The sequence below is a fragment of the Dreissena polymorpha genome, chromosome 4 (genome assembly GCF_020536995.1).
Source record: "Dreissena polymorpha isolate Duluth1 chromosome 4, UMN_Dpol_1.0, whole genome shotgun sequence".
Lineage (NCBI taxonomy): Eukaryota > Metazoa > Mollusca > Bivalvia > Myida > Dreissenidae > Dreissena > Dreissena polymorpha.
Genome location: NC_068358.1, coordinates 118857527 through 118929615, shown reverse-complemented (window position 1 = coordinate 118929615; position 72089 = coordinate 118857527). Strand labels below are relative to the sequence as shown.

At 33.7% G+C, this 72089-nt stretch overlaps 2 protein-coding genes across 2 annotated transcripts in view; both read right to left on the bottom strand.

Moving 5' to 3' along the window:
- Positions 1 to 31215: 31215 nt before the first annotated feature.
- LOC127878736 (neuronal acetylcholine receptor subunit alpha-4-like) lies at positions 31216 to 40025 on the bottom strand (the record flags this gene model as incomplete). Its single annotated transcript, XM_052425266.1, has 7 exons — positions 31216 to 31236; positions 31919 to 32064; positions 32397 to 32745; positions 32948 to 33128; positions 33394 to 33527; positions 33725 to 33769; positions 39897 to 40025. Coding segments are annotated over 7 exons (1005 nt in total), but the record flags the coding sequence as incomplete, so codon positions are not given.
- Positions 40026 to 64045: 24020 nt separating this feature from the next.
- Positions 64046 to 72089, bottom strand: part of LOC127878735 (neuronal acetylcholine receptor subunit alpha-3-like) — a 9040-nt gene continuing 996 nt past the window's right edge. The window contains exons 2-7 of the mRNA XM_052425264.1: positions 66607 to 66651; positions 66131 to 66240; positions 65659 to 65839; positions 65102 to 65456; positions 64645 to 64822; positions 64046 to 64578 (exon numbers count right to left, since the gene is read on the bottom strand). Coding sequence (XP_052281224.1) covers positions 64212 to 64578; positions 64645 to 64822; positions 65102 to 65456; positions 65659 to 65839; positions 66131 to 66240; positions 66607 to 66651 — 1236 coding nt within the window. The 3' untranslated portion in view covers positions 64046 to 64211. The remainder of the gene's footprint in view (positions 64579 to 64644; positions 64823 to 65101; positions 65457 to 65658; positions 65840 to 66130; positions 66241 to 66606; positions 66652 to 72089) is intronic.

The following is a 72089-nucleotide window of genomic DNA, read 5'->3' as shown; positions in this document are numbered from 1 at the left end:
GGGCATAATTTGAACAAATTTGAAAGAAGTTCACCCCAGGAACATTTGTGAGAAGTTTTATCAGAATTGAACTTGTTGTTTAGGAGAAGAAGATGTTTAAAAAAAAGGTAACGCACGGACGCATGCACGACGGACACAGGACCATGACATAAGCCCCGCTGGCCTCTGGCCAGTGGAGCTAAAAAACACTTGATTAATGTTCGAAATAAAATCATTTGATTAATGACAATACTATTATTTGAGCCAGGTCACAGGGAAAGGGCAGTCTAATCAGTATCCAATTAAACTATTTGTTATTGTCAGAAAACCGCTTTTAAGCAAACAGCTCAACAAGAAAGTGCTGGAGTCATTGATCCCGAGGGACCAGAAACAAGAGGGCCATGATGGCCCTGTATCGCTCTACTGTTTTTTTTATGTGAAACAAGGGCTGTTTGTAAAACATGCATGCCCCCCATATGGGCTGTCAGTTGTAGTGGCAGTGTGAATACGTTTTTTGGCACTGTGACCTTGACCTTTGACATAGTGATCTGAAAATCAACAGGGGTCATCTGCGAGTCATGATCAATGTACCTATGAAGTTTCATGGTCCTAGGCGTAAGCTTTCTTGAGTTATCATCCGGAAACCATTTTACTGTGTCAAGTCACCGTGACCTTGACCTTTGACCTAGTGACCTGAAAGTCATTAGGGATCATCTGCGAGTCATGATCAATGTACCGATGAAGTTTCATGATCCTAGGCGTAAGCATTCTTGAGTTATCATCCGGAAACCATTTTTCTAAGTTGAGTCACCGTGACCTTGACCTTTGACCTAGTGATCTGAAAATCAATAGGGGTCATCTTCGAGTCATGATCAATGTACCTATGAAGTTTCATGATCCTAGCTAGGCATAAGCATTCTTGAGTTATCATCCGGAAACCATTTTGCTAAGTTGAGTCACCGTGACCTTGACCTTGGACCTAGTGACCTGAAAATCAAAAGGGGTCATCTGCGAGTCATGATCAATATACCTATAAAGTTTCATGATCCTAGGCATAAGCGTTCTTGAGTTATCATCTGGAAACCATTTTACTATTTCATGTCACCGTGACCTTGACCTTTAACCTAGTGACCTGAAAATCGATAGGGGTCATCTGCGTGTCATGATCAATGTACCTATAAAGTTTCATGATCCTAGGCCTAAGCGTTCTTGAGTTATCATCCGGAAACCAAATTACTATTTCATGTCACCATGACCTTGACCTTTGACCTAGTGACCTGAAAATCAATAGGGGTCATCTGCGAATCATGATCAATGTACCTATGAAGTTTCATGATCCTAGGCCTAAGCGTTCTTGAGTTATCATCCGGAAACCATTTTACTATTTCAGGTCACCATGACCTTGACCTTTGACCTAGTGACCTGAAAATCAATAGGAGTCATCTGCGAGTCATGATCAATGTACCTATAAAGTTTCATGATCCTAGGCCTAAGCGTTCTTGAGTTATCATCCGGAAACCAAATTACTATTTCATGTCACCATGACCTTGACCTTTGACCTAGTGACCTGAAAATCAATAGGGGTCATTTGCGAGTCATGATCAATGTACCTATGAAGTTTCATGATCCTAGGCCTTAGCGTTTTTGAGTTATTATCCGGAAACCATTTAACTATTTCGGGTCACCCTGACCTTGACCTTTGACCTAGTGACCTCAAAATCAATAGGAGTCATCTGCGAGTCATGTTCACTGTACCTATGAAGTTTCATGATCCTAGGCCTAAGCGTTCTTAAGTTATCATCCGGAAACCATCTGGTGGACGGACATACGGCATACGGATGGGCGGACATACCGACATGACCAAAACAAAATACCCCCTCTTCTTCGCAGGGGGGGATAAAAAGCGTGCAATGCACATGGGTTGAAATGTACTCAAGCATATGACTTTCTCTTTCTATCCCTTTCTATGTTCAGTTTTGTGATCCCCGGGGCAGGGTCAAATTTGAGCCCAGGAGAATAATTTGAACAAATTTGGTAGAGGACTATTAGATGTCACTACATACCAAATTTAGTAGCCTTTGGCTCTATAATTATCAACAAGAAGATTTTCAAAGTTTGCACAAAATAGGCCTTATTTAAGCATATGTTCATTTTTGTGACCCCCGGGGCAGGGTCAAATTTGACCCCAGGGGCATAATTTGAAAAAACTTGGTAGAGAACTTTAAGATTTTAATACATACCAAATTTGGTAAAAATAGGCCCAATGGTTATGGACATAAAGATTTTTTAAGTTTGCACAAAATAGGCCCAATATAAGCATATGTTCAATTTTGTGACCACTGGGGAACGGTCAAATTTGATCCAATGGGCTTAATTTGAACAAACTTGGGAGAGGACTATTAGATGTCACTACATACCAAATTTGGTAGCCCTATGCCATACTGTTATGGACAAGAAGTTTTTTAAAGTTTGCACAAAATAGGCCTTTTTTAAGCGTATGTTCATTTTTGTGACCCCCAGGGCAGGTTCAAATTTGACCCCAGGGGCATAATTTGAACAATCTAAGTAGAGAACTATTAGATGTCACTACATACCAAATTTGGTAGCCCTAGGCCCTACGGATGGACAAAAAGACTTTTAAGTTTGCACAAAATAGGCCCAATATAAGCATATGTTCATTTTTGTGACCCCCGGGGCAGGTCAAATTTTACCCCAGGGGCATAATTTGAACAAATTTGGTAGAGGACTATTAGATGCCACTACATACCAAATTTGGAATCCCTATGCCATACGGTTATGGACAAGAAGGTTTTTAAAGTTTGCACAAAATAGGCCTTATTTAAGCGTATGTTCATTTTTGTGACCCCTGGGGCAGGGTCAAATTTGACCCCAGGGTGCATAATTTGAACAAAATAAGTAGAGAACTATTAGATGTCACTACATACCGAATTTGGTAGCCCTAGGCCCTACGGTTATGGACGAGAAGGTTTTTAAAGTTTGCACAAAAGAGGCTTTATATAAGCATATGTGCATTTTTGTGACCCCCGGGGCAGGGTCAAATTTGAAACCAGGGGCATAATTTGAACAAACTTGGTAGAGGACTATTAGATGTCACTACATACCAAATTTGGTAGCCCTATGCCATACGGTTATGGACAAGAAGGTTTTTAAAGTTTGCACAAAATAGGCCTTATTTAAGCGTATGTTCATTTTTGTGACCCCCGGGGCAGGGTCAAATTTGACCCCAGGGGCATAATTTGAACAAACTAAGTAGAGTACCCTTAGATGTCACTACATACCGAATTTAGTAGCCCTAGGCCCTACGGTTATGGACAAGAAGGTTTTTAAAGTTTGCACAAAATAGGCTTTATATAAGCATATGTTCATTTTTGCGACCCCCGGGGCAGGGTAAAATTTGACCCCAGGGGCATAATTTGAACAAATTTGGTAGAGGACTATTAGATGTCACTACATACCAAATGTGGTAGCACTAGGCCCAATGGTTATGGACAAGAAGATTTTTAAAGTTTGCACAAAATAGGCTTTATATAAGCATATGTTCAATTTATTGACCGCCGGGGCGGGGTCAAATTTGATCCCAGGGGCATAATTTGAACAAGTTTGAAAGAAGTTCACCCCAGGAACATTTGTGAGAAGTTTTATCAGAATTGAACTTGTTGTTTAGGAGAAGAAGATGTTTAAAAAAAAGGTAACGCACGGACGCATGCACGACAGACACAGGACCATGACATAAGCCCCGCTGGCCTCTGGCCAGTGGAGCTAAAAACACTTGATTAATGTTCGAAATAAAATCATTTGATTAATGACAATACTATTATTTGAGCCAGGTCACAGGGAAAGGGCAGTCTAATCAGTATCCAATTAAACTATTTGTTATTGTCAGAAAACCGCTTTTTAGCAAACAGCTTTCAAGCAACTGCAGGCTGATCTGGATCCAAACTGGCCACAATCGCCTTAATGTCTCTTTTACTGTGACACAGTTCATTTGACTTAAAAATGATATTTAATACAGTCGATTGGTGTATAACTGATAGCTAAGGACTTCGAGTCTCATTTCAAAGTAAACACCATGCATTCAGTAATTAAACCTTTAAACCTCGAAAGACAAATGTCTTTCCTATTGAAACATGCCAGCAGTTTTAAAATTCCGACAAATATTTTGTGTTTACAGCGCAAATTTCCGGGTAGACTGATTCAGCAATTACCGGATCGCTTAGGTTTTTATCGAATTACATGTGTAACGTGTTATTTCTTTAAATTTTACCCAGCATTTGTAAAACATATTGCAAGATATGTACATTTCCAGAAAAGGAACTTCATTTCTGCGTTTAATAAGACCGAGTGCATGGAAATTGCTGCACAATTGAAGAAGTAATGGCTGTTCAAAGCTATGCACCCTATATTCGTGTCGTTTTGAGTTGAATACCTTGTTATATATATAGATTTGATAGTGAAAACTATGTTTTCAGAGAAATCGATTTTTCGTTATAATTTTATTATTTTTCATTCAAAATGATGTTTTTACTAATGAATATCATAGCCACGCGCCTACCCACTTGTGTATTGGACAACTTCAATTGAGTTTTCATTTAGTTTGAGACAATCCCCACATTCCCGAATATGTGTCGCCACATGTCTGTTATTCACTTAATCACGAGTTGAAGCTCTCATGCTTATTTTATGTGGCACGCATCAATTTGGTTTCTGAGCATTCTTACTGTTAGAAAGGACACATTATACTACAATATTACATCAATGAACATAATGTTTACCAAACAAAATCTGCAAAATTCAGGAAATCATACGTCGTCACATTTCCTTTCGTCACAAAAATGGTGGGTACATAACGTGACCTTGTTTTGCTTTCGAAAAAAGGAAACAATTGTAAGTTAAACATTGATAGACGTCAACTAAAACATGAATCGACTAAACAATGATAGGCATTTTGTATTCACTATAAATCTTTACATAAATAAAAGTATTTTGCAAAAAACTTTTAACCTATCCGTTACTCACTAAAATCTGCTATACACCAATCGACTGTACTAAAATAGAAAGAAGAAATAATACAAACCCGTACTATGAGTAAAGACTTACTCACTTAGTAATCAATGTTTTCAGGACATCTTAGTGATCTGCAAATCCAGTGTATATGTTGATATAGGGTATCATAGTCATTCAATAAGTCGCAAAATGCTCGAATACAATTTCCAAAGCAAAATGTGACTTAAATTGATAACTAAAAATACCAGTCAAGCTGTCAAGTCTTAAGATCCAGGATGTCCTGCATTCACATCGAATGTATCCTTCGAATTCAATCCATTGTTGACATTAGCGGAGATTTAGTTAATAAATAACTCATATATCCTAAATTACAATTTCTCAATAGCCAAACAAGCCGATGTATGCTGTAAGAAAGTTTTGACACGAGTGTGAACATTCATGGGCGCCGCCATTGCTGTATGACCTTGAGGTGTGTGTGTAAAATACCGAAATCCCCGTAATTACCGAAATCCCCCGAAACCCCCAGAATGTCTTCCGAAATCCCCCTTAATATTGATTTTTTATCAAAATACTGCGGATATTAATATAGAATATTGCAAAATACAATAAAACCACTTATGAAACAATGTTTTTATCCAAGTTTGATAGTGAAAAACTAAAATATATAATTTCGGTAATTACGGGGAAGTGGGTATTTCTCAAACCGAGCATTATCTCAATCGGACTGGCTCGGTCTTTTACATAGGTTGCCATTGTGAAGATTTTTATCATGGTATCATAACTTAGACGATGCTGAAACAGCATCGTCAAAAATAACAACAAGAACACAATGGGCAGTCGCTTAATCACATATTTGTTTCAATCAGTATTGTGTACGCACCCTCTGCGTACGGATATGACTGGTTTACTTTGTAAAAGCTAAGTTTAAATCATAGACTAAAATAGTTTTTTATTACAAATGCATTAAGGAAAATTACCAAAACGTATTACAACATTTAGAACTGCACTTTGGGTACTTGTGAAAATGGTAACATGGTTTGGATCAAAATGCTTCAAACAAAAAAGGTTTTGCAACCGACGCAACAATCTCAACACACAAAGATGAACAAGGTTGCCAATTTTATCATACCACCGCATTGATGTCTGCCTGATATAACGTTGCCTGATATAATAATTTTTTTATCATGGTCAACAGGAAGTTCTTATATCAGTCATGTCAACTATAAAGTAATCATTTTTAGTAAAATCGAATCAACAAAAGATTCAACCAAACAAACAATTTTTTTACAAATAATAAGCGCGCGTGTTCATGACATCATTATTAACACGGCAAACGACAAAAGTCATATTCTTTCCCGCTAAAACTGCAGCTTTTTAGCGATTGTATTCATTATTTCTTTTAAATCGGGGACGTAGTGGTATTATAAAAAGAAAAACAGGTTACTGCCTGATCTTTTTGTAATATTTCAGGCTTGACACGAATAAAATAACGGCTCGGCAAGCCTCGCCGTTATATTATTCTAAGCCTTGTCTGATATATTACAAAATGATCAGGCAGTAACCTGTTATTCTCTATGTCCACATATTAGTTCATATATGTATACGTGATACCGCTTGGAGACAAACAACCTTCGGTAGAATAAGAACAGCAGTGGCGTGCACAAAGTCCCGCCAGAGATCATGCAACGGTTGACTTTAATCTTTCTTGAAGCATATAGCAACCATTATTTACGTAATCCTAAATCTGTTTGTGTCGATCGTACCGAGATTATGACCATCTTTCTGCAGTGCACGTTTTTATGCGCTTTTGGACATACTAACGATACATTGCTTAAATGAACTTTAGATTTAACCGAGACGTAGATTATCCGGATAAAATTTTAGAAATCAACAACTTGTTTTTGAAGACTAGATTAGTCGGAATAATCTTATAATTCATTAGGGTCAAGGTAATCACATATCAACAAAATGATCTCTATATTTTTTCACCCATTGATGTCCATTAACGCGAATACGCACGGTGACTTTATAAAAATTAATATACAAAACACTAATAGATTAGATTAAAACCCCCGAAAAAATGCTGAAAGAAGTATGATTAATTAAGATATGTTTGTTTAAATGCCCCCGAAGAAGGGCATATAGTGATCGCTCTAACCGTCCGTCCGTCTGTCCATCCGTCCGTCCTTCTTCCGTCACACTTTGCGTTTAGGTTCCGAAAAATGTCGCTTCAGATGTAACATTTATATTTGGTATGCATGTGTATATGGACAAGGCCTTTCCATACGCACACAAATTTTGACCCCTTTAACCTTGACCTTGAACTTAGGGTCCGCGTTTAGGTTTCGAAAAATGCGTTTAGGTTTCGAAAAATGCTCATAACTTCTATCAAAGCGTTTATCGGGGGCATATGTCATCCTATGGAGACAGCTCTTGTTTTGATTTAAATTGCAATTGGAATTTAACAGGTTGGGAACATTTTTTCTCCAGTGTTATTTATGTACCATGTATGCGCTATAACGTTTGTACAATGTAACAGACGTGATAAGTGTCTTATTATAGCATAAACTCTATCTATAATGCCCTCTGGCGGGGTGAAGAAACTTGGATAAAGAAGGGCTTGAACGGGAGAAATCGTGTATTAACAAGGCGATTCACGTGCCGTTCAAGCTCTGTTATGTGTTTTTCATATCCATAAACTGGTCCACGCGCAGTTACTTCCCTTTACTTTGTTTATAACTCCAGCCTTCGACGACTTTCCAAGCATAACTGAACTGAATAAGCACCAGTTTCCTCCTTCATGCAGGGATAAAGGCAATGAATATTTCAATCCACTTTTCAAATTATACCATCGGCACTCTCTTGACAACAGCTTTATTTTATTGGCGACGCCAATGAAGTTTAGGTTATTTACTCAACACTTTCAAAAGACTATGCTGTAAATGTAATTATTTATGTACCTTCAACGTTCCTGCTGTATGCTTGAAATACTTCAGTGACACTATGTTGGCATAATTAATTTTTAGAAAATATAAGTGGAACGAAATAAGATAGGCCTGTACGAAAGGAACATCTATGAAAACGATGACTTATACTGACGATATCTTTATCCGTCATGATAAGTAAATTCCAAAACAATTCCTCATTTCGTACCTTGCTCGGCTGCATTTCAAATTTGCATTAATCCACTGTTTCAACACATTTTAAATCGAAAACTTCCTATCCAAAGGTAAAGCCTCGTCATTTCTGGTGATGGCATATGTAAAACACAACCTTGAACGGAATGACGTCATGTGAAATAATCGAATTATTTTGTCGATGTCGAATGAACAATACATACTGTTTTCAATGTTATTTTAATGTATTTTGGTATGTGTGATTTGTTTATGCAATAATAGCATTTTCTCGGACGTGATCATCGTGCTGCGCACTCGGGCAGGAAAGGATTTTTCGAGCGCCCGCAGATGATCATGCCCTCGAAAACGTGTATTATCCCTATATTAAAATCCATAACGTTTAGAGTTTCCTTGGAGTTATTCCAAAACAACGTAAAAGAATCAGTATATATCATACATGTAAACGTCATGCATGTCACAATTAAGATGAATTATTACACGTTCATCTAAATATGTCCCGAACAGCTTTATATATATATCTACAAGGCTCTTAAGTTTCCAGATACTTATTAAGAAGACAAACGACTCGCAGTTTGAAGATGCAGCATGTTGTGATTTCAAAATTGGCATTTTTCCTCATTTTAATTTGAAAAACAAACTTAATTAAATAAATGATGACAATGTCGCACTGACAAATTGACGTATTTTTATTTAGTTTTAGTTATTGCGTTTTAATTTAACCGTATCGTAGTACTCACAAAGTTCAATGAAATATATGTTACAAAGGTGCAAAGTGAAAATTCAATACTTTGATACTCGTGAAACACAACCCAATACATCGAATGTTAAAAAAATACTTTATGCACATTAAGTAACATAATTACGCTTCTGACTAACCGATTAAGTAGAAACTAGTGCACACACATGAACGACATAATGCGTTTGAAATGCTTTACTATTATGAGCTTATGTATAAATAAAAATAATATTTTTGTTCCATATTTTATAGAAATTTCTCCATGGATCGTCGTAATATTGCCCGCTGAAATTTATTGCTAAACACGACTAGAATCGCTACACGTATTTTCATAAATGAGGCTACGATACAAGGGCACCAACTATGTTAAATGTGAAAATCCTCCAATATGTTTGTGACCTCCCTTGAAACAAATTCATTGCCGTCAAGTGAGATGGAAATATTGAACAGGTGTATTCCTCGGAACCGCTAAAAAACACTGAACGTTTCATGGGTAATGAGTGCACGGTAAAAGCATTATTTTTCAAATCTGAAATATTGTGTATGTTATGACACTTAAAGATAGCAGATTAAAGGCATAATGTGAAATTATTCCTTTTGGTTGATAGAATAAACATAAAATTTCTGGAACTCATATAATGTTTTGAAAACACATGTATCGTCCGACTTCAAATATGATTTCTTTTAAATCATTTTATATTAAAACGTTTACATATCATACAAGATTCGTACACGGTTGTATTGTATGCTGTAAAGAAATTATGTTCCAACAATTGAGAATATTAATCCTCTACAGTGTAATTTTCACGATAGTGCTATATGTAGCATGTACATACTTGCTTTCAGTTAATCTTATATTATATAATTGTGTTAATGTAAGACAATAATTCAACAAAAATGATAATTATAATAGTACTCGCCTACTATTTTGTAATTACTCTAATTGCATTTTGTACACTCATTATACTATTCATGTTCTTGTACAAACATCTTAGTATAAAATAGATATGCCAACAAGTACACAATTGTGCCTAAATAAATGCCTGTAGGCATAAACTATATGTTTGTATGCACAAACTCGAGCCTGTTTGTGTTTTTTGTTAGTGAAGTCTTTCTTTCTTTTTTGTTGGACCCCAATGTTTCGTCATAGTTTCTAGTATCTATGCCTGAGCAATACATGAAATCATCGTTATATACCTAAACATGTAGCTTCTTTAAATGTAGTGAGCACACTTTCAAAATCAATGGTATCAACTATTTCGATCTCGATTACGATCCCATTTCAAACATGTTCAACAACGAAGTACCAGCTTGTTACTAATCTGGCCCGTTCCAACAAATATGTTCACATGGATAACTTCTCAAGAACTAATCTGCAAACAGAGGGTCAGAAAATGCCAGTGTATTTGATATTAAAACTCTTTGCCTGGTTGATTAAACTCTATGGTCATATAATTGTGATTTTTTTAAAATCGATTACGTTTGATCAGCGCGTGAAACCCTAACGAGTTTATGTGAAATGTTCTATATACATAAATGCCTTTGTTTGGTTAAAGCAAAACTGCGTTTAAATCAGAAACGTCCTGAGTTTTGAATCTTTAAAACGTTAAATATATAATGCTTGTACTATTTTGAATACTTCATTTATATTAAGTTTTATCATTGATGTTGAAAAACAACAAAAATACACGACATGCATTTTCCATCACACAAAAACAGTATTGCACTTATTAGTATTTATTTACAAATTGTAAATGAAAATAATAGCTTTAGCATTGATCTGGGCTTTTGACCATGCTGTGAAAGTTTACCATGTGGACATAAAACATACAATTCTTATGAACGCTTCCTTCGAACTATTTGTTATGTGCCTGTCAAGATACTGAGGACTAGCAGTTGATGCGGGAGAACGCCTTTGTTGTTAAAGGCCAAGTTCAATGTACTTCTTTCATGGCACAGGGAAGCGGTGAACAACCGTTGATTTAACGCTTTTGTTGGAGATGTATGAAAATGCCATGTTACCATTGACACATAAAGCCTACTTCCTCGAATTATTCACTGAGCAGCTCTATTATCACAGCGCTCATACTACGAATTCACGGAATTGTTTTCATTAGTTTGTACATTTATTAATGTCTGGCAAGGAAACAAACTGTCTTCTGACATGCCAATATTCAAATGCTTTTACTTGTATTTTCCAATACCACTTCATATTTAGGTTTCGAGGCTTTCGCCTTTGTTAGATATGAAATAAGTGATCGATCATCTGTTAACAATCTAGTAATTGATTCAGCGTTCAGTTGAAGGACAAGTTTCAGATCATATGTTCAATCAGGCATACTCTTAAATGATGAATGAAATGTTCTTTCGGAAATTGGAGGGATGTCTACCACTCAATTTTTTTCCAATTAAAAAAAAATGAATTTCGGGGCGAACAAGAAATCACATTTTTATTGAATAAAAAAATGATGCCATATCGGCATTTCAAGGCTTTTTTCAAGTTCTCATCCGAACAAGAGAAAAAAACATTTAACTGATATAGTTGACGTCACATTTGCATCGTATTGTTATATATATATATATATATAGATATATATATATATATAGATATATATATATATATATATATATGTATGTATATATATATATATATATATATATATATATATATATATATATATATATATATATATATATATATATATCTATATATATATATATATATATATATATATGTATATATATATATATATATATATATCAGTTATAAATACATATTACAAAATGGTATGATGGAGTGCTGCAATATACATATGAATTACGTGATCGAGGTTAAATGACGTAAATTACATTGTAGTATTTTGATACAGAATTTCAGCTGCGTGTAAAAGAAGTTTAAACATTTGGCAGTTTAAATAAGTGGAACAAAGACAACAAAAATATATGTTTATATGTTTGCACAAACTGAGGTATTTAATATCCGAGAACGAAGCATAAATCACAGACAAGTACTTTAGTACTCTTCAGCAATTAAACGCGTGGGTCGAGATAGATTTCTGTATTTACCAAGCATTATGTCGTATACATTATGTCATAATATAAGACGGCGAACAATCAAGTAAATTACAAGCCACATTGGAGCTTATTTGTTCTGTCAGAACTATTAATTAAGGTTCAGACAGAGTTATTGAAGATCAATAACGCAGCCAATTCATAGATAAATATATATAATCACTTATAAAAGTTCGTATTTCTGGGCATTGCTGGGAACGTTTTCCGGACGTTGCGGGATTATATCATACGTGATTCATGACAATCAAACAAAGCTTTTCAAAAAGAGAAACGTTCAGTACAATTCGTTCGTTTTGGAACGTAGTTTAAGCACAATTACAGCTATACCCAGCTTAACAATCTATAAAGTGTATATGCAACATACACTGTTCAAGGGCGAGATTTACATGTTCCTGACAAAATGCCATTACAAAACTTAATACCCATGTTGTCAATAGCATAATACAATTCATTGTTTTTCACACAGCAAGATTAGAGCATGTTCATGACATCCAGCCGATTGCTTCCTAATACTTACGTATGTGCAAATTTTGGTAAGCATCGACTTGGTCGGTCTAACACAAAATTATGACAGTAACATAATCTACTGAGGTAGTATCGTTGTGGTTCTGATAAATTTGTTTCTGAACTGTTCTCGATGTATTTTGTGTACGAAAATATGCGGTAATATAACATGTGTATACATGTATGTTGCTACCGTGAACCGAATGTTCACGGTCAAATTATAGTGTATTCAGTACTAGTTATAATTTGACATATTGACATATTGATACTTGCAAACAAAACTGTTCAACTGATTAATTTTAGATTTAACCTATTCGTGTGTGTGTTTGTGTGTTTTCGTGTGTCTGTGTGTGTATGTGTGTGTGAAAGCGTGTTTCTATCTTCTTGTTTTAAGTCGGTAGAGAACAACAAGTATATAAACAAATCCCTTAGGTCTTCTTTGTCACAAAATCTGTATTTCACAACCACACTGACAATATGTGTGTATTTGACTTTATGCAAGCATGCCGTCGTAAATGCCCTAAACAGCAGAAACAAACTATCAAGAACAAAAATGAATTAAAGATGTTAAAACATTTTATGATAACGTAATTTTTTTTTTGACAATTATCATATACTTGTATTATTTATTTAATGGTAATGTATATTCAATTTAGGTTTATATATCCGTCCAACTGTTAAATGTCAACAAATACAAATAATCTTCATGTGTAAGGGCATTTTACATCGATGATATTACATTTGCGCATTTATATTACGCATCTAAATTATACGATATGTGAGTCTTTGATATTTGTATTGGCTTTATTTTGTGTTATATTTCTTTGTATTTACCCGGTAAACACAGTTCGGATTCAAAATTGCCTAACGTCTTTGTAATTTTTCCGAAATTCATCTTAATTTGTGCAGTGTGTTAATTGAATACATGAACAAAGCAAACATATTCTAGCACGCAATAGGCTCACTATATTGACAAAACTTTACATCTACAGTTTATACCTTATCCGGCATCATTAGTGGAATATTAATGAGTAATAATCCTAAAACGTAGGCTGCTGTGCTTGTGTTTGTTTTCAAATTAGGCATCCGGGATAAATTGGTTTAAACACGTGCTTTCAATGATTATTAATGTTAAACAAATACGAATCCCCCAAATGTTTGTAATGATCCACGAGCTGACTAACATTTATACTAGCTTATAATAAATCAGCGGATTACATGCTTTATACATGCGTACCTTTTTCTGATGTAAATTAGAGTGGTGAGATCTGGGTATGAAAAACATTTAGCATACCGGTTCATCATTATTTACGTTTTGAAAAAGTTAAGCGAATGGCGGGACTTAATCTACTGGCCGAATTCTATATAGATACAGCGAATAGGTTAAATGTCATGCGTCTGTCTGTTTGTTCGGAATTGCTATCGAACAATTACGCTGGAAATTGAATCAATCTCTCAAGTAAGGTGGGTCTTTTTCTAATAGCTGCTATGAAATTCCTGTAATATATCATTTCTACAAATCAGCTACCTGACAGTTTCCCCTCAAAGGGTTGATAAGGGCCATACTCTTTGATTTAATAATAGTTAAATAAATCAATAGAGTTTTGCGTCTGGCAGTCATTGCTTAAGCCCATGTGCTATATTTGTGTATGTTAACTATCGTAGTAAATAATGATAAAATATTATTGGGTTCGTTTGCCAATATGAAATCATTCAAACTTGGCATATACGTATACACAAATGATTGGTCAACATTGTTTTGCGTACCTTACCTTAGATAATTCGATATGTGTACATGTGAAATGTGTTATTAATCAGAACTACCGGGAAAGTCTGTCAACGACAAGATGGCGAAATTATCGTGTTAGCTATAAATGAAATGAACTTGCTGAATACTTTTGAAGAAACTTCCCCTATCTTATAGCATTATCGCTTATAAAACTGTATAATGTACATTTACACAATCTAATGTAACTTACTTAATACTAAATTAGTCCTTAATTTGTGATAAACACAATAAAAGTCTTCCACGAATTTTATCTTCTTGGGATGTTTGACACTGAAACTGCCAATACTACAAACAAACCTTCCAAAATAATGTAAACACACGGTCTCAAAAGCAAGTGCAACGTTCGCTGTCATGTAAATATGCCAAAACCAATATAAGGACGAATATTCGTTATTGGACAGCAAGTGACTATATAATACATGACAATACCTAGAACAAAACTCTAACTTTAATCACCGAAGGCCCCGAACATATTAGATAATACTTGATACAGGTCACTGTACAAAATTAGCCCCTTTGAATAAAATTACTTTCGCTTACCGAAATTGAATCATGTGAACACTGAAGACAATATGACTGTAGCGTTTGTCGAAACCACCGCGATAATTCGTATAAGCTTAACAGAGCGTAACTGATACGCTACAACATCCATATTTGACTAGCGTGTGAACATTTTGTTAAAGCATTCACATGCTTTGTATTTCAGTTACGTTTGAGTTCAACTCCACAATTCGACCGACTACGTTTTTCATTAAGTTAAACGTGATAAGCGTTATGTATGTATTATCTGTACTTTAAGATGAATTTCAACCCAATCCATGATTACGTGACAAAGTAAATAAGATTGTTTACATTTATTCTTGACCCACTTGTTACGCCATTGTTTTCGCTTTGTTATTTATAGCAGAAGGACAAGTTTTACGAATGGAAATATTTCACTCACTTAACAACTAATGTTTTAACATTTGGTTTCAGCTCAATTGCATGGAAAGCCGAATGCTTATTGAATCGCTCTCGAGTCAGTTCCCTGGGTAGAATCATTAATGGTGTCTTTCGAGATATATAAAGAATGCTCCCACAGTTGTTACCCGTGATCTCTTGGTCGCTAGGCGGCCACCATATGCACTAAGTCACGGCGATCTCAATAACGTATTTGCATAAAACGCCGGTAAACGCCGATTACACGATATTATGTCGGAATGCAATTTTATGTCAAAGCCATATCTTAAACCACAAACAAAATATCATTTAAGCACACAAATAACACAATAATTCTATTCAATTGGCATTATATACCTAATTTATTGAAGAAATAGAAATATATATTGCATGTGGTATGTAAGACAAATACAGACACATACTCACGTATGTTGGCATCTTTGTATTTTAATTGTTTCAATTACAATATAACTTATATCTTTTTTTATTGTCCGACCAAAAACATTTCTTCAAATTATTATTTAACACACCTGTTTATAATATGATTGTCTCGAAATTCAACACCATTGCAAGTGTCTTAATTGTATGACATTGCTATTATTGTTTAATTTTAGTTACAATGCTATGAGGTTAAATTTTATTTACACGTACATGTATTATGAATATTGCTGGGCCAAGTGTCAGATTGAGCGCTCCAAAACCGGTTTTAACCACCAATGCTTTGCATTGACCGTTCCAAGGCGGTGACCCAGGCTTCATTCTTATTTGTGTTTATGTTGTTTTGTATTGTGCTGTATTGTCCTGTTTTGTACTGTTTTGGCAATCGGTCACTTGCCTTAAATAAAGGACCTACTAATTGTTTATTATAATGATTCAATACTACTCCAGCAGCTGGAGTTTCACTTCTTTATATTGGAGTAAAATATGTCAATTTATTTAAAGAGCATAGCTCTACATGAGTCAAATATTTGGTGTGATATGTAATTAAACAGTAGAGAACAGTTAAACGCGGATATCGTTATGCATACACCTACATGGCGCCTGCATTAGACAAAAGTTATATGTTTACAATCCAAGAAAAGACAATTGATTCAGCATTTCGTTACATGACAGTCCGTATATGACACATTAACTCAGGTATACAGTTGTGCGATTTATGAAATGTTCTTTTCGCAATTGGTAAGATGTTTACTAATCAGTTACGTTCCAAGGAACAAATACCACTTATACTGGCATGTGGCTCAACTGCTGCGTCGTTGAGTATGAGGGACAATGAAGTTATTGACATAATGATTTACAAGCATAAATCAATTTTTATCAAAAGAATCGGAAACTCATCTCTGTTCTTAGTAATTAACTGAACCATAGTTAGTAAAACGTTTTATTTATACAATTTACGTCAAATCTATATTAATCTAAAATGACCTGAACATGAATATACACATTGATTAAAAGTTATCTCTAATGTACGAAATGTACAATTATATTGAACTACGTGATTTACGATGAAGATTGGTGCATGTGATGTAATGTGCAAGATTAGTGCATGTGATGTAATTTGCATATTGGTGCATGCGATGTAATGTGCAAGATTAGTGCATGTAATGTATTTTGCAAGATTGGTGCATATGATGTTATTTGCAAGATTGTTGCAAGATTGGTGCATGTGATGTAATTTGCAAGATTGGTGCATGTGATGTAATGTGCAGAGTAACCGGTAACAAGATATCTGTAAAGCAGTGAGCATTCATTGACGACATGTTAATTCTTACTTATCGCATAACATATCTTTGTATCGTTCATTCTATTCAGATTCAAATGCGCTTATAGAACAGGTATTGTTATGATTGCGTCTTTGCGCAAAAAGGTTTTGTAAGTGGCATTGAACTTGTTGAAGAAATTGTTAAGAATATTGCGACCAAATTTACGACAACACCCGTATGAGTTTAAACTCGCCAATTCAATTAAACGCATCTAATTAATCGAAAAAACAAACATAAGTTTTAAAAAATGGTTCATTTGAAGAATATGTAATCACAGAGAGAGAGAGAAAACGAAGAGAACAGACACTTAATTATGTGACGTAAACATTGCAATAATCTTACTTCAGAAAAGTTCAGACATTTATCAGAAATATGTCTTATACAAATTATGGTTATGTGTATGGTGTAAGTCTTTGTTTATGCTTTGATTATTCCACTCGCGTAGACGTTCCTGTTGATTGTCTGCAAATTAAATCAGTTTCAAGTGTATATTAAGTTAACACAATTTTGAATTTAAAATTCCGGCATGTGTATATTTATTATTTGTAAATAACAGACGTCAGCAGAATCAAAACATGTTGCAAGAAAATTACATCTCATTATTTGAAGATTAGATTTCAATAAAATATATAGTATTAACACAACAATTTTAATAACGTATGTACTTGTTTACACATTGATTTGTTAATTTGTAATAAAAATTCATGCGTAAGAAAGAAAACACAGACGAGGTTGATACAAGTTATTCAGAATGTAATGTAGATCATTAGTGAACATTAAACACTAAGCGAACAAATATACTGTGTGATTTTGCACTAAGAACAAATAAAACTGTCGCCTAGAACTTCTGGTTGTTTCATATACTTTTAAAAGACAATATCAGTTATTAGAAGTCCACCTTTGGCTTCCAAAAAAAGCCACACATTGACAAAAATAAAGATGGCATATAAAACGGATATAACTCTGTTGTACAAAACATAAGAAAATTGTTTATTCATTCTAATATTAAATCTTGTTTTATAATATGGGATCCGTTTGTATGTTCCTCCTTTTCGATGTTTACATTTGGATGATTCTGAACATATAGGTAATAATAAATATAAATTGTATATATACAATTGTTTCTTTTAAATAAAAAATGAATAAGTAATAAATACTTAATTAAATAATTTATACAATTGTATATTATTTTGAAATGTCTATTTACTGTATGATAAGTATTATACCGCCAAAAAGCCATTAGGCAATATATTAAACAATTTTGATATAAACAATAATGTGAATATTGACGATTACTGATAAGCGTGACTTGGATATCTTTTGATGAACTTTATGTCGTATTTTTTATGTAAATAAGATTTTGATGCGGTTGCTGAACGTCATAATGTTTTGTCTGTTCGTTGTTTCTCTGTCCAAAACTTCTATGAAATATGCTCTAATTTCTCCGAGATCGGCTTGTGTTTGTTCGTAAAAGAGCTGAATTGATATTCGTCTTGACGATAATTACTTTTTTTCAAAATTTTGCCATAGGTTTCACTCATATTTAAGCGAATCAAAGCTATTTTGTGTCTCGCCGTCATTACTTAACACGACACTCCTAGCTTAATTTGACTTGTCGTTTCTTTACATGATACTTTAGCGTTGCGTATGGCGAATGGTGTTCTTTAAAGTATACATTATTAGATAGACTAGAACATCCATAACAACTATCAACAAATAATTGCAAAAAATTGCCTCACACAATTCAATATGCGCGTCTTAATTATATACACCGCATCGAACGTCTTAAAAAAACAAGATGACGAAAACTACAATATACAATTAAGGATCGGGTTTATCTGGCAGAATGAGTTTACACTATTTCAGCAAAAACAATCTTTGTCGATCCCACGTAGGATACGCATCTGTTAAGTTTGATATTAAGTGTATATCATTTGTTAAAACCTACACATGTTTCAGACAACTGTGCGAATTAGGTTTATTTTTCAGACAAACGTGTCAAGATCTGTTTACGCCTGCAACATGCTGTATAGATGCGTATTTACAGTCTGGCTCTTTTCTTTCTAAAACTGCTATAAAGAACACATAAACATTAAGAATTTACGAATCACCTTCATTTTCGTATAACTGTTATTGCTGTTACAATCGTTAGGAGCATGGTTGTATACGGAACGTACTATTGTAGCTTGTCCGTTATTAAATTAAGTATTTATTTATGCTTAACACGATATCAATCGTCGATTCATGTTCTTCCATAATTTTACAAACAAACTTTATCCAAATTAATCATATCGTTTTCTGTCAGATAAGAATGAATATAAAACATATAGAATGCAATATTCGTTATAACCCTACGTTTACATCTGGTACTGGTATTTATAGGATAGTTTGAAGAAGATATTGAGGTCCCCCAAGTACGGAGAGGTTTTAAAATCAACAAATGCCTTTAGAGATTCCTTCACCACCCACAATATCGTCTACTATAAAGAAAAACGATTATGTTCGGTGTTACTTAATAAATGTGAATTAGTACGCATAAGCAACATTATCATAAGAGAAAAAATAAACATCTCCCAGTCCTTTATCTAAGACAGGAGACCTACCGACTATAAATTATATGACAATATACAATGTACACACGAGAACATTAAATATACAATGGGACCCCCCACACATTGTAAGAGTTATCACGAGCAAGTTTGCTCTGTCGGGTTAGTGGAAGCTACAATTTTTTAAAACTCCATTCACATTTTAATTAAAATAATATGTTATGTACTATTGTTGACCTCACTTTATCTCTACTTTCTCTAAAACTCAGAAGTAACGAACTTCTTACATAGACCAGATCTCGAAAATAGCTAAGTAGCCAATTTGTCGAGTATATACGTGAAAAAGAACCGGAACAGTTTCAAGTTTTGCTATAGGTCATGTGTAATAACATATTCAACAGTCAGAAAAGTGCATCTATGCGTTTTCGTTAAACTTGCTTAAAACACTTGGCTTGGTAAAACAAAATAAAAGTACATTCTAATTAGTAATTGCGATAATGGCAAGGAAGCTAAGTTGTTCGATTTTTCAGAGAACACAGTTTCCCGATTGCAAAACCAATTTCTTACTTCGATATTTAATCTTTTTCTATTAATAATATTTTAGCTGCTCTGCCTAAATATTCAAAGCTAAGCAATTTAAGTGCCGCATAATCTATGATTATTAACTTTACAAAGTACAATGTAAGCGTAAATCGATCTAAAAAAAATCAGGAAACAAATTCTCTCCACAATGACCAGTTTGCTTTCACTGATATAATGTACGGTACCTGATGTGTAATCAATCTGCGATAATACCCCCGATACACCGACTCCGTTCGAAGTACGTTCTGAAAAATATGACTAAACGGGCTCGAACTGTGTGAGAACGGAGTGATCGTAGTAGCAACGTGTTACGAACTGTCTTCGTACTTTGTGGACTGCCTGGAACGGGGTGGAACGGGAGAGGTGTTTCAGAACTTTGAGCCTACTAAAATTTTTCTTCCGATCATCCCGTTCTACAATCAAACGTAGTAACAACGTACTGGAAACGGAATGGACGTACTAAAACGGATAGGTCGTACTAAGGTCGGGTTAGAAACTTCCCAGAACGTAGTGCGATCGGACCGAAATTACCTGTACGATGCCACACTGATCGAGTCCGTTTATAGTCCGTCCAATCCGTTCTCAGACAGACCGACCCCGTCCGCACTACGTCTCAAGTAAGATCTTGTTTCGTGTTAATAAATAAAAACTAAAGATAAGTTCTTACAACGTTTGCAACACGTTCTATAAGTTCTCAGTAAGTTCTTAGTACGTTGTACTCGGTTTAAGGAGTTCGCAGTAGGTTCCAAGTACGTTGTACTCGTTAAATGCGGTTGTTACAACGTTCAAACCGTACATACAATACGTTCAGACAATGTGCATATACATAGAGGTCGTTGTCTCAAAATTCATAATGTGTGATATTAAGTTGAAACATGGACAATCTTGGAGCTGATGATTTTTTAAATGTTGGCTTCGTGCAATTTATGTTAAAAGCAGAGCAGCAATATAATGTTTGGTTGGGCCGAGAAGGAAGGCGGAGGCGACACAGAACTTGTTGGTTGAGAAATTGGTTAAAACCTGAGATAAGAATAGACGAATGTCATTATCATCAGCTGATGGAAGAGCTCCGCTTGGACGACCAAGAGTCCTTTACCAACTTCTTGAGAATCACCCCGCCAATGTTTGACGAGCTTTCGGAACGCATAACCCCACTAATAGAGAAAAAAGACACCAATTACAGAAAGGCTTTGGAACAAGGAATTATGCTCGCTATCACTCTCTGTTATCTGGCAACAGGAGATAGCCATGCCACCCTTCAATATGATGTCCGGGTAGCCAGAGCCACAAGGCTTAGTAGTGAGAGAAGTATGCGATGCACTGGTGATGGAGCTGAAACATGACGTTATTGATTGTTCTGTTGATAGTGACGCTTGGAACGCGTTGCCGAGGAGTTAACGACGCAATGGAATGTTCCACATGCATGAGGAGCTCTGGGTGGGAAACATGTTGCCACCAGAAAGCCTCCAAAGACGGGGCCCATGTACGATTTTTGAGAAAAGTGTGGGTTTTGGCTTTCTTCTTTTTTGGTTGATGGCTAGATGCTTAATCTTCGTCCGATATTTGACTACCCGACCTGGACGAAGTTCCACCAATTGAAGCTACCGGAGACACAACGCGCTCCTTTTTATCTTTTAGTATAGGCAGATTCAGGATTTTCAATACCTTCTGCATTTTCTTGACGTTTTTCAGTTGGGATATTGATTTGTGTTTTTGTTTAATTGCGGCAGCCTTAGCCGCACAGACAATTTGGCGGGATTATTTCTTGAAGGCATTACAAATGAACGTCTGGTCGGCTCAAACCGTGAAACATAAATGAGAACTGCAGGAACGTAGTCGGTTTTATAATCACCGTGCAGAATGTGGTTGCAACTACGTCCTAAACGTTCTACGAACGTAGTAGGACGCAGTGAGAACTGCCTTTGAACGAGTTACCACTGCACAACGATTAAAGAAGAACTGCGTACGAACGGGATCAAACTGGCTGAGGACGGGCTCTGTCTGACTCGAAACGGTATACCAACGGGGACAATGGGAAAATTGACCCGATTTGAATTGGATAAAGACGGACTGGCAACGGGATAGGACGGGATATGAACGAGATTCACGTTGCGCGAACTGTGAATGAACGTCATTCAATCATATTGTAGATTTATTTCTGACCAAAATTACACGTTCAAGCAAGTCACATCCCGTTCTGCATTTTCTTCAGAACGTGGTAGAACTGTCTAAGAACGTGCTTGGTGTATGGGCGCCTTAAGCGCGTGGACTAGTATTCACCTGTAAAAACGGAGCAATAATTACAGTAAAATAAACGTGTTTTAAAGGGTTTAATTTCGTAGGCGATGTATATAATTCCGAGTTTCTAAAAGTAATTAAAGTCTTGCAATGACAATCTCAGTGCAAAATCACACAGAATAGTTATCCTCCACGTATCTATCAGAATGTGAACATTACCATACGCAATCAACGGGTTAATGACGATGTGAATTCGAATGAATCTTTTGCTTGGCTAAGTAATAAGTGTATTTTGAAGATACAGAATCACAATTATTAAGCCAAGTTAATAAAAATAGATACTATTTTGCGTTACGAAATAAACAGAGAGAGTTGTATGTATACAAATGGCGTATATATGATAATGTTTCTTTGCTGGAAAGTGTGTTAGAGCATTGCACTTACTACAAAGTGTTGAGGGTGCTTGCAAAACCGTTAACATGCATTTCAGTAACTTACTTGCTAGTTCCAATGAAAATATTCATTTAATTTTAGATTACTACCCATTTTACCGTTATTTATTTTCTGAAGTGTTTTACACGAGTGCGCAGTATAAGTAAAATGTGTATAACGAGTATACAATCACTTGATAAGACTGAACAGGTGCAAATACCTATTTTGTTCATTTAAGTTAATTGATATTTTTTTATGAAAGTTAAATGAGTACTTGTACAAATCATCATAACGTAAAGAAAGGGGCAGTATAGTAAAGCATACATTAAGAAATGTTCGGATAGATGTACATATATTCTTTGGAAAAATCATTACAGATTCTTACTAAAGTGACTTTTATTTATATTTAATGAAAGAAGCGATAGAAGTTGCTTGACGATGCATAATATATATGCATATATATTATATTAAACCCGTACTTACATTTATTTTTTGTACAACATACATTAAAGAAAAGAAAACTTCAGAAGCTACACTGATATTTACATCGTACACATAATGATATAATACATTTATTGAAAACCCCAAACAAGTTAATATATCTGTTTCATTCAATACTTCGCTTGGATAATTATTGCCTAAATTGGAACAATATTTGTGATTTATTACACATGTTTCACCTAACAAACAGATGTTTTAAAATTAAACATGTTTTCCCTAAATTTTTACGAAACGTGCGATAAAAGTACTGTGCCCTTTGTAAACCAAGCTTGTAAACATTATAATTTCACACAGTTCTGGTTACGATTAAGTACACAGGATTCGGGCTTCTTGGACCAGACATTGTTAAACTTCTGAAAATCAATATGTTAAAGTTGTTTATTCCAGCCTCGACGCTAAATGGTCGCAGAACACAACATTACTGAAATACTTCGCAAATCTGGAAAGTATCGCAGTACAAACGAATAAATAGGGTGGGGGGGGGAGGGGTAAGACAAAGCCGACGGTCGCTACTGTTACTTTGTTCTGTTAAAAACATTACTTGAGCAAACTGACCAAAGATTTATTGTATTTAATCACATTATTTTCTAGATTATGTTCTATTTACAGATCTCGAATAAAACGCTCGTCTTCTTTTGCCTCGCTACTGACTAAGAATAAATATTTTTTTGCTTAGGATAGACCAATCATCACCTTATAAGCTTACCTGTGAGTAGAATGGTTGAGCCTTTTTCATCGGTGACAAAATAGGGGTACACTTTCTTGGTGGATACTTTCAATAACACGGTTTTCGTATAAACTAAGATACTTGTTTTGTGACACATGGCCGTACCCTGACTTCCCTGTGCATTGAAGGATGTAAATATTTTCTATATAGAAAATAGAATATTATTATAGCCATAAGCAAAGAACAAAGTGTATACCGTCAAGATGATGCTGTGTCGTAAAATGATAAAATACATATTTGTATTTTCGTTATAGGGCTTGATTGAACTGAAATGCCCCAGTTAATAAAATGAATTACTGTTAGATATTGTATACTTCAAATTACACGGAACTATGGCTACAGGGGACTGTTACCCGACGTCAAAGTACATTGCATGCGAATTATGTTTTATGATTAAATACGGTTAAGTGAACAATATAAGGATTTTAATGTGACGCACTGTTATAATTTCAAAGACTAGATGTTGTGTCATAAGACTCAGACTTATTTGTAATGTCAGGTTTAGAAGTCAGATATGTTTAATTTGTTTTGATTGACAACCTGGCAGAATTGGCAGAACAAAATATTTTTATTTTTTATACAAACTGAATTTAAATTCTTTCTTTACTACATACTATTAAAGTTACGTGTATATGCCAGTAGGTTAGACTTAATTACATAATATACCTTTATTCCGTAAGACACGGTAAACGTGTCAAACACACGATCAATATTTATAAAATTGTTAAAGTTAAAAGTCGACATTTCAAGTCACAGAAAAGTGATTATTTGTATTTGTTCTTTTTTGTGCCAATTAAAAGGTCTTAAGATATACACATTCAACATTAAGAGTTTTCGAATAGTCTTCAAATGTATCCCCTATCCCTTTGGATGTCAAGGAAATGAAAGGGCAGAATGAATGGCACAGCTCTGAGAGTTGAAAAAGACCAACAACTAGTACACAGTAAGCATGGTAGTAATTTTCAAAATTGTCATAAATGTTTCAGAACAAAAGAACAAGAAACAGCTATATAAACTTGTTCAGACTACAACCGTTGATCCTCATCCGACTGCGTTCAGGGCAAACTACAATAAACTAACACCAACTGACTTCTCCAAAATTGTTTCTGTGAAGAGGCTGGCTAAATCACTGCACACATCCTCTAAGGCTTCATGGACCATCGACTCCTGCGTGAAAATAAATGGCAGTAGCTTCTGAGCCTTTAGGAAACGATTGGCGAACAGATGCGGGCTTAACAAAAGACCAACCCGTTAATCCTTGTGTCCCGACTCAACAAGTATCGAAGTTCGAGAAGAGGATGATCATAATGATATTAAACTAACGTTGCATTATGATTTAATTACCGTAAGTCCCGGAGGACTGTCTAAAATTTAAAAAAAATTTAATAATTCACGTTTATCAAGCCGTTATAAAACGAAAAAATATAGATTTTTTTAAAAACAATAATCGGTTTCCGAAAACGGGGTTGTCGAAATTTATCTTAAATTATCAAAAAGACAAATGGAAAATTATCTCATTTAGCATCTACAATAGTTTTTTGGGAAATAGCAGGAAGCAGTCATATTTCAACTATAATTTGTTTATTTATACATTTAAGTAATCGTTTAAATGCAGGACAGCTATTGTCTTAATAATCAATTCTATCTTCGCTTTTAATTAAATTCTGATTAAAATATATTAGCCATATAAATGCCATTTAAGCTCAGTCTTCCTCTTTTCTGTCAATACAATCTAAATATTGCGAAAAAAACGCCTTAAGAGTTTGCATAATTTAGAAATTTACGTGCTCCTACTTCTGCTGGTGAATATACTAATTTCAATAATTTGATACAAAAAGAAGACGCATCTTACAAGAATCAACAATAATTACCGATGCTCTCCTCTATTGCTCTTTCGAACATACACTTGTCATCGGATTTATTGCCCACGCAGTGTATAACGTAGGGAATACAAACAAGACACAACTTGCTTTATTGGAGCTAACGGATCAGGCTTATGGAAGTTGTAACACATTTTTTAACATGTCACATGGCAAACTTAAATGCCATTAATTCATTATATTGAAAGTTAAGATTCAATAAAAACTTTGTCAACAGAACACTAGGAGCATTTATTATTTAATACAATTAATATAATGCTTTTGTCAAACCATTTTTATTTAAGCGCAGATAAAGCTGTTTTGTAAGTTGAAAAAAAAATAAAGTGTTGTATCATATTCCAAATCCAAGAAAAGCTATTTTAAAACGATTAACCCATTTGTAAAAATAAAGATCATTTGTATAACTACATAGTTTTTCTGTGTACATACCTCATGGGTGGTTAATGTTTAAACAATGGTGCTTATGGAAGTGGTACCTGGCAGATAACGTAATGAAACATGCTACTGAGATTTTAAATGTATGCTATAATTTTTATTAAGAGAAATATGTTGCGAATAGTTGTTCAGTTACTTTTAGTGTGCGTCATAACCGCCTATGTTTTCACAATATACAGGGAATAAATGTACTTCAGAAAGTGTTTCGGGTAAATGATAGGCCTTGATGCACAGCACCTTGATGTCATTTCACGACCAATTTTTTTTACGCACTTTGCTAAAACCACAGTTCCTTGCCCTAGAATTGATGCCGATAAATAAATCTATTTTGAAGATGATATATAATTTCTTGAAGTGATTTCGAGTTCTTTTCGAGTAAACTCCGATTTGATGCGGTAGCAATATTTTACGGAATTTCTTTATTTGTATATTTATATGAGTTTATACGTCAACGTGTGGTTTGTTCGTTTTTTCCCCGAGATCATTTAATCACTCGAATGATTAACCGTGCATCCACACTCCAGAATATCATTGTTGCATGCCGATAAACTATCAACCGCAAAATTGAACTTGGTCCATGGAAAGGTTGAGTCGCGGTCTCACATACTGTCGATGAGACAGACTGTCAATTGCTAAACTGATCTCTGTTTAACAATAACGATGTATATGTTGTCATTACTAAGCTTTGAATAAATTAGCTGTTGAATAATCAAACTTATCCGCCAGCAGCTTAATTTTAATTTGCAAATATAATCCGATTAGCTGTTATGTCGTTTTAAATTAAGCTATTATTTACACATTCATAATATACTTGAATAAGAAACAAAATCAAAAATCATTACCACTATATAATACCAACGAATATAGATTATGTATATAGCAGTATTTCAAGTGTACACATGTAATTTCCTGCTAGATGGTGAATAGTTAGAAAGTACCCGTGAATGATCAACCTGGTCCGTTCATTTTACGTAAACTGAACTGATAAGGTTTTATATTTGCATTTTTTTAAGTGACACATTTTTTAGATATTCAATTATTTTCACACTGGTCAAAATCTTGATCGTTAGCGTAGTAGGACAGACACAATGCCCATTGCTGCACGTTGAAGTCGCACAGCAGCCATATCCAAATTAACAAATAATGATGAAATTACGGCCTATTGGTATTATACAAAGTTATGGGATTTGAAGTAGTTTGGTCACGAGAACAAACTAAGCCTTGATATCAAAGTCATGCAAGTAGACTCACAAACGAAAATTCATATAAGTTTCTGTAAGCGTATTGAAAAAAAAACAAACGGACAGGTCTTATCTGTTAGAACATTGTCAAGTCCATTGCCCAAACTTCGTCAAAAATCTATTTACACTAAAACTCAGGTCAAATATGTAAGCATGTATGAAAATAAAATCCGTTTAACTGTTATACTACAGACAATTTACAAGTTCATGGCACGCAACTTTTCCAAAACTTAATGGACCGAAACGTCTCTTGAAATCGATCTGTAAGCCATGCAGGTAGACTCACGCACCAAAATTTAGATTAATATCTGAACGCGTTCGGGAAATCGGAAACGGCATGCCGGACTGACGGACAGACGGATGGATTATGCGGCTGGTATATGCAACCCTAACTAGGGCATGACAAGAAAATATGTTGGTTGTATCGGCATATCGTATAGTTAATTGGTGATCAGATGAGATAGCTATGTTTTTGTCACCACTTATGAAATGATAATACGATCTTACACTGAAATTAATCCTAAAGTATCGGAATTGAAGTACTACCATTCTAGATATGAAATGTGCCCTGTGGGAATACTCATTTCATATGAACACGTGTATCCATGCACCATTCTCTGAAAACAATATTCCCAATATAGTTACGTGAGATTTATTTTAAGTTTAACATTTCAGACCTATTCGGTGAAGGTATTTATTGCACACCGAACTGGAACTCCTGTAAAATTATTTTTAAAAACACACTATCGTTCTCAATGAAATGAATTTGCTTGTCACTTGTGAAGTTGTGTGTTACAACTTTTATGGATGAAGCAATAACGACAATCTGTCGATATTGAATTAATATGAGATAACATACAATATCGAGAGATAACATAACCGTTATTATTACATGTGATTATGATTTTCCCACATTTGGGTCGGATCACCAGCTATATTCCATTTAACATGCGTGATTGACCTGTCGTTGCGATATAACTATTAAACAGTTCATACACAGAGTCGTCAAATGACAAAGAAGCATACACTAAGGTAGCAATATTTTTCTGAAATTTATGTTATTGGTTTAATATAATAAGAATGAGATCATTTTCATATAGCAGCTTTATTAAATATGTGGTTGTTTAAATTAACGCTTACATTGTTGAATATTCGTTTACACAAAATAAAAAGACGTTTAGATGAAATTTAAAATGAAAGTTTGTTTTCAATTTTAAGAACTCAATACATCTACCAATATTTGTGTATATCTATATCCTTTCATTCCATTATTTTCCTAATAAGAAAATAAACTTACGAATCACAAAAGTTAACATGAATCCATAAAGGTTTCGAACTTCGCCATGCTTTTAATTAAAATCTTTGAGGTTAATGGATTCCAGTGAGCTTAATAGGCTGTTGTACATAACATTCTTATAGAATCGAAGTGCACATTTACATGGCATTTACATTCAGATTACGGATTGAATGATTATTAATAAAACAATGCATGCAGACAAAACAATTCGCACATTGGATAGCAATCAATACAATTGCTTATAACACATCTTAACAAAAAACATGTGATGTGTACTGAACTGCGTCTCTTTATCGTCAGCTTGTAGATTTCGTTGAATATATGATGGTCTGTGGGGATATGCATTCACAATAAGTAGATAAAATATATGATACATGGTGGCAACACCGTCGACATGCCGCTTTAAACTATTGTAAACTATTAATTAAAATAATCAAACGTACGAAACATAAAATAAGTATCGGGGTTCTACTGTATAAAACACTTGAAGCAGCGCTACATTATCAATAACACCAACAGATAGGAATGTGTTCATATACACGTTTCTAAAGATAAATAATATCTTTATACGTACCATATTTCGAAAATTACTAGCTTAAATACGATAAGAACTGGTTTTGGTTGTTTTATGATAATTTAATTGTTTTCTTTAACTACTTGGTATAAATGCTCCGTGAATAATTATTATCTTAATATAAATGAATTGTTATTTTAATACATTCACACGAGGCCCTTTCAACCTTAGAATAAAGTTAATGTTTAAGGTTTTTGTGTCTTTTACATCGTGTCCCGCTGATTATGATAACCTTATAATCCTTATTGGTTCGTACTGTCGTTCGATCCTCCACTCACGCACTGTAACTGATCGCGGTCATTCGCTGAGATGTAAAGCTTAAATCCGATGTGATGACTTTCCGTACATATACGTCAAAATACGCTTCATTGGAATACAATAATGTATTGTTTTATCTTCGATACAAGGCTTACATACTCTAGATGTATATTTCGTTTTATTTAATGCTCGTATAGTTTTCACTACAATATTTGATCATTAAACGAATACAAACATCTTTTTATTGTATGACTATTAATAATAATAATAAACAGCTTGTTTCTGATAACGCCATCAACATATCATGAAAAGAACGTCATAAACAATGACTTTATAAAATATCTAAATTTTCTGCTACAATGAAAACCGTGCAGTTTACTAGTATATATGCAATTTTACAAAGCAAAAAATCATCCACAATTAAATGGTTTATTTTATAATGTCATCTTCATTACCTTTTACAACTTTACATTAAGTCTTACAAATAGAAGCTTTACTGATAAGAAATGGACGGATAAACATAAAACACACGGTATTCTTGTTTGTTTTCATTTGAACAATGAAAACAATTTTGTGCCTGATGGTTTACTGACAGATCGGCTTTTTTGTACTTTAACCTTCACAAACATATGGAACGTGCTCTGTGAAAAGGGGGTTCAATAATGTGGGTAAAGTGTCGTCCACAATTAGCATGTGTAGTTGGCACAGGCTATCTAACTTTAAGACGAAACTATCCTCCTAAACTGGATTTTTGCAAAGAAGAAATTTTCTGAAAATAAAAATTACCATAACGGCGAAAAGTGTGGCCCTGACTAGGCTGTGTGATCTGCACAGGCTAAGCTGGGACGACACTTTACGATTATTCAATAAACCCCCCTTTTCACAGAGCATGGCCCATATTATGATTTGTTTAATGACACATCAAATGTGATGCGACCCAAGTTTTGTCTACGCAGATAATCCTCTCAAAATAACTATTTTCGTTTTACTGCCACATCAGCCTGTATAAGAAAGTACGAAGAGAATTATGCGTTATCACTTCACAGACGAATGTGTTGACCGGCATTTGACGGATGGATTAAGAATAATAATGTGGTTTTCACCAAGACAGATGAAGTTCCAAAATAAACGCACTTGTATAAATATCTTTGATGCTCGTTATGTCAGCTCACGGTAACGCAAGATTGCGTCGAAACAAATATCATTGCCCACGTGAATAGGCTGAAGTCCAATGTACTGACATAATAACATATATATGAATTGTGATGCATAGCCTGTTCACATTCATCAATTAAACATAAAATAAACAAGTTTGGCTAAGTAAAACATGTACACCTGGTTGGATGACACTTGGTATGTATAGGGTGTTGGTAAGAATAGAAGTAGTGCAAATTACAAGCTGTTCATCTTCAATGTCGAAATTGAATTGGAAAACATACATTCACTTGCAATCAATATATAAACGAATATACATAATCTACACATATTTATAATTAAATACAAATCATAGCAAGCAATAATTTGATTAGTTAACAAATACGATAAAACAATAGTAATTCAGCTGTCAATAGAACATACCTGTAAAAAAAGATATGTATATATACATAAAATATATATTATATACATTATATGTAACTATTCAGAGCGAAGCGAAGTTAATGATACATGAAATCGAGTAAATGAAAATAAACTCTCAATCAACAGAGACTGTTTTATCTATTTTTTGCTGATGAGGAGAAATACTCGAAGAAAAAATCAAGCAAGTTAAGATGGTTATGCGTTTGTAAGACGACGACTACGCGACAGGTGGTTTTCTTATAGGCATAATTATACGAATTATAATAGACGATAGTATGGCAGCAAGCAGAAATAACCAAAGCAAAACCCTGTCCATTATCATAGCCACGAATCGCCACTCATTTACTATGTCTTGATGTCTCTCCTCCAGGTCTTGTTTCTCCACTAATTGTTTCAAAGAGGATGTAATTCTGTCTTGAGTTTCATCAGGGTTTGGGTCCAGTAAATTTAAATTGACACTGTGGTTATTATCAAATTGATTGAGAAGTACTTTTTGCGGTAACAATGTCGCTGTTCTTATTTGAGATGTGTGTTCTTCGTTTGGAAATGTGTTCATCACTGCGCTATTGGACCGAAAACCCGATCTGCTTACGTTATTGCGAAACGGCAAGAATATATTTTCCGCAAAGTTGAATTTGGAAAGCTGGTACATGAATGGGTTGTGTCGCGGACGCATACACACCAGCCGAGTGCGTAGTTCGTACGAGAAAAACTGGGGCCATTGTGGGACACCTTTCTGGTGCGGACCCACGTAGTGCAACTGCAGAACAAAAACCGTCAAAATGATTGAGAGAGAAGTCATTCCCATGGTCACCGTAATGTATATGCCTGTATAAAAAACAACAACATGTCATTGACAAGTACTTTTGTGCAGGACGTAATTATGATAACTAGTATTGCGTATTTTCCCATACAGTATATGCTTTATTTGTTGTTGATGTATTATGTGTAAAGATACACTTAGCATATGAACTTTTTTCAAATGACGGCATGTCGTGTGTGGTGAAACTAAAAGCTTATTTCACTGTTGATAGTGAAGCCAGGAATTAAAATATTATCTGCGCGTTGAAGAATATATATATATATATATATATATATATATATATATATATATATATATATATATATATATATACGTTTTTATCGAAATCGCTGTTTACCTATAAGTGGTACGAATTCAGATGTAGCTGGCATATTTTCTGCAAGCAAAAGCACGTAGAAGGCTAAAAGCACCGTTATTCCGAGCGTTATCTTCTCTCCACTATCAGGCGGCAACCACAATCCCAGCAGGCTGAGAATCGTAAGACACAGACAAGGGAAGATTTTGTTAAAAAGATAGTACGAAGTCCTTCGCCGCATGATTATGGTGAATGTTACGTCGGGAAAGAACTCTTCACAACATGCGTACGTCACACTATTCCGGACTACTTGTATGTCAATCAGTTCCCATTCGCCACTGTATACGTAATTAGAAAGGTCAACCTGTGCAGAGCGATTCACCATGTCAACCTAGAACAAATGATAGGTTGTCCATTATCAACATGTAATTATAGTTGCTAAGCATAGACTGAATAATATATTTGAACGCCTTCAAATTGCCGATATATACGTATTTTTAGTAATACTAATTTAGATATTATTATGACATCAGTGTTATTCTCCTCATCTGTTACATATTATCAGTTACATTTTTGTTTGTTGAGTTACCTACCTGGAAGCCGTCATTTATCCAAGAACCAAATTTCATTCTGCATATCTGGTCATCGAACGGAAAGTAAGTGATATCTATATTGCATGAGCTTCTGAATTTTGCCGGTGGCGCCCAGAACACGTTGCCGTCGTGTTGAGCCATTGCTTTGGCCTGCATATATCCCACAGTAAAATCATCTGCACTGGAATAAACGAGAATAACCCAGTAAGTTGTGGGCAAATACAAGATACTTGCTTTAAACACAAACACTATCACATTTGTATTTATTTAAATAACATGTACTCCGAATAAACAAACTGCATTAGACTTAATAACAAATGAAGTAAACCACACGCTGGCCCATTAAATTATACAATGATTCAACATACCAAGTCTGGTACGTTTCTTAAAATTGTTTTAAAATACCATCTAAAGCTATGCTATCGATTACTTAATAACAAGTAAACAAATCCACATGCATAGCAACATAATTATTGTAAAGCACAATGTCGGGGAACCATAGCTTTTCACAGGGCATGCGTAGAATCTTCAATCCATTGAATTCAGCAGGATCCCAGCGCAAGCGTTCATCCACCCATTCCTAGATAGTAATATGCATTGAAACATACAGAACTTAACGTTACTGTTAGTTCTGTATAGAAAATGTTTAAAAAGATGATTTCATGCGTACGTTTGTTTAAAAACTTTTTTAACACTGTAATAATGAGACTTTAAGAGAAGATATAAGATAAATGAAATGCGCTCAATATTATCTAACTTCATCTAAGTTTTCCCTACCTGCTCAAGCCAGACTTTGATGGTAAGGACTTGATTGACTTCATCCTGAAAAGGACAGCATTATAACAATGAAGCAATCAGTATTTGAGCCTTGTTCTGAGAAAACTGGGCTTAATGCATGTGCATAAAGTGTCATCCCAGATTAGCCTGTGCAGTCCGCACATGCTAATCAGGGATGACACTTTCCGCCTAAACTTGATTTTCGGTGCAGAGGGACTTCCTTGAAACTTAAAATACCATTAAAGCGGAAAGTGTCGTCCATGATAAGCATGTGCGGACTGCATGGGCTAATCTAGGACGACACTTTCCGCACATGCATTTAGCCCAGTTTTCTCAGAACGCGGCTCATTTAAAGTTTGCTTTAGGTCAAATCATACAAGTTACTCACTTAGTGCTGCATTCGTCGAATATCTGACTGAATTACATACGTACAGTGAGGCAGTATAGCTGTTCCATTTATGGTAATGCTAATACGCGACGTTTGTTTATCACATGCTGTTTTCCTTTTATCGCATGTCAGATTCTCTTTGGTTAAATAAGCTTGAGCGACTTCTATTGTTGATGGATAATACTATAGGGCAGCAAATGGATAACCCTTGTTTCTTGGTTAAGAAGAATACAGTGTCACAAAATGTCTGGGAAGCACAAGTGAATAATCTGACAATTGTAAATGTGGAAGGCAAAATATTTGAGGCAAATATACTTCAAACATCGCCTTGATAATTGTTTTATCTGACCTCTGTTACGATCAATAACTCGATTTGTGTTTTTGCTTTACGTTAAAAATAATGTCAGCAAGTATTATTTATTCGCATATTAGTATTATAAACGAAAAGATTAACGTAAACGTAAATATGTTAATACGTTAAGCACATTTGCATATTGTTTACATACAAGTATTTGATAGGTTAAGTTTGGGTGATAATTGTGATTCAGTACAAAACGTTTGCGACACTTTACTTAAGACGAATGCTAAATATTCAAATAACTGTTGCAATTCTTAGAACAAACGGTTGCGAGTATTCTTATAAACGATTACTGATGTGAACGGATTTATAGAACATTAGGTTCGGACTGCACAGGCTAGGCTGGGACGACACTTAACGCACATGCATTAAACCCCCTTTTCACAGAGCACGGCTCATATGTGTTTATTTAATATTTAATTACAAAAAACAACGCACAATCGTAATGCTGAGATTAAAGCATTTGAGATTGATTGATTCAACGGAGTGTAATGTAATAAATGAATATGCGATGATTTGAGTTTGTTGTAAGTTTTTAAGTTTATGGTGCTATGGTGTTCTTTACTATTAAGTAATTACATTTCTAGATTATACTTTCCTTGTATTGTTTTTATTTATTAGTTTCAATTGGGCTTAGTGCGAGATTAGTCGAGCCATGACTATATGTTTTATTATATTGTAAATTTGTAATATAAACGCTATTTTACTAAACAAACAATTCTGTACCTGCTGAAAAAAGTTTCTTACAGATACAGTGTTCATATTAATTATATAATCACTGATTATTAAAACCTAATGTACAGCGGTGCCGGTAATAAAAATCTTACCGTTTGTACTTTTAATTTTATCTAGTATCGAACGGTTGTAACATTTTCTCTCAAATTGAAAACGTCATCGGTTGCTTAGATTTCACACGCATGGTAATGGCTGCTAAAACCGATCCTTGAAATGAAAGCAAAACACAATGCAATTGCTTTTGACAATTGCAATTCGAATGGCACGTACATAAACTAGCACGTTAACATTAACATTAAACTACCCATACGTTGTAACGGGGAATGCAAAGCGGTATATAGAACGATAAAATTACGGTTGCTAACTTCATATCAGTCTGAGGAATCAAGTCTGCCCACCTATTAACTAATAAACAATTATTAATAATTGTTTGTAAACAGATAGCACCCCCGTTATGTGAGTGTGATTCCTCAAGAGACGTTTGGTCCGTGTAACTGAATTAACTTATACGATGCATTGGAAAATACGATTTCTCAATTCATCTCTTTAAACAGAGTTACATTTTTAATTTTAACACGTTAAACCATACAACGTGGAATGTTACGTCATTTTTGGCCAGCGGGTGAAACAATATTTGCTCCGCATAAAAGTGAAAGGCTGTGTATGTACTCATTTCTACTTAATTTTGACGAAACCAAGAATTTGCTACCGGGGTAGCATGAATTACACAATACCTTCAGAAAGTTAAGATTTACCGGAAATCGGTGGGTTTTGCAGACGCGCGAAATGATGTAAACATGCTCGTGTGAAGTCCAAGACTTTTATTACGATCGAACGACGAATCTTACCCTTATTTAATGATAACTATAAACTGCACATGAAGTAGGTGCTAAAAGTCCATTGAACATCCTCGGACAAGATAATCACGTTTTTAACTCGTTAGTTTTCTTATTGAGTGAACACAAACAATATTATTTTTAGTATAACGGTAGCAGACTGATTTGGCACCAAACCCTTTTCGGTCCAATTATTATTTAAGCCTATTTTAACAACTATGTTGGTTTACTAGCCGTTGTGCTGAGTCGTTTAGCTAGGTTTTCGAAGATGCAAATGGGCGTGTGTTTCAATTGTCAAATTTTCAGAAAGAAATTGTTTACAAAAACAAATTCACCACCCGGTTTGTTTAAAACCATTAACATTCCTACATTGTACATTTATAAGAAAATCATTGTCAGACAAATATGTATAACCAGGGAAAGTTTTGTTCATAAACGGACTTAAATTGTTAACAATGACAAGTCACAAAACGTCAGGCCTTTCGAAAGTCAATAAAAATAATATCCGTGGAATAAAATAATTAATTCTTATTTTCTGTATTGTATGGGAAACAAAAGATGGCATGTGACCAAGTTTTACTTGATACGCACAATTTCCTCCAGTAACTCACTGATTTTGCTTTAATCCCTGCATTTGATTATACATTGTCGAGAATTCTTGTGACTATATTGTAATCATTTACCTGAGTCGTGAACAACCAGAAGATGGCATCAATAATCTGTGAATCAGTTATCCGTTGAATATCTACGATTCGCTGTTCGCAAGTCAAGTAACCGACGTCTGCAAATCAGTGATCTGCGAACCCATGCCCACAAGTCCGTGTCATGAATGATCAGTTATCTATGATTTGTTATACACAGTCAAATATCAATTCTGTTATCTTCCGTTCAGTCTCCCGGATTCCCGTTATTTGTCCATCCTTGTCAAAGTCAGTTTTCTGGATCTTCATTAATGCCAGTTATCGGTGAGTGCTGAAGAGTTAATTGAGCTCAGAGCAACAATTTTGCCCAATGTATTAAAGTTTTGAGATGATGCAAGTCTCGCGTCAGAGTAAATAACGTAATAAACGATGATAATAAACAATAAAGCAGATAAAAAGTAAATATCGCCAAATATACAAAAGATACGTATATATAAATCTATGTTTAGATAAGAGAGAGACATATAATTCGGAATCAGCCTAACCCGAAATATTACAGACCGATAGGTCAGTAATCTGATATTCTATATTTATCAAGTCAGTTGGCTCCTATATCAGTCAATGATTGTATGTACCTCAATTTATTCATTACCCACAATGAAATCATAATTGTCGGTAAAAACATATCAGTTTTAACAAACTTACTATTTAATATTAATATGTATCACATTTTGGACACAAAATGCAATATTATCAGCAAAACCGTATACTATTAAGCGAGCGTTCACATGATGTTATTATTAACATGCCAATTACTTACGACAAATTCTTTCCCGCTTAAAATACAGTGTCATAGCAAAAAAAAAATACTGTATGATTCGTTTAAAAAGGGACATTTTCACGTTTTGGTAAATTGACAATATTATTTTTTTTTCAGATTCGCAAATTTTCATTGAAGCTATGATATTTGTGAAGAAACAGTAACACTTAGCATTTCCTATGCTCTAAAATACCCATCATATGCATCTTTTGACGATTTAAAACCCGAAAATGATAAAACGTTCCAAGCGAAAAGATAAATAATTTGGAATGTTATATTGTTGTCGTTATATTTTGTGACACTACGAGGATTTCTTATATAACGTATAAAATGCATAATTCATCAGATGAGCACGGATGGCCGATTGGTCTAAGCGATAGACTTTTAATCCAGGGGTCAGTGGTTCGATCCTAGTTGAGGGTTCCTTTTTTGTTCTTTAATTTTGTTCTTATTTTATTACTGGAGCTTTTTAGATCTAATGTTTAAATTTATCAATATAAACATGTAATGACAAACTTCAATATCTGCAAAAATCTGCGAAAAGGTCCCTTTAAATATGGGCGCATGATAAATAGAAAACAGATAAATACCATGTCGTTTTGTAATACATAATGTTCATCACGAATAAAGTACGGTTTGGCATGCCTTGTCGTTATTTTATTCTAACCCTTAGAACAAATAATACAAAATCAAAGGGTAAATGAATGCTATTCTTTATGTACAAGGTTTGGTATTGAACGTAAAGAGTTTAGTGCTTAAAGTTATAATTATAATGGAACCTTCATTAACATGTCCATGGCGCCATTTAATCAATGTAATAGGCGCTTCATACTTATCTATATCCCTGATGGGTAAGTGGTGTGTTCTCTGCGTAACAACTTTTGAGAACTACTTCGTCGAAATAACACTTTACTTTATTTCTCGTGTGGCTTATGATCTTCAAGATGATATTTACTGTCATAAAGATACGTTCAGTCGATACAAAGTATCATGATTTAGATTTATTTTATGCGTAAGGTGACGCAATTACATTACCATGTTTTTATGGATGTAGTGATTCCATAATGTCAACATTAACTTTCGAATTGATTCTGTCGCATTCATGTAAAAATAGGAATGCTCGTGGTACACTTGTGACATTAACGAAGTGTACTCGAACGCTACGGACCAATTTTTATTAAGCTAATGTCAATGCAAATATCTTTGTAGTAAGATAGTAAGTAAAGAAACTAGTAAAGAAACTAGTTATTATATAAGCGTTAAATTGCAGAAATACCCATATAAGAAACGGATATACATGTAGCGTGTACATGTATCAGGAACATGATAACCATGAAATGGAAAAAACAACACCTTCATACACTCTCATTTAATAACATGCTTAAAATGTATCGTTCGTACATTAGCAAAACACTTACAGTGGTTTGATTAAACCTCACATAAGTGTAAAATAAAATTGTAATACTGCAAATAAAAATGCTATAGTGCATTTTAATCAAATTTATAATATAGAAATGTTCTTACGCAATTTGATTTTTTTTTATATACAATAAGTCTGAATTTTAACATAATTATTGTTATGGTCTCTTCGAAGAACCAGTTTATTTCTACTTCAGTCGGTCGGTCGGTCGGATGGTCGGATGGTCGGACCGTATACCATTTAAATTAGGTAGGCTGTTAACTTTCGAGATAAGGTACACCTCTATTGATTTGAAGACCGAAAGCTAAACAGTCTCAGTTACAAAAGCTTTTAATATGATACAATACAGATCTGTAATCACAAGTACAAAAAGAACCTACGCCCAATATCCCTAAAGAAAAAAGGTTGTTGATCAGTAATATAAGTTAAAATAAAAACATTCAAACCTCTTAAACAGGGTGTTTTGACAAAATACAGACAGCGCAAGCTCATTTATTTTACACTATATGCTGCTGGCAGATGTATACTTTAAGAAGATGACATCATAATAAAGTAATCCATGTTGGACGGGGAATTGGGGCAAACATGTTATACACATATTTTTGGTTGAATTAAAATCTGTTGCGTATGCTGGTCAAATGCGTGAGTCTGTAGTATGCTTATTATAAACTAATATTTAATACATGTAGGTTAATAATAGGAGATCCTTACAAAACCTGACCAGCAAGCATCATAAATTGTTTTGTTTTTCTTGGCAATCAAATATACATTCCATTCGTATAAGTCCTTTACAAAAAAATTATACAAATTAAACGGAAATCACTACCATACCAATAAATACAAACCACATACACCATTGTTTTCATACGTATGTTTGCAGTATTAGATATGGTGGTAATCTAGTTCCATGTCAAGGTGGGCCGTGAATTAATTGTGACAGGATACACATATCATGTAACGTCTAGTATACTAACCATATCCTGGATTTGAGCAAGCGTTATTCCAAACTTGACAGTGACCTGGTGCGAGGCATTGTACACTGGCCTGGAGGCGGAGTTGTAGCCGGCAAGTACCTTGTCTAACAGACGCTGTTCATCAGCAATGTAATATTAAATGTAATGTGATCCGGCGTGTTAAAGGTCTATAAAAACAACCTGTTTGATTTATTATTACATTTAATTTTATTTTATTTCAATGTTATATTATTATTTAAATGCTATAAAGTTTAACTTAATCAGGTAAACATAAGCATATCTTTTAAACCAATTTACGCACCATGGTAAGCGCAGTTTCTTGACATGCGTAAATGACTTATCGCACATAATATCTAGGGGCTACACCACATTATTGCTGTTTACAATTGTGTGGTCAACTACTTTATTCTCGCAGAAAAGTACTTCGAATTATCACTTGAAAAATTTGGAGAAAACTCGCGATTAGCCAGGATTTATTGCTTCAAACTAGCTCTTACGCAAAATGCGGAGTTCGGATGTAATTTTATTACATCACATTAAAAGTAAATTAAGAGGAAAACACTATAACCCGATAAACATAATTCTAGATATAGAGGCATTCGGATAAACGATTTTCCAAATAACGATAATCGACAATACTATGAAACCCAATGTCGAGTGACTGCAGATAGCTATAGTTATTCGCTTCTTTTATATTGTATCTCTCAACGAAGCTATTAAATAAAACAAACGTAGACTCTTTTATAAAACAATACAATTAAACACGGTAGGAATTAGTATTTTCAGTAGTTCCCACGTTTATATTTAATTATGACGATACAGTGCCATGATAAACAATCGTATTGTGGTAGTTCATGATTGTTTTAATTGATGTGAACTCAGGACAGTAATATACTTATAACGGATCTTACTTTAGATATTCTTTTTGAATATACCGATTAGCTGATAAATCATAAAAATATCAGGAATTGCATAAAATCTTATGACTCTGAAAACAGTAAGTATAACAACACGTGTTTATCACACCTAATCCGAACGTTTACAGTTATGCTTTGCTAGAAATACATACACGTGCCAGGAAAAAAGATGGACATATACTGCACTTCAAGTTTCAAGTTTCAATAGCACTAATAGTTCAAACTGTATAAATTTCGCGCGGGTCAACATACGTTTAATAGAATAATGAAATCTGTTTTATTTTGTCTTGACGACATCAAATGTTTTGAACCCTTAAATAAATAACTACTATTTTTGACTTTAAGAATATAGGAACGTGGATAGGTATCAGTACATGTAAGTAAGGTTTGTGATTTACTGCATAAGATACGATGGATATTTACCATACCAAGTTATATATTTCACAGGAATTTCAACACATAACCCAGGTTAGAAATTTGCTAATTGAACTTCAAACGTATTAATGCACGATTTTGATAAATATTCTGCGAGAAAATACTAATAATTCTCCCCATCAATAATTGTTTTATATTTTATATTAATCAACCTAGTACAATGTGCAGTTGGTCTATGATAGTAGATTTTGTATAAACACCATCGGACTGTTCCGGCGAATATAATTTTATATAAATATATATTAAAACAATTATGTATCCGGTAATGAACACTTTAAAAAGATTCTATTGATTGTAATGTAGCACGCTCTTATTCAGTAATTGTATGTAGATTACTCGTGTTGTATTTTGTTCTTAAGATATTTCATATGATATAAACAATGTTATATGAACTCCACTTGTATCTGCTAGTTTTATGATCATGCTTATCTCTAATATCCAATTTATTACCGCATTGCGTGTGCTATTTGCATATTGAATTGCTATCGTTGTTTTCAAATTAATGCACGGAAATGATAGATTTGAGTTTCTCATTTTGACTGCGTTTTATCTTAAATGTAAGTTTCTTTTGTGTTTGACGGTCAAATGCCGAATGAATCTAGTATACCCCCAACACATCTCACTTTGCATGTACATTGATATTGAGTCGAACTGAAAACATAATTTAGTCATAAACATATAATAAACATGTAGCAAACGGCTTATTAAAAGTAGTATAATCAATTTAGTACAAGTGTGTAGGCTTGGGTACATGTAGTTCACATGCTATTTTAAGAATGGTTCAATGTACGCGATAATTCAAATGTAAACGAAACTTATGTGGTTCTGTTCTTTTTAAATTTCACTACTTATTTCAGGTTTATACATAACAGCAACTTGGTTTAGTAGATCGATGATAAAATGTACATGCTTGCGTTCGATGTTCCGCAATATTTATTTTCAATGTCATATTTAACGTCAATATCCGTTTACAAATTCAGTCTTATCTCAGATGAATTGATTACTTGTACAATGAACGGATGCCATTCATTATCGATGCATTTGCAACACTGTAAAACAGTCGATGTTTGCGATTTATTGCAAGCAACGATTGATTTGAAGAAAAGCCTGATCTATGTTTATTTATACAAGTTCAACAAATTATACAAGCAAATCATTTTTATGACCTACCCAGCACCTTTTTATTTTATATGAATTGTTTGCAAAAATATATATTGTTTACTAAACTTATTAAACTCTCAGTAAACCTTGATATATGTTATTATATTTATCATATTTATATTTATCATATGTCATATTTATATCAAACAACGAGCGAAGCGCATAAAATGATAGTTTTAATGTCATCCGTTGACATTAAATGGCGATTTTAATTACATGTTTTATTCTATAGCTTAATTTAAAACAAATCAATAAGTGTAATTCCCTGGAATCAGACAGAGTTTGCAAAAACAAAGACTCCTGGCTCCACAAGTCCGGAAATACATTGCTTCTCATTGTGAAATACTGAACATCAATAAGCATCTATTTTTTATCGGTAGTAAAATAATTATTAAAAACTCTATCTAAAATATGTAAAAAAAATACGACAATGTTGCCTCCAAGTCATTTAAGAAATTTCGTTTGGCCTCTGGATCAATTTGCAACAACAAAATGAGTGTCAATACGCATAGGTTATGATATTTGTTGTTTTTGTGTGTTGCGTATGTGTTTTAAATTCGATCTTAGCTTTTATATTAATAAGATTACGTAAGAAAAATTAGAATCGTATCTTGAATTATATTTTTTTAATTCAATCATTTTAAAATTCTGTTCTCAAATGCCATTTTAAATTATACAATTTATATTAAATTTAAGCCTTACTTAATATGGAACAGAACAGACAGTTTATTCAGACTTATACATATGTACATCGTCTTTAATGGATATATTTATAAATCAAACAATGTCATGTGTCAAAATATAATAATTTTGACAAAATCAATGAAACAATATTATATATATATTTATAAATTCAATGTGTAAATTCAGTGAAATTTCAAAACAAAATATGAACAGAGAAAAAGCAACGATTTTGAAAAGAAGAAACATGCTTATTTTAAAGGCAGTAAGGATAAACTATTACGTTTAATTTGGGCATGGTATATATGGTATAATTTTTGCTGAAAGTACAAAACCAGAAGAACAATTATTGCACATAATATCAATGCAAAAATGTGACAGATATTTATGGGAACTTAATAAGAAAAGAAACTATTAAGTCAATTAGTGGCATTTATAATAGCATTTCGTATAGTTAATGCTTCTTTAACATATTTATATACATTAATAATTTCAAATTTACATGTTGATGTCAATAAATTATGAAACTTTACAACAGATGGGTTCATGTAATAAATACGTTTAATGTATTTTTGACGTAGTAAACGAAAGCATGCACAAACACAAAATGGAAATCATCCTCTATGTCCCGTTGATATACCTGCCATTGAAACAATATTATGTTCACGTTAAACTGTGGACATTAACATCCGTCCGGACAAAATTGTAATTTCGGCTTGCCTTCAAACCGTTTAGGAGTTTTAACAATGTTTAAAGGGGTCTTTTAACAGATTTTGGCAAGTATTGAAGCTTGTCATTAAATGCTTTATATTGATAAATTTAAACATTGGACCTAAAAATCTCCAGTAAAAAAAACAATAATACAATTAAAAAAAAGAAAAAAAGTAACCTTCATCTGGACTCGAACCACTGACTTCTGGAGTCCTGGAGTAAAAAGTCTCCACTGAGCCAACTCCACCATCCGTGCTCATGCTATGAGCGGATGTATTTTTTACTTATATAAGCAATCCTCGTAGTTTCCCAAAATATAACGACAACAACAGAACTTTCCAAATTATTCAATCGTTTCGCGTTGCAAAGCTTTATAATGACCAGGTTTTCCAATCGTCAAAAGATGCATATAATGGATATTTTAGAGCACGGTTGATGTTCAATATTACTATTTCCTAACACATATCATAACTAAAACGACAATTTGCGAATATGAAACCATTATTTTGAATTTTGTCAATTTAACAAAATGTGAAAAGGCCCCTTTAAATAAAATAGGATATATAAATGTTTCATATTGGTGGCTTAGTTTTGCTTTTCGCTGCATTATTTCTATTTTTGTAATATTTGGATTGGTATCAAAGGTAAGATTAATATTCAACATTAATGACACCAACATCATTAATGTTTTCTATCGTTATTTAAACATATCGTGGCACTCATCTGATCTTGTTATTTTAAGGCGAAAAAAGCGTCCGTGAACGACTGAATCCATATTTGTGTTCATTTTATAATTGATTAGCATACCGGGCCATAGCTCGCATTTATTTCCAATTTTGTTTGCGCTTCACTACCCAATGGTTAGTTGTTTTTGTAAGAGACACACGATTAAACGCTGCAATAAAATGTTACTATAATGCTATCGTTCATTCATATTTCTGGTGAAATAGAAATAGTTTAGGCAAAATAATTTAGTAACCAGTAGGGCGAATGATTTTTTATCGATTAAGTCCATACATTGCGTTGGTTATCAGAAAGATATGACAATGTGATATAAGCCGTATTAAGCAAATTGTATTAATATAATATTGTGCATTAAACTAAACATACATATTTTTGATACACAAGAATTAAAAACAACAACTACAATGTCTACTTAAAGGGAAATCATAATGCAAAGAACGTTTAGTGAAAGACGCTGCACGATGTTGTTACAAAACAAATCACATTTAAATAAAAGATGATTGCAAGTTTATTTAAATAACAAATATGATTAACGAAATACGGCGCGCTTTTAAGAGAGAGTTTTTCCTAGAGTACAACGTTTATTTAGGCTTCCCGGTATTATTTTAGAGTTACAAACTATGGAATATGTACAGTTTACTTTTTAAACTGTAGTATTGCGTTTTCCTATCTTGCCTTTATCTGATAACCAACGGGGAAAGTGTATGTTGACATGCGTTTACTTTTGATCGCATTTTCTTTGTTACCACAATGCCTATTTATTTAATTATTACTTATTAAAAGACTAATGAATGTATTTTTAAGTGTTGTATTTGCTTCGGTCAATTTGTTTCGAATACTTTTTTGGTTTCCATTCCAAGCCATTAATGTTTGTAGATTTATTATGAATTGTGTTATCAAATATTTGCACGTGCTGATGTTAAAGGAAGAAATAATTGTGTAAATTCAGGTTTTTACGACCGTTCTTTTAAATACAATTTGGTATCATATTAGAAAAAACGACTTTTAGGTCATAAACAAGAAATGTACTGTACAGCGTCGTTGAAGATCATATAGGAGTAAAACCTTGATTCGTATAGGCCCTATATGTGATTTGATTTTTTTTCACGTAATTAACTGATTAATGTTCCATTTTAAAAACAGGTGTCTTGTAAGAACCGTTTTTTAAAACAAAATAAGAAAACCAAGTCAAGAACTCCAAGTTGCGTCATATGAATTATTGGTTTTCTTTTACTTGGAAGTGGAAGACATTCGTTCGTGCTGATAGCATTGGGGACAAGTCGCAACGTTATGGTTTATGAAAGAAACATGCAACGCACAATTGCAAAAGAACGTTTATTTAGTTGCGATGTATTGTCACCTATTTACGCTATTTAGATATCAATTATATTTTTTGTATGATAAATATGATGACTGTACAAAGTTCAGCATTCATTAGAATACTTATGGTAAACTATTCGCTTCGCGATTGTTATTTTAATAGCGATGCCATAGTCAATGGTTATATGAGTGAACAGCGCATATAATGCATAGACTAAAAGAATCGTTGCGGCTCGTTGAACTGTGTTGATGAAGCGTAACCATAGACAGGTGCGTTGTTCGTGTTCGTGAACGTGTCTGCGTTTGCTATTATAAAAATGTATATCAATATTACGTAATAAACTAAAACCATGTTAAATTAACTTGAACTTAATTTGCTTTCAATTCGAATGGGGATTTACGATTGTAAATACATTGTTATTACCATTCTGGGGACTTCTTGCAGCGATATCTAGAATAGTGATAGTATTAACTGCTTATGATGTACTTCCAATAACATGCTTTCATGCAGTTAAGCACCAGACGAGTTGAAAACTGTTGCATCAATTTTAATAATATATTAATTGATTTCTGTTTTTTGATTAAATGACATTCTCAACTAGACTACGACGCTGCTACTAAATCTACAAATCAAGTTTTATTCGCTCACAGCAAAGATACTGTTTAGCACTCTGTACGCGAACATTTTTCGTGTATGGTTGCACTAAAAAGGTCATCAAAAGGGAATGCCATGCTTAAAATAACATTTTTTCCGAGAGATGACGATGATTATTATAAGTGAACACATCAAATCATTGTTGAGAGGGAGCTTTTGGTTCAAAATTGAACTGTGTTCTGCAAATATAAAAAGCTGTATGACTTATCTGTGTATTTATCAAATGAAATTGTTCGGTAAGATAAGATCGTATGCCGTCGTTATGCATTCTGTGGAATAGGGATACAGTTATAGATTAAAAGGCTGATAGATAGAGTTCAATATATTGTTAAAGTGTTTAATACTGTTTATTAATCATCCAAAACCAGGAGTAAAGTACGCGTGTAGGTATAGATTTAAACATGATTTTATACAAAGATAAAATAAATCATCAACAACAACAAACAACACACTATCTTTTCCAATATAATACACGGAACTGTACAAACCAATTAACAATTCATTTGAAGAGACATTTTTGTGGTAAAATACCATGTCGTTATATTTTAATAGGTTGTTGTACGTGAGGTAAAAAACAGTGTTGTGTACTTTACATTATACATTTCGCTTAAAGTTTACAGATACAATGACGAGACATTCACATTTTGAGGTTTACATTCAACTGCAGAGTAACCGGTAACAAGATATCTGTAAAGCGGTGAGCATTCATTTCCGACGTGTTAATTCTTACTTATCGCATAACATATCTTTTTATTGTCTTATTCTATTCGGATTGAAATGCGCTTAAGAAGAAAATGTTTATCATATTGCGACTTAATTTACGACAAAACCCGTATTAGTTTACACTCGCCGATTCAATTAAACGCATCTAATAAACAAACAAACACACATAAGTTAAAAAAAGGTTCATTTGCATAATATGCTATCACCGTCAGAGAAACAAACGAAGAGAACAGACACTTAAGTATGTGTCGTAAACATTGCAATAATCTTCAGAAAAGTTCAGACATTTATCAGAAATATGTCTTGTACGATTTATGTTAATGTATATGGTGTAAATCTCTTTCTATACTTTGACTATTCCACTCGCGTAGACGTTCCTGCTGATCGTCGGCAAATTAAATCAGTCTCAAGTGTATATTAAGTTTACAAAATGTTGAATTTAAAATTCCGGCATTTGTTTATTTATTATTTGTAAATAACAGACGTCAGCAGAAAGCAGAACTTGTTGCATGAAAATTAAATGCTGACATCTATTATTTTAAGATTAGATTTCAATAAAAGATATTGTATTTACACAACATTTTTAAAACGTAATTAGTTAACAGATTGTTTCGTTAATTTGTAATAAAAATGCATGCGTAAGAAAGAAAACACAGACGACGTTGATACAAGTTATTCAGAATGTAATTTAGATAATTAAAGAACACTAAACACTGAGCGAACAAATAAAAGCGTCGCCTAGAACTTCTGGTTGTTTCCTCTACTTTTAAAGACTAGATCATTTATTAGGCGTCCATCGTGGGCTTCTAAAAAAGCCATACATTGACAAAAATAACGATGGCATATATAGAACGGATATAACTCTGTTGTACAAAACATAAGAAAATTGTTTATTCATTCTAATATTTAAATCTTGTTTTATAATATGTGATCCGTTTGTATGGTCCTCCTGTTAGATGTTTACATTTGGACATAATGATTCTGAACATCTAGCTAATAATAAATATAAATTGTATACACTAACTTTTTGAATAAATAAAAAAGAATGAATAATAAATATATAAATAAATAAATTTATTTATACAATTGTATATTATTTTGAAATGTCCATATACTGTATGATAAGTATTATACCGCCAAACAGCTATCAGGCAATACATATAAAAACAATTTTGATATAAACAATAATGTGAATATGGACGATTACTAATAAGAGTAACTTGGATATCTTTTGATGAACTTGATGTCGTTTTTTTAATTTTTTATGTATATAAGATTTTGATGCGGTTGCTAAACATCTAAATGTTTTGTCTTTACAAGCACACTCGTATTGTAAACTTCACGGTTATATACCAAGCCATTTCCGGAAAAAACAGTTGTATATTTACTTCTATGAAATATGCTCCAATTGCTCCGAGATCGGTTTGTGTTTGTTCGTTAACAAGCTGAATTGATATTCGTCTTGACGAGAATTACTTTTTTTCAAAATCTTCCAAAATAAATTTTCATCCACAAAATTTCGCCATAGGTTTCACTCATATTTAAGCGAATATAAGCTATTTTGTGCCTCGCCGTCATTACTTAACACGACACTCCTACCTTAATTTGATTTGTCGTTTCTTTACATGATACTTTAGCGTTGCGTATGGCGAATGGTATTCTTCAAAGTATACATTATTAGATAGACTAGAACATCAATAACAACTATCAACAAATAATTGCAAAATAGTTTGCCTCACACAATTCAATATGCGTGTCTTAATTATCTACACGGCACCGAACGTCTGAAAAAAACCAAGATGGCGAAAACTACAATATAAAATTAAGGATCGATTTATCTGGCTGAATAAGATTACAGAAAGTGTATTTCAACAAAAACAAGGTTTGTCTTTCCACGTAGGATACGCATCGATAAGTTTGATATTTAGTGTATATCATTTGTTAAAAACTACACATGAATAAGACAACTGAGCAAATTGGGTTTATTTTTCAGACAAACGTGTCAAGATCTGTTTACGCCTGCAACATGATGTATACATGCGTATTTACAGTCTGACTCTTTTCTTTATAAAAGTTCTATAAAGAACACATAATCATTACGAATTTACGAGTCAGCTTCATTTTCGTATTTCCGTTATTGCTTATACAGTCGTAAGGAGCATGCTTGTATACGGAAAATACATTTACGTACTATTGTAAGTTATCCGTTATTTGATTATGTATTTATTTATGCTAAACACGATTTCAATCGTCGATTTATGTTATTCCATCAATTTTACAAACAAACTTTATCCAAAGTAATCATATCGTTTTCTGTCAGATAAGAATGAGAAGAAAACATATAGAATGCAATATTCGTTAGAACCCTACGTTTACATCTGGTACTGGTATGTATAGGATAGTTCGAATAAGATATTGAGGTCCCCCAAGTAAGGAGAAGTTTTGAAATCAACAAATGCCTATAGAGATGCCTTCATCACCCACAATACATGTATCTTCTACGAAATAGAAATACGATTATGTTCGGTGTTTCTAAATATATGTGAATAGGTACGCATAAGAAACATTATCATAATGTCTCACAGTTCAAGACAAGGGACCTACCGACTGTAAATGATATTACAATATATACACGAACTATACTTAAGAGGAACGATTTTTTACATAGACCAGATATCGAAAATAACAATATAAAACTATCAAGTAAGCAGGGAACGACGTGGGAAGACGGAAGATTATTAAAAATAACATATAATGAATAGCCAATCTGTATCGAGCATATACGTTAACAAGAATCAAGTCATATGTAATAAAATAGTCAAGAGTCAGAAGAGTGCATATTTATTCATTGTACGATTGGTCATGTATTTGTATGTGTTTATTAAACTTGCTTTCAATTCTTGGCTGGCTAAAACAAAATAAAATAACAGTTTTATAAGTCATTGCCAAAAAAGGCCAGGCGATTAAGCTGTTCGATTTGTCAGAGAACCCAGTTTCCCGATTGCAAAACCAATCTCTTACTTCGATATTTAATCGTGTTCTATTAATAATATTTTAAATATTATCTTCTCTGCTTAGATATTCCAAGCTAAGGCATTTGAGTGCTGCATAAACTATGACATAATCGGTAGAATATTTCCTTTAAAAAGTACATTGTAAGTGTAAATCCATCTATAAAATATGTCAGTAACAAATTATCTCCAAAAATGACCAGTTCGCTTTCACTGATATAATGTACGGAACATGATGTGTAATCAATGCGATGATAAGCGCGTGGACTAATATTAACTTGTAAAAACGGAGCAGTAATTACAGTAAAATAAACGGGTTTAAAAAGGTTTAATTTCGTAGGCGATGTATATTATTCTGAGTTTCTAAAAGTAATTTCAGGTTTGCAATGGCAATCTTAGTGCAAAATCGTAAAGCCACAATTTGAAAATAGCTATCGTCTACGTATCTATTAGAATGTGAACATTAGCATGTGTAATCGATGGTTTAACCCATTTATGCCTAGTGGACTCTTCCATCATTCTAAATTGGATCAATTTATTTCCATTATTAAGGATGCCTAGTATATTTATTACTATATTTGGAATATTTCTTACAGAAATTCCTTTAAGCAAACAGCACATACCCTGATGAGACGACGCACCATGCGGCGTCTCATCTGGGTCTACGCTGTTTGCCAAGGACTTTTTTCTAGACGCTAGGCATAAATGGGTTAATGTCGGTGTGAGTTCAAATGAATCTTTTGCTAGGCTAAGTAACACGTGTATTTCGAAGATAAAAAACAAACAATTAAAAGCCAAGGTAACAAAAATAGATACTATTTATCCATTACGATATAAACTGAGACAGTTATATGTATACAATTACGTATATATGATCGTGTTTCCTTGCTGGAAAGTGTATAAGAGCATTGCACTTACTACAGACAGTCGAGCGTGCTTGTATTATCGATAACATACATTTTACTAACCTACTTGCCAGTGATAAGTTAAATGTTTTTTTAAATTTGCAATTACTACTCATTTAACATTTATTTTCGAAAGTGTATTTCACGCGTTCATAATTAAAGTGTGTATAACGAGTATCCAATCACTTGATAATACTGAAAGTTGCAAATACGTATTTTATTCATTTAAGTTAATTGATAATTTTGTTATGAAATCTGAATGATTAATTGTACGAATAAACATAATGTTTAGATAGGAGCAGTACAGTTAGGCAAAATAACGGATTTTTTTTCGATAGTTGTGCATATATTCTTTGGAAAAAATCGTTGCAGATTCTTATTTAAGTGACCTTTTTATTAACATTGCATGACCAAAGCGAAAGCATTTGCTTGACGATACATATATATATATACATATACATATATATAGGGAGAAAGGTGTGTGAACAACCAGATACACAGACATACAAACAGACATACATATTCTCATTTGAGACTTCGGCGTGTGCGCCTAGCTACGGTGCAGAACGAGACATACATACTATGAAATCCCCATCCCCCAAAAAAGGATGGTTCATTCACAGTTATATATCTCGCACTTACACCGCAACACATCTCGACGTGGGAACAATTTTTACATACACAGAATGGACAATGTTACATACATAAACACTTATTTACAAACATGAAACCATAGTTGTATTAGGGCAAGATCCGATAAGGATTCTAAACTACCCTCACACTATATTAGAGACACCGCGGAAATCCGTTGGATCAAGAAGATACAGTGAAATCATGAATATATTTGTGTATTAACCCTCACACTATGTTAGAGACACCGCGGAAATCCGTTGGATCAAGAAGATACAGTGAAATCATGAATATATTTGTGTATTTATGTATTAATAATATATATAATATATATGTATTAATAATATATATAATATATATATTATGTCAAACCCGTATTTACATTTATTTTGTTAACAACAGACATCAAAGCCAGGAAACTTCAGAAGCTACACTGGTGTTTACATCGTTCACAAAATGATATCAAACGGTTTTTTTAACCCCGAACAAGTCAAAATATATATTTCATTTAAAACTTCTCTTGGCATATTATTGCAAACATTGAACAAATATTCATGATGAATGACACGCGTTTATTTAGTTTTGATTGACAACTTTAAAGAAGTTGCAGAACAAAATATTTTTTTATATACAAACTGAATTTAAATGAATTCTTCACTATATAATATTAAAGTTACGTTTAAATGCCAGTAGGTTAGACTAAATTAGATGTTAAATTTCAAAATGTACGGAATTTAATATACCTTTATTCCGAAAGACACAGTAAACGTGCCACACACACGTTCCATATTTATAAAATTGTTAAAGGTAAAAGTCGACATTTCAAGTCACAGAAAAGTGATTAGTTTTCGTTTGTTTTTTGTGCCATTAAAAAAGATATATCCATACAACATTAAGAGTTTTCGAATTGTCTTCCGATGTATCCTCTCTCACTTTGGATTACAAGGAAATGAAAGGGCAGAATGAATGACAAAGCTCTGAGAGTTGAAGAAGACCAACAACTAGAACAAAGTAAGCATGGTAGTAATTTTCAAAATCATCATAAATTATTCAGAACAAAAGAGCAAGAAAAAGCTATATAAACCTGTTCAGACTAGAACCGTTGTTCCTCATCCGACTGCGTTCAGGGCAAACTACAATAAACACACACCACCTGACTTCTCCAAAATTGTTTCTGTGAAGAGGTCGACTAAACCACAGCACACATCCTCTAAGGCTTCATGGACCATCGGCCCCTGCGTGAAAATAAATGGCAGTAGCTTCTGAGCCTTTAGGAAACGCTTGGCGAACAGATGCGGGCTTCACAGAAGAGCAACCCTTTCATCCTCGTCTCCCGACTCAAAAAGTATCGTTGTTCGAGAATAGGATGATCATAATGATATTAAACTAACGTTGCATTATGATTAAATTATAGTAAGTCCCGGAGGACTGTCTACAATTTTCAAAAAGTTAATACTTAACGTTTATCGCGCAGTTATTAAACTAAAAAATAGAGATTTTTGAAAAAAATAATATTCGGTTTTCGAAAACGGGGTTGTCGAAATTTATCTAAAATTATCAATAAGACAACTGGAAAACTATCGATTAATTATGTCTTCTAAATCTGGCATTTATTAGTTAAAATTAATAAAACTTATTTTGTTTATAATCCTTAAAACTCATTTAGCATCTACAATAGTGTTTGGGAAATAGCAGGAAGCAGTCCCATTTTAACTATGCTTTATTTATACATTTAAATAATCGTTTAAATGCAGGACAGATATCGTCTTAAGAATCAATGCTATATTTCGCCTTTAATTAAATTCTGATGAAAAGATATACGCCATATATATGCCACTTAATCTCCGTCTTCCAATTGTTTGTCACGAAAATATAAATATTACAAAACACGACTGAAGAGTTTGCATAATTTAGAAATTTACGTGCTACTACTTCTGCTGGTGAATATACTAAGTTCAATAATTGGATACAAAAAGAAGACGCATCTTACAAGAATCAACAATAATTACCGATGCTCTCCTCTATTGTTCTTTCGAACATACACTTGTCATCGGATTTATTGCCCACGCAGTGAATAACGTAGGGAATCCAAACAAGACACAATTTGCTTTATTGAAGATAACGGATCAGGCTTATGGAAGTTTTAACACATTTTCTTTAACATGACACATTTCAAACTAAAATGCCATTAATTCATTATATTGAAAATTAATATTCAAGAAAATCTTTGTCCACAGAAAAATACAATTAAATCCATAGCTTGACATAAGCTAGCTTAAACACATTTAAAACAAACGCTTTGTCAAACCAATTTTATTGAAAGCGTAGATGAAGATGTTTTGTAAGTTAAAAAAAAAATTGTTAAATCATGTTCCAAATCCAAGAAAAGCTATTGTAAAACGATTACACTATTTTTTTTAAAGATTAAGATCATTTTATAACTACATAATTTTTCTGTGAACATACCTCATGGGTGGTTAATGTAAAAACAATGGTGATAATGAAAACTGGTACCTGGCAGTTAACGTGATAAAAATGATACTGAATTTTTTAATGTTTGCTATAATTTTTAGTTAGAGAAATATGTTGTGAATATTTAGTCGAAGAGTTGTTCAGTTAATTTTAGTATGCATCATAACCGCTTGTGTTTTCACAACGTAAAGATTGTACTTCAGATACATGTCAACGAGCCTTGATGCAAAGCACTGTGATGTCATTTCAAGACCAAATCTTTTTACGCACTTTGCTTAAACCACAATTCATTACCCTAGATTTGATGCCTATAAATGAACTTTTTATGAAGATGATGTAAATGGCGTCGCTCTGGAGAGCGGCGACTAGTATATAATGCATTTGTTTTCGCTTATGGGTGGAGAAGTCATTTTACGGATCAATGTATATATTTTTGTTTTAAGAATATCTTGCAAAGTGGTGATTTTTTGTGTAAATTAGTGTTAATAAGTACTGCATTTGTGCCTGTTACAATTATTACAACATTTATTGCCAATAATGCAAAGCTTATTGTTTTAATGAAAAACTGATCCACAACTGATCACAGGGGAAAGATCACAGGGACTGGGCAATACGCGAAACTTTCTGGGTTTGTATAAAAACAAAACATAATCAAAATATATTTATTTTGTGGTTTTTCTAATTTGCTTATTTAGTGGATAATTAATGTAGTACGATATTTGACGACCTATCGCGCAAGCAAGTTTATTGGAAGGCGTAGTTGTACGAAAACGTACAATGTATTAGTTTATTAGTAGACATATAATAACGATCGCAATACACAACTTCACCAAATAGCAGTACACAAATGATGTCAGTCGGAATAGCTCAGTTGGGAAAGCGTTAAACTGAAGTTGTTTACGCAACAATCATCTAAAGGCTCCCGGTTCAATCCCGGGTTCCGGCACGAACGGAATAGTTCGGCGGCTGACTTTTTTTCAGTCAGGTTAGTAAATATAATAAAGCTTTATTTAATGTAGACATTTTAAAATCCATTTTACTACAGTTGGACATTTTTATTTAAATTAATGGATGCCGCGTGGTGACAACGTTATTTAAAAATTTCTTACATCACTTAAATATCTTATAAAAAAATACACGTGGTTTTATATTAACAAATAAATGCAAACAACACATCTAGTATCCATGTATTTTTATGGTTGTCTATCCTAGGCCCTAAGTACTATCTCTGCCACATATAGAGCGCGAAGCGCGACACGTATTATTGATTGTAACAATGAGTTGCGATAAAGGAAGCAGTCGCTTATCAAGGAGGAGCTGTGTCCCAGCAACCCGTTTCCCTAGAGTCAAGCACTCCTCGGAGTTTTTTTTTAAGAACCACATATAGAGCGCGAAGCGCGACACGTATTACTATCCAGGTGGTATGGGCCCTTTAACATTATCCGACCATTACGTCCATAGCTATATCCTTTAGAGTTTGAGAAATTTTGAAATCGTTTTTCGGAGTCCAAAATTTTCATCCGGTTGTTCCCAAACTTGCACAGGTTTTTTATCAATGAGGACCCAACCCAAACTCTATGTGAGCAATATTGGACCATACGTCTAGAATTATGTCTCTTTGAATTTAAAAATAAAAGTAAAAAACTGCTTGGTTAGGTGATTATGTCAACATTTTTCATCAGATTCTTTCCAAACTTACAGTGTCTTCATATCAATGAGCATTTTTACCTCATTTAAAATAAGACACATCGGGACAATACGTCCAGAATTTTTCTCTCTTTAATTTGACAAAATAAACAATCTCCACTTGTTTAAAATATTTCACAACTTTCGTCTGAATCTTTCCAAACTTGTTAAGTGTTTTATATCAGTATTACTCGAACCCTATTGAAAATGATGAATATCGTAGCAATAAATCTATTATGATCCGTTACTGAATTTCAAAGTATTGTGAAATGCAGCTTCTTTATGCAATTTAAAGTTTTCATTCATTGTTTTTCAAACTTTTACAGTGTTTTCATATCAATGAGTACTCAACCCCTATCGTAAATGAGCAACGAAAGAATAAGTTCAGAATCATCTCCCCTCAACATCATAAATTATGGTTATTTGGGGGTTATAACACAAAATTATAGATAATGGTTATACCAGTATCTTTTTCTATTTTGTTTAAAATAATTGGCCAATATATATTAATATTTACAGTAGAAAAAAAATCGTTCCATGTAACTTCATTGAGTGCCTTTTACACTGAAATTCCCGACGCCCTTTGATGCTTTGCATCAATACTTATCTTGTCTTTCTTGAATTGATTGAGGGTTCTTTTCCGCTGAGATCCGATTTGGTGCGGTACCAATATTTGATGGAATTTCTTTTTGCCTATATTTATATGAGTTGATACGCCAACACGTGGTTTGTTTCTTTTTGTCCCGAGATCATTTTATCCATCCAATGATTGACCGTAAATCCACACTCCCAAATATGATTGTTGCATGCCGATAAACTATCAACCGCAAAATTGAACTTGTTCCATGGAAAGGTTGAGTCGCTTTCGAACATACTGTCGATGAGATAGACGGTCAATTGATAAGCTGATCTCTGTTGTACAGTAACGATGTATAAGTGTCATTACTAAGCTTTGAATAAATTAGCTGTTGAATAATCAAACATATCAGCCAGCTTAATTTTAATTTTCAAAAGTAAAATACCATACGCCGTTATGTCGTGGTAAATTATAAATTATTTACGCATTCATTACATACTTGAAATAGGAACAAAAACAATCATCATTACATGTATCAGTATAATTATACTACCGACGTATATAGATTATGTATACAGCAGTTCATCATTACATGTATCAGTATAAGTATACTACCAACGTATATAGATTATGTATACAGCAGTTCTTATAGTGTACACATGCAATGTCATTTTAGATAGTGAATAATTAGGAAATACCAGTGAATGATATCCTGATCCGTTCACTCTACGTAGACTAAACTGATCAGGTTTGAGCATTTTATTTTTGGTTAAGTGACACCTTTTTTAGTTTTAGTTATTGATTTTTTTTACACTGGACAAAATCTTGATCGTTAGCGTAAAATTCGACCTATTGTGAGATAGAAAATACTAATATATTTAAGCGTTAACAATGCAGACACTAAGGTATTTCCGAGTTGATTTTTGCGACATTTAGCTATAATACTTATGACGTAATCGCACAAGATTTCCAACATGTTGTACATCTCACCCTACAAAAGCTTTAAATAAAGAGCTGTGTTTGTGAAACACATTGCCCCTTACTGCACTTTGAAGACACACAACAGCCATATCCATTGGACAAAGTTACGGGACATTTAGTAACTTGGTAACGAGAACAAAGCTGAGCCTTGATATCAAAGTTATGCAAGGCTTACAAACAAAAATTTATGTAAGTATCTGAAAGCGTTTTGAAAAACAAAACGGACACTCACGTCTTATTTGTTAGCACATTGTCAAGTGCGAGGCTCCAAACGTCGTCAAAAATCAATACACAAGAACGAAACATGATCTGTAAGTTATGTAGGTAGACTAAGACACCAAAAATCAGGACAAATTTGAAAGCGTTTATGATAATAAAATCCGTTTTACTGTTATTCTAAAGACAATTTAGAAGTCAATGACCCGCAAAAATCAATGGATCTTAACGACTCTTGAAATCAATCTGTATGGCATGCTAGTAGACTAACACATAGACATTCTGAACGCGTTACGGAAAATAGGAAACGGCATACCTGACTGACGGACATACGGATGGGCCATGCGACTGGTTTATGCAAGCCAACCTTGGTTAAAATATGTTATTGTCCCCTACCGGTGAAACCGGAGGGGACTTATGGTTTCCGCACCGTCTGTCAGTCTGCCAGTATGCATGTCTGCCCGTCACACTTTTCTGGATCCTGCGATAACTTTATAAGTTCTTCATATTTTTCATGAAACTTGAAACATGGATATATGGCAATATGGAGATTATGCACGCCATTTCATTGTGTTTCTATGTCAAGAATTCTGGTTGCTATGACAGCAAATATTAAAAAAAATTACTTACAATTGTGGAGTTTCACCGTTACGGGACACTATTGCTTGGAAATCTCTTGTTTTTATTGGCATATCGTTTATTCGGCGATCAGATGAGATAGCTATATTTTTGTCACCAATTATGAAAAGACAATACGATCTTACACTGAAATCAATGCTAAAGTATCGCAATTGATGTTATTTATTACCATTCTAAATACGAAGTTTGCCATGTGGTAACACTAATTTCATATGAACAAATGCATCCATGCAAAATTCTCTGAAAACAATATCTTCTATATTTTTACTTGCGATTTATTTGAATTTTAACATTTAGACGTATTTGGTTCAGGTATTTATTGCACATTAAACTGAAACTCCTGCAAAATTCTCTTTAACAGGCACACTATCGTTCTCAATGAAATTAAATTGATTTTCACTTGTAAAGTTGTGTGTTAACAACTTTTATGGATTGATGAAGAAATAACGAAATACTTTCGATATTAAATTAATATGAGATAAAATGAGATATCGAGAGACCATAACCGTTATTATTACATGTGATTATGAATATCCCATATTTGCGTCGGATCACCAGCTAACTTTAATTTAACAAGCTTACTTAACCATTCGTCGCGATAAAAAATATTAATCAGTTCATATACAGAGTCGTCAACATTAATAACAAAAAGCATATACTGAGGTAGCAATATTTTGCGGAAATTTATGGTATTGGATTACTAAAATAAGAATGAGATCATTTTCATAAAGCAGTCTTATTGAATTTGCGGTGGTTTAAATTAACGCTCACATATTCAATTATTCATATAAACAAAATATAAAGAAGTTTAGATCAAATTAATACTGAATGAAAGTTTGTTCTCAATGTAAGGAACACAACGCATCTACCAATATTAGTGTATATCTATCTTCTTTCATTCCATTATTTACCTAATAAGAAAATAAACTTACGTATCACAAAAGTTAACATGCAGTAATAAAGGTTTCGAACTACGCCAAGCTTTATATTTAAAAAATGAGATTAATGAATTCCTGTGGGTTCAATATTCTGCTATACATAACATTCTTATAGAATCGAAGTGCACATTTACATGACATTTACACTCAGATTACGGATTGAGTGATTATTAATAAAACAATGCATGCAGACAAAACAATTCGCACATTAAATAGCAATCAATACAATTGCTTATAACAAATCTTAACAAAACATGTGATGTGTACTAAACTCCGTCTCTTTATCAAAAGCTTGTAGATTTCGTTGAATATATGATGGCCTGTGGGTATATGCATTCACAATAAGTAGATAAAATATATGATACAGGGTGGCAACACCGTCGACATGCCGCTTTAAGCTATTGTAAATTATTAATTAAAATAATCAAACGTACGAAACATAAAATAAGTCTCGGGGTTCTACAGAATACAGAGCTACATTATCAATAACACCAACAGATAGGAGCGTGTTTATATACACGTTTCTAAAGATAAATAATATCTTTATACGTACAACATTTCGAAAATTACTAGCTAATAAACGATAAGAACTTGTTTTTGGTTGTTTAATGACGATTTAATTGTTTTCTACAACTACTTGGTATAAATGCTCCGTGAATAATGTTTATCTTTATTCAAATGAATTGTAACTTTTATACAATAACTCGAGGCCCTTTCTACCTTAGAATAAATGTAATGTTTAAGGTTGTTGTGTGTTTCACATCGTGTGCCACTGATTATGATTACCTCATAATCCTTTTTGGTTCGTCCTGTCGTTCGATCCTCCACTCACGCACTGCAACTGATCGTGGTCTTTCGATGAGATGTAACGCTTAGATGCGGGGGGATGACCTTCCGTACATATACGTCAATATACGCTGCTTTGCAATCGGTCGAAATCTTTTCGTGATTAAAAAAAAACAGGTTGCACAATCTGACACGGTCTGATCGCCAATTCAGATTTCATAACGACCTTGGGGTATTTAGATAAGTCCTCGATATGGTATCAAGTATACAATCTTTTCACTATCGGGTTCCTCGAATTAGTTCATTAGTGTATGTAAAGATACGTGTACCTACGCTTATCAAGAATCAATGCGCACCGTTGCGACACTATCCGCTAGTTATTGCGAAAACATTCACGATTACATCAGAGGTATAAGCAATTAGAGAAATAATTCGGCTCAAATGATAAAACATACAACCTGATTGCCAACTGATACATTATTATTGATATCGAAACTTATCTTACCAGAACGTTTTGCTTGCACTAGGTTAGCTGCGATCACCATTATGAAGACGTTCATATAGTTAATATAAATCGCGCTTGGTTACCATACAAATACGATCTTATACGATTATATACGATTATCCCGATTGGTAATTGTATGCAGTTGATCGTGTAATTGGTTAAACAGTTCAAACATATTAAGAATTAATACGATTGTGAAGATTGGCTTAAATATTTATAAGACCTGATGAGGTTTGATACGAGTACGATAAGTTCACGATTGATACCTCAATTGGCACGTTGGTGCAAGTAATGCTAGTCTTGACGTTGTATTATACACAAAGTCATTGTTCATTGCTTGACATTTATCATGCGTTCTAAGGATCCAACAGTTACGATTTCTCGTTGTTTTTACCTTATCCGATGTTAATGGACATTATTGCAGGCAATGTGAACCTTGATAATTTAAGATGATTTTGAAGGGTTCGACCATTTTGAAAAATAAACACGATGAACCTTTCTAGATTAATTGTCTACGAGATAATCTATCCGACTTTCAAACGAAACATACTTCCAATTGCAAACAAGGCTATTGTCAAGCAATATGGGCCCCTACCGGCTCCACCATTGTCAAAAATTCCACCATTTTCAGATTTTTTTTGGTTGCCAAAGCAACCACAATTTTTGACGTGGGAACAAAATGAAATGACGTGCATAATGTCCCTATTGCAATCTATCCATGTTCCAAGTTTCATGAAATAATATTCCGAACTTTTAAAGTTAACGCAGGATCCAGACAACCACCATTTTCAGCAGTATTTTCAGTCTATTTGTTGCCATAGCAACCAGAATGTTTGACGTAAGAACAAAATGAACTGACGTGCATAATGTCCGTATTGCCATCTATCAATGCCTAAAGTTTTATGAACAAATATTAAGAACTTTTAAAGTTATCGCAGGATCCAGAAAAGTGTGACGGACGGACGGACGGACTGACGGACGGACTGACAGACGGAGCGCAAACCATAAGTCCCATCCGGTGAAACCGGTAGGGGACAAAAAGCATAACGTTTAGACAAGATGTTAACACATTGAATTCTTATTTCAATTACAATGATTATTATCGACACGATTGTTTTCTTATAATTCGGTCAAAACTAAAGATAATATAGCAATGATCATGGATCGCAATCGTTAAAAAAACAAAGCAAATCCGAAATCGTAGTTTTTGTAAAGGAGCTTTGCTATATATTCCCATGATAAATGCATGGCATATACTAACCCTATGCTGAATAGGAGCATCAATATTCAGGTTATATCAGTTAGGTCTTTCAGATCGATCCGCAAGCGTGGAATAGTTAATAACATTCATTTTGTTAAGTTAATCGAGTGCAAACAATAGCTTCAAACATATTGGGTTGTCAAAGTGTTCTTTTTCAATTCTTTTACTGCTGACAGTCCGAATTTAAGCCCTCAATGTATTACGTTACATTGGACCATATATATATTTCGTCGATCTAGCGTACACAAAACGAGTTGAAAAGTTTATTACACCCAAATACCTTTAGTATATTTTAAATGTGTAATACATGTACCGTTATTTCCTGTTCATGACCGTTAGTGCGTGTTTGAATGTATTAAAACGCATCGTATTTAAACATGGCATTTTACATTTTTACATTTTACATCCCCCGCCTAAATAACGGTAGATCTAATTATTGAATACAGTCTGAGGATTGTCGAACTAACGGATGTTCGTATCGCACGTATTTGTTAATGTTAGTATAGCTGTCATATTTAAACATGCTTCAAGCAGACCTTTGTTTTTTTTAAGTTATGACATATTATGTAGAACTACTACATTTAAATTGACGGATTCGCCTTTTCTATGTATTGTTTTATCTTCGATACAAGGCTTACATACTTTACATGTATATTTCGTTTTATTTAATACTCGTATAGTTATCACTTTCACTTAAATATTTGATCATTAAACGAACACAAAAATCGTTTTATTTTATGACTAATAAAAAAAAAAAATAATAATAATAATAATAATAATAATAATAAAAATAATAATAATAATAAATAGCAGCAAAAACAACAAATGCCTAGAAAGCTTATATAGTATACGTTTGTTTCTGATAACGCCATTAACATATCATGAAAAGAACGTCTTAAACAATGACTTTATAAAATATCTAAGTTCTCTGCTTCAATAAAAATCGTGCAATTTACTAGTATATATGCAATTTTACATAGCAAAAAAACATCCACAATTAAATGGTTTATTTATAAATGTCATCTTCATTACCATTTAACACTTTCGATTAAGTCTTATAAATTGGAGCTATCCTGATAAGAAATGGACCGATAAACATAAAACACACGGTGTTTTCATTTTAGCAAAAAACATAAGAAAACAATTTTGTAACTGATGGTTTATCGACAGATCGGCTATTTTGTAATTTGACCTTCACAAACATTTGGAACTTGCTCTGTGAAAAGGGGGTTTGATGAATGTGCGTAAAGTGTCGTCCAAGATTAGCATGTGTAGTCGGCACAGGCTAATATAAGACAAAACCCTCCGACTTAACTGGATTTTTGAAAAGAAGATTTTTTTTGAAAATGAAAATTACCATAACAGCGGAAAGTGTTGCCCTGATAAGCCTGTGCTATTTGCACAGGCTAAGCTGGGACGACACTTTACGATTATTCAATAAACCCCCTTTTCACAGAGCACGGCCCATATAATGATTTGTTTAATGACACATCAAATGTGATGCGACCCAAGTTTTTTCTACGCAGATAATCCTCTCAAAATAACTATTTACGTTTTACTGCCACATCAGCCCGTATAAGAATGTACGAAGAGAATAATGCGTTATCATTTCACAGACGAATGTGTTGACCGGCATTTGACGGATGGATTAAGAATAATTATGTGCTTTTCACCAAGACAGATGAAGTTCCAAAATAAACACACTTGTCTAAAAATATCTTTGATGCTCATAATGTCAGCTCACGGTAACGCAAGATTGCGTCGAAACTAGTATTATTGCCTCCGTTAATAGGCTGAAGTCCAATGTACTGACATAGTAAGATATATATATGTATTGTGATGCATAGCCTGTTCACATTCATCAATTAAACATAAAATAAACAAGTTTTGCTAAGTAAAACATGTACACCTGGTTGGATGACACTTGGTATGTATAGGGTGTTGGCAAGAACAAAAGTATTGCAAATTACAAGCTTTTCATCTTCAATGTCGACATTGAATTGGAAAACATACATTCACTGGCAAAAATATATAAACGATTATACATAATCTACACATACATAATTAATTACAAATCATAACAAGCAATAATTTGATTAGTTAACAAATAAGATAAAACAATAGCAGTACAGCCGTCAATAGAACATACCTGTAAAAAATATATGTATATATACATAAAATATATATAATATATATTATATGCAACTATTCAGAGCGAAGCGAAGTTGATGATACATGAAATCGAGTGAATGAAAATAAACTCTCAATCAACAGAGAATGTTTTATCTAGTGTTTGCTTTTGTTAGAAATACTCGGAAAGAAAATCCAGCAAGTTAAGATGGCTACCCGTTTGTAAGACGACTACGCGACAGGTGGTTTTCTCAAAGGCATAATTATTAGAATTATAATAGACGATAGTATGGCAGCAAGCAGAAATAACCAAAACAAAACTCTGTCCATTATCATTGCCACGAATCGCCATTCATTGACTATGTCTTGATGTCGCTCTTCCAGGTCTTGTTTCTCCACTAATTGCTTCAAAGAGACTGTAATTCTGTCTTGAGTTTCATCCGGGTTTGGTTCCAATAAATTCAAATTGACACTGTGGTTATTATCAAATTGATTGAGAAGTACTTGTTGCGGTAACAATGTCGCTGTTCTTATTTGCGATGTGTGTTCGTCGTTTGGAAATCTGTTTATCACTGCGCTATTTGACCGAAAACCCGACCTGCTTACGTTATTGCGAAACGGCAAGAAGCTATTTTCCGCGAAGTTGAATTTGGAAAGCTGGTACATGAATGGGTTGTGCCGCGGACGCATACACACCAGCCGAGCGAGTAGTTCGTACGAGACAAACTGGAGCCAGTGTGGGACACCTTTCTGGTGCGGACCAACGTAGTGCAACTGCAGAACAAACACCGTCAAAATGATGGAGAGAGAAGTCATTCCCATGGTCACCGTAAGGTATATGCCTGTATAAAAACAACAACATATCATCGACAAGTACTTTTGTGCAGGACGTAATTATGAAACTAGTATTGCGTATGTTCCCATACAGTATATGCTTTATTTTTTTTATTATGTATTATGTGTAACGATACATTTAGCATATGAACTTTTTCCAAATAACGGTATGTCCTGTATTGTGAAACTGAAAGCTTATTTCACTGATATTAAAGCCATGAATTAAAATATTATCTGCGCGTTAAAATATATAGATATATACGTTTTAAATCGAAATCGTTGTTTACCTATAAGTGGTACGAATTCAGATGTAGCTGGCATATTTTCTGCAATCAAAAGCATAAATACGGAGAAGGCTAAAAGCACCGTTATTCCGAGCGTTATCTTCTCTCCACTATCAGGCGGCAACCAAAATCCCAGCAGGCTGAGAATCGTAAGCCACAGACAAGGGAAGATTATGTTAAAAAGATAGTACAAAGTCCTTCGCCGCATGATTATGGTGAATGTTACGTCGGGAAAGAACTCTTCACAACATGCGTACGTCACACTATTCCGGACTACTCGTATGTCAATCAGTTCCCATTCGCCACTGTATACGTAATTAGAAAGGTCAACCTGTGCAGAGCGATTCACCATGTCCACCTAGAACAAAAGATAGGAAGTCCATTATCAACATGTAATTATAGTTGCTAAGCATAGACTGAATAATATATTTGAACGCCTTCAAATTGCCGATATATACGTATTTTCAGTAATACTAATTTAGATATTATTATGACATCAGTGTTATTGTCCTCATCGGTTACATATTATCAATTACATGTTTGTTTGTTGAGTTACCTACCTGGAAGCCGTCATATGTCCAAGAACCGAATTTCATTCTGCAAATCTGGTCATCGAACGGAAAGTAAGTGATATCAATCTTGCATGAGCTTCTGAATTTTGCAGGTGGCGCCCAGAACACGTTGCCGTCGTGTTGAACCATCGCTTTAGCCTGCATATATCCCGCAGTAAAATCATCTGCACTGGAATTAACGAGAATAACCCAGTAAGTTGTGGGCTAATACAAGATACTTCTTTAAACACAAACATTATCACATTTGTATATATTTAAATAAGATGTACTCCCAACACACAAACTGCATTAGACTTGATAATAAATGAAGTAAGCGACAAGCTGACCCATTAAATTATACAATGCTACAACATACCAAGTCAGGTAAGTTTCTTTGAAATTGTGTTAAAATATCATATCTTAATCTATGCTATTGATTACTTAATAACAATTAAACACATTCACAGGCATAGCAACATACTTATTGTAAAGCACAATGTCGGGTAACCATAGCTTTTCACAGGGCATGCGTAGAATCTTTAATCCATTGAATTCAGCAGGATCCCAGCGAAGGCGTTCATCCACCCATTCCTAGATGTTAATATGCATTGAAACATACACAGCTTTACTATAATGTTAGTTTTGTATCTAATATGTTTAAAAAGATGGTTTCATACATACGTTTGTTAAACTATTTTTTTACACTGAAATAATGAGACTTTAACCTATTTATGCCTAGCGTCTAGAAAAAAGGAATTGGAAAAAGGCCTTTGTTTAAAGGAATTTCTGTAAGAAATATTCTAAATATAGAAATAAATTTACTAGACATCCCTTATTTTGGAAATAAATTGATCCAATTTAGAAGGATGGGAGAGTCCACTAGGCATAAATGGAGAGAAGAGATAAGATAAATTAAATGCACTCAATATTATCTAACTTCATCTAAGTTTATCTTACCTGCTCAAGCCAGACGTTGATGGTAAGGACTTGATTGACTTCATCCTGAAAAGGACAGCATTATATCAATGAAGTAATCAGTATTTGAGCCGCGTTCTGCTAAAACTTGGCTTAATGCAAGTGCGTAAAGTGTCGTCCCAGATTAGCCTGTGCAGTCCGCCTAGGCTTATCAGGGACGACACTTTCCGCCTAAATTGGATTTTTGATAAGAAGAGACTTCATTGTAACGAAAACTGTCATAAAAGCGGAATTCGTCGTCCCTGATTAGCATGTGCGGAATGCACAGGCTAATCTGGGATGACACTTTACGCACATGCATTAAGCCCGGTGTTCTCAGACCAAGACACATTTATAGTTTGCTTTAGGTCAAATCATACAAGTTACTCACTTAGCGCTGCCTTCGCCGAATATCTGAATTACAATGAGACAGTATAGCTGTTCCATTTATGGTAATGCTAATATGCGACTTTTGTTTATCACATGCCGTTTTCCTTTTATCGCATGGCGGATTCTCTTTGGTTAAATAAGCTTGAGCGACTTCTATTGTTGATGGATAATACTATAGGGCAGCAAATGGATAACCCTTGTTTCTTGGTTAAGAAGAATACAGTGTTACAAAATGTCTGGAAAACACCAGTGAAGAAAATGACAATTGTAAATGTGGAAGGCAACATATTTGAGGCAAATATACTTCAAACATAGTCTATATATTTTTTAAATCTGACCTCTGTAACGATCAATATCTCGTTTTGTGTTTTTGCTTAACGTTAACAATAATGTCAGCACATATTATTTATTCGCATGTTAGTATTATAAACGAAAAGATTAACGTAAAAGTAAATAAGTAAATACGTTAAGCACATTTGCATAATGCCTACATATATGTATTCGAAAGGTTAGATTTGGATGATGTATGTGATTTAGCAAAAAGCGTTTGCGACACTTTACTTAAAGCGAATGCTAAATATTCAAATAACTTTGGCAATTCTTAGCACGAACGAGAATCACGGGTGCGTTTATTCTTATAAACGATTACGATGTGTACGTATTTATAGAACACTTGGTTCGGACTGCACATGCTAGGCTGGGACGAGACTTTACGCACATGCATTAAACTCCCTTTTCACAGAGCACGGCTTATACGTATTTATTCAATAATAAATTACAAAAAACAACGCACACTCGTAATGTTGAGATTAAAGCATTTGAGATTGATTCAACGGAGTGTAATGTAATAAATGAATATGCGATGATTTGAGTTTGTTTCAAGTTTTAAAGTATATGGTGCTCTGGTGTTCTTTACCATTAAATAATTACATTTCTATATTATACTTTCCGTTTATTGTTTATATTATTATTTTCAATTCTGCTAAGTGTGAGATCAGTCGAGCCATGACTATATGTTGTATTATATTGTAATGTAAACGCTATTTTATTAAACAAGCAAACAATACTGTCCCTGCTGTTTTTTACAGATACATTGTCCTATTTATTCTATAATAACTGATTATTAAAATGTAACGTACAGCGGTGCCGCTAATAACAATTTGTAACCGTTTGTACATTTAATTTTATCTAGTATCGAACGGTTGTAACATTTTCTCTCAAATTGAAAACGCCATCGGTGGCATGGTAATGGCTGCTAAACACGATCCGTGAAATGAAAGCAAAACGCATTGCAATTTCTTATGACGAAATGTAATTCATATGGCACCTTCATAAAGTAGCACGTTAACAAGAACGATAAACTATCCATACGTTGTAACGGCAAATCCAAAGCGGTAACTAGAACAATACAATTACGGTTGCTTACTTCATATTAGTCAGACGAATCAAGTCTGCCCACCTAATAACTAGTAAACAAATAATTGTTTGTAAAAAAATAGCACCCCCGTTATGTGAATGTTATTCCTCAAGAAACGTTTGGTCTGTGTAACTGAATTATTATTTTACGATTCATTGGAAAATACGATTCTCTTCAAACTGTGTTACTAAGACAAAACAAACACGTTTTACCATACAACGTGGCATGTTACTCATTATTGGCCAGCGGGTGAAGCAATTTTTGCTCCGCTTAAAAGTTAAAAGGCTGTCTTTGTACTTTTTTCTACTTAATTTTGACGAAACCAAGAATTTGCTACCGGTGTAGCATGCATTTCACAAGATTTTGAGAAGGTTTAGATTTACCGGAAAACGATGGGTTTTGCACAAGCGCAGTATGATGTAAACATGCTCGTGTGAAGTCCAAGCTTTTCATTAGGATCGAACGACGATTTTTACCCTAATTTAATGAAAACTATAAATTACCCATGAAGTTGATGCTAAAAGTCCATTGAACAACCCCGGACAAGATCATCACGTTATTTTATCGTTAGTTTTTTTTTATTGAGTGAACACAAAAAATAACATTTTAGTATAACAGTAGCAGACTGATTTGGCACCAAATCTTTCTCGGTCCAATTATTATTTAAGCCTTTTTTAAAAACCATGTTGGTCTACTAGCCTTTGTGTTGGTCGTTTAGCTAGGTTTTTCGAAGATGTTAACAGGCGTGTGTTTCAATTGAACAATTTTCAGAAAGAAAATCTTTAAAAAAAAATCACTACTCGGGTTGTTTAAAACGATTAACAAACCTAAAGTGCACATTTATAAGAAAATCAATGTCAGACATTTATTTATAACCAGGGAAAGTACTTCTATAAACGTACTTAAATTGTTAACAATGACAAGTCACACAAACGTCAGGTCTTTCGACCGTCAATAAACATAATATCCGTGAAATAAAATAATTAGTTCTTATGTTTTGTATTGTATGGGAAACACATGATGGCATTTGACCAAGTTTTACTTGATACGCACAATTTCCTCCAATAACTCACTGATATTGCTTTAATCCCTGCAATTGATTATAAATGGTCAAGAATGCTTGTGACTTTATTGTAATCGTTTACCTGAGTCGTGAAAAACCAGAAGATGGTATCAATACTCTGTGAATCAGTTGTCTGTTGAATATCTACGATTCGCTATTCGCAAGTCAAGTAACCGATGTTTGCAAATCAGTGATCGGCGACCCCATGTCCACAAGTCCAAGTCATGAATTAGCAGTTATCTAAAATCCGTTATACACAGTCAAATATCAATTCAGTTATCTGCCGTTCAGTCTCCCGGGTTCCCGTTATTTATCAATCCTAGTCAAAGTCAGTTTTCGGGATCTTCATTAACGTCAGTTATCGGTGAGTGCTTAAAAGTTAATTGAGCTCCAAACAACAATTTAGCCCTATGTATACCAGTTTTGTGATGATGCAAGTCTCGAGTCAGAGTAAATAACGTTATAACCTATGTAAATAAACAACATAGAAGATAAAAGTAAATATCGATAAATAAAAAACAACAACATACGTTTATATCAGTCTATCTTTAGATATGAGACATAACTCGGAATCAGTCAAATCTGAAATATTACAGACCGATAGGTCAGTAATCTGATAGTCTCTATGTATCAAGTCAGTTTGCTTCTATATCAGTCAATGATTTTAGGTACGTCAATTTATTACCCACAAGGAATTTATTACCCACAAGGAATCCATAATTGTCGGTAAAACATATCAGTTTTAACAATCTTACAATTTAATATTATTATGTATCACATTTTGGGCACGAACTTCAGCATTATCAGCAAAACCGTATAATATTAAGCGAGCGTTCACATAAAAGTATTATTATCATGTCAAATTACTTACGACAAATTCTTCTCCGCTTAAAATACAGTGTCGTAGCAAGAAATACTGTATTATTCCTTTATAAATGGACCTTTTAACGTTTTGGTAAATTGAAAATATTTAAAAAAATGTTTCAGATTTGCATTTTGTCATTGAAGCTCTGATATTTGTGAGGAAACAGTTACACTCAACAATTATCATGCTCTAAAAAATCCATTATGTGCATCATTTGACGATTTAAAAACCTAAAAGTGATAAAGCGTTGCAACGAGATACGATTAAATAATTTGGAAAGTTCTGTTGTTGTCTTAATATGTTGTGACATTGCGAGGATTGCTTATATAATATATATAATGCATCATTCATCCGATGAGCACGAATGGCCGAGTGGTCTAAGCGTTAGACTCCAGGGGTTAGTGGTTCGATCCCAGTTGAGGGTTTCTTTTTTTCTTTCTTTATTTTTTTTCTTCTTTTTTACTTGATATATTTAGATCCAATGTTTACATTTATCAATATAAATATATAATGAAAAACTTCAATATCTGCCAAAATCTGCGAAAATGTCCCTTTAAATACGGGCGCAGGATAAACAGAAAGCAGATAAATACCATGTCGTTTTGTAAAACATGTTCAGCACGAATTAAGCACGGTTTGGCATGCCTTGTCGTTATTTTATTCTAAACTTTACCACATAAATAACAAAGTCATAGGGTAATTGCATGTTATTCTTTATTTACAAGGTTTGGAATTGAACGTAAAGAGTGTAGTGCTGGAAGTTATAATTATAGTGGAATCTTCATTAACCCATTTATGCCTAGCGCCTAGAAAAAAGGCCTTGGCAAACAGCGTAGACCCAGATGAGACGCCGTATGGTGCGTCGTCTCATCAGGGTCTTTGCTGTTTGCTCAAAGGAATTTCTGTAAGAAATATTCTAAATATAGAAATAAATATTCTAGGCATCCTTAATAATGGAAATAAATTGATCCAATTTAGAAGGATGGGAGAGTCCACTAGGCATAAATGGGTTTACATGTCCATAGCGCAATGTAGTAAATGTAATGGGCGCTACATATTTATCTATACCTGATGGGTAAACGGGTCGTTCTGTGCCTAACAACTTCTGAGAATTACTTCGTCGAAGTAACACTTAACTTAATTTCTCGTGTGGTTTATGATCTTCAAGATGATATTTACTGTCATAAAGATACGTTTAGGCGATAAAAAGTATCATGATTCAGATTTATTTTATGCGTAAGGCGACGCAATTACATTTCCATTGTTTTTATGGATGTAGTGATTCCAAAATGGCAACATAAACTTTCGAATTGATTCTTTTGCATTCATGTAAACATACGAATGCTTTTGGTACACTTGTGAGATTAACTCTAACGTTACCGGCCAATCGTTATTAAGTAAATGTCAATAATAATATCTTTGTAGTAAGATAGTAAGTAATGAAACTAGTAAAGAAACTAATTATTATTTAAGCGTTAATTACAGAAATACCATTATATGAAACGGATATAGTTAGTACATGTATCAGTAACATGGTAACCATGAAATGGAAAAACAACACCTTCATACACTCTCATTTAATGACATGCTTAAAATGTATCGTGTACATAAGCTTAACATTTACAGTGGTTTGATTAAACCTCACATAAGTGTAAAATAAAATTGTAATACTGCAAATAAAAATGCGATAAATTGTTTTTTAATCAAATTAATGATAAAGAAATTTTACGCAATTTGAAATTATTTAATAT